Consider the following 72,089-nt stretch of genomic DNA (forward strand, 5'->3'; position numbering starts at 1 on the left):
GGCTGGATTAGCAAAATTACACTACCATTGTGTTTGTATTGTAGTCAATCACGAAAGTATGAAAAATTTGAAACCATGGCTAACAAAGTTAAAAACATTCGAACGTTGCAATTTAAATAAAAGCTAGATCTCCATTATTACCCTCAAAGTTACTTAAAGGTCAGATTCATTAAAAGTAATTTAATTTCTAAAGGTAATTTTGGTCATAACTTGCAAAGTCGTTACAAGGCGGGTAAAGTCGGGTCAAAATTAGATGAACGAGTTGGATAGATAAACAGACTAAGTGAGAAAAATTTAATCGTAAAAGGTAAGTAAATATCGGCAGATCACACTAATGGCCTCTTTCATCACTCACTGTTAAATTTTAAGTTAAGTAGGTATATCTGTTTTTGGGACAAAACAAATAGAGATCACATTTATCGTCACTTAAAAATTTATCAATGAGTGGTGAAACAGGGACTAAAGCTCAGCAGGGTTACTACGAAACTCGAAGTTCGTATCGTACCGTCCCTCTCGCTCTCGTATTAAATACTTAGTTGAAGTGTCAGAGGGACCGCACGACACGAACTTCGAGTTTCGTAGTAGCCCTGCAGGTTAAGACTTACAAGAAAAATGGTGCAAATTGCATTAAGTACATTGCGAAGTCATAAAACAAACCAGTTTAAAATGGTCAATCGAGCACTGCAATGTACTTGCACGATTTTTCTTCCAGGTCTAAACTGGACTTTAGAAAATCAAGATTGATACTCGTATTAGCCCCTATTTCACCATTCATTGATTAATTTTATGTGACTGATATCTGTGATGCCGTCTCTGTTTGTTTCGAATAGACGAAATGGCATCACTTTATCTGTCAAATAAAAATTATCTATGAGTTGTGAAACAAGCCCACGTTTCAAACTTTAGGAAGTATCAATTATTAATTTAGTCACGCTTTTGCCATCTACATAGAGTACATACAAACACACATGTGCCTCGTCCTCGACGTTTCGGCTATATTACAGCGTTTATTATTCTTGATTTATATATCTAGTAGCCAGAGACTATACCTAGTGCCATCCACGAAGACGCGTGATTTTGTCAAAATTAGACATTAATGACATTGTAATACGAACCACGGCACGCGTCATCGTGAATGACTCTACTTAAACTGACTCTACCTATAGATACTCATAGCAAAGGCAGAGATAGACAATGGGACAGTAACAAAAGACGTAATTTTGTCCGGCAAAGGTCAAGACTAAAATCCTGACTTCAAAGGGCGTTGAACTATTCCGGATTTATTGAATCTCTTCCCTATCTCTATCTAAATCCATAACCGAAACTCAAATATTACTTCTTATCGGGTCGATAGGGTTGTCAAATGGAATAATTAAATGTCCTGATAAAAACCTTGACATCACCCAAAAAGTCCTGACATTTCGTGTAACAGAGACATTTTTTTCCTTCCGGTGCATTAGAGCCGAAGCTCAAATTACACCAGGGGTATTGCAGACGCGTTGCCAACCTAAAGGCCTAAGATGGGATACCTCACGTGCCAGTAATTTCACCGGCTGTCTTACTCTCCACGCCGAAACACAACAGTACATGGCGTAAAACCAAATAATAAAAGTATATCGGTGAAAAGCTTAAGTAATAGGACCTGTTGTATGTATTGTATTAGTAACCTGTCCGTATAAACAAATTGACATTGGTTCCAAATTAAAAAGTGACTTATCTAAGCTCCATATATCAATTCTGTGCACTACTACATACAACACGTCCTTTACTTAAGTTTTTCACCTATATTATAACTAGAGTTATAACTTATAAGGAACAATTGATTGAGACCTCTTTAGCTGTAATTTAACCTATTTTAAATTATTTTGAAAGTGATATTATTGGTTTTGTTGATTACTTACTAATTACATTTATAATTAAAACTGTAAACTTTGTAATAAGCATTTATTTTTTTTATAATGAAAACATAAAGTGATTTGATGAGGTCAGTTCTAAAAACCCTGATACATGCCAAATGCCAAGTCTGACCGCAATCCTGGCAAAGGGTAAAAAATCCTGACATGTCAGGACCAGGACAAATCCTGCCGTATGCCAACCCTAGGTAAATTTAACTAGGAAGGAGCAGCAGCGACCAGCATTGGCCACGTGTTGACAGATGGTTGGTACTGGCCGTGTTTAAACGTATTTGACCGATTAGAGGTCAGCTGAGATGGAAATGGTGCGATAATGGATTGAATTTTGTAGTGTTCGGCTGTGGAAATGATGTAACATAGTAAGAGATCGACAAATATGGTACTTTCTTGAGTACAGTTCTATTGTTAGGTATTACTAGCCAGGCCCCTCTTCCCCACTGGGCACACTGGGCACGTGCCCCTCGATGGATTGGGCCCCTTTTTTACTGTACTTAGGTAATTTTATTAGGTATCACGTGACATATACAGTATTCTTTAAGAAAGGGTTTGCTAAGACGATTTTTCGATTCAGCGATATGTTTGCGAAATATTCAAGTTTAAAGTGCAAATTTTCATTAAAATCGAACGTCCCCCCGTCGAATGCAAACCGGTGGGTGGAATAAATTAAAAAAAATCAGGATGGTAGTAAGTATAACTTTTAAGGAAAACTATAACGGCTAAGTTTGCTTAAGAATTATTAGTAGTTTAAGAGTAAATAGCAGCCTAAGGTATAAAATATACCTAAACTATGGAAGAAGAAGAAAATACGAAATCCTTAGAAAAATATTACTTAATTTTTTCGTAATGGCTACGGAACCCTATTTCGGGCGTGTCCGACACGCTCTTGGCCGGTTTTTTATTTAGACGTTTAATCTATTGTGATTTGAATCAGAACGCTTGTTGACTAAAACATATTATTTTTTTTAGTTACTTCCATCTAAAAGGTTTATGTGTAAGTTAGTTAAGTTAAACTATTTTTTTTTGCATCTACTTAAAAGTTTTTTAAGATGTTGTACGACAGAAAATATCCGATGTAATTAGTTGCGTCAACTATATTCTATCTATTTACATAAGTGTAACTATCCTAAATTTAGAACACAAAACAAATAAAACAAACTATTTCAAGTAGTCCACTTAATCAAGGTAGGTACCTACCGATGATGCTGGCAGCGTCCCCTCTTTAAATAGATAAACTAATTAGCTAAGATATCATTTAATTACTAAGTACATTTAATTGTAAATATTGTAATGTCAATAATGTTTTGTGTTTACGAATTGTTACGTCAATTGAACTGAAAAATATTTAGGGGCTGTTTCACCATCCATTGATTAGCGTTAACCGACGGTTAAATGTGATGCCGTCTCTGTCTATTCGAACAAAATAAATAGAGACGGCATCACACCTAACCGCCAGTTAACACTAATCAATGAATGGTGAAACAGCCCCGTTCAATGTAATGACTGATACTCTCACGTGTTATACAATCCAACCATTCCTTTTGTGGCCCAGCATGGAACTTTTTCACAGCAAATGTCATAGTGACAAGGAAAATCAAGAGTCAAAGGGATCGGTTGCCATTAAAGCAAAAAGATTAAGTATGACGGTCAACGGTAAGTCAGGAATAACTACTTGGATTTTACCTTTTGAGTTTTCGTCTTTATAGGTGAGGTAGTCAATCATGCCATTGACATAATAGGCTAAAAATATGTAATTAGTTTGTCAGTTATATTTTCAAAAAATATCTGACACGTATTTTTTCTTTTGTCAATTAAATACCAAAATTAAGGGCATGGGCAAGGGCAATCGATTCCGATAGTATAAATGTCCCCAAAAAAACGTTACGTTTTTTTTTCATAAACTCAGTATGGGCGTAACAAAGCTGTCTCATAAATTTTTGTATGAAAAAATAGGGTCATTTTTTTTTAACGATCGGAGTCGATTGTTCACTTCATTCTGAATTTCTGAGTAGGAAAAACCAAATTTTTACCAAAATTTCAAAAAAAAGAAAGAGCACTTTTTTTAAAAACACCCGCACAGCCGGCTAAACTTCCGTGTGACGTCACACCTACGTACACTCTTTAACAAAGGAGTGACATCACGGGTGCCCCCCCCCCCCTCCCGAACATTGACGTGCTTCATCTTTGTCATTTTTTGTTTGATTGACAAAAAAATAAATATGCGTCCAATATTTTTGTTAGTCTTACTGAAGGACTAAGTAGGATTTTTTTACCCAGGAATCTACCCAATTATCAGGGGTCGGGCAAAAAGTGCGGATGACGTAAAAATTACGTAATCTTGCACACAAGATGATGTTTTTATTTAAACTTCCGTGTGACATGTAGCAGTAGGAGAAGTAACAAAATAATCGTAAATAAATCAATGGAATTCAGTGAATAAAATAAATTTCATATCGTTTAATAAAGAGGTTGATAAATGATGTGATAATTGTTTATGAAAATCAAAAATACTATTTGAAATCATCCTATAAGTGGTTTGACGTCATCGGCACTTTTTGTCCGACCCCTGCCAATTATATTTAAAATTTAAATATAAAGTAATTAGTTATTTAAATGCAAGAAAACTTATATTGGCTTAATTGGTTTACCTATTTTTAATGCAAGTTTCAGTAAAAGTAGGTAACACTGAGTGAAATGATAAACTTGAACAAATTAATTTAAACAGGAATAGGTAGATATTTTTTTACTATTCTTACTAATAATACGTGGTGGCCGAGTGGTTTGACCTAATGGCCTCTCAAGCAGAGGATCGTGGATTCAAACCCCGGCTCGCACCTCAGCGTTTTTCGAAATTCATGTGCGGAATTACATTTGAAATTTATCACGAGTTTACGGTGAAGGAAAACATCGTGAGGAAACCTGCACAAACCTGCGAAGCAATTCAATGGTGTGTGTGAAGTTCCCAATCCGCACTGGGCCCGCGTGGGAACTACTGCCCAAGCCCTCTCATTCTGAGAGGAGGTCTGTGCCCTGCAGTGGGACGTATATAGGCTGGGATGATGACTAATAGGTATCTTTATTAATAAATATTATAAATGCGAAAGTATATCTGTCTGTCTGTAGGTATGTCTGTTATCTTATACGCTTGAACCGCTAAACCGATTTAAATTAGATTTGGGATGATGATAGCTTGAGACACTGCAACTGGGAAGGTCCATTACATAGGTTAGTTATTATCCCAGAAAATTTGCCAAGTTCAGACGGAGTCACGGGCAAAAGCTATTTTAAAATAATTATGATTGCAAGAGAGCTCCATTGAAAAACATGTTTAATTTCTTAGTGATAAGATAATTCTTGCTATTCTTGTAATACCAATCCAATATTGATCTGCAAAAATTTAAATGTAGGTATGTTTCTTCTTATTCCTTGCATAGGTACTTACCTGTTGCTTTTACAGACATTTTAGACTTATCTACATAGGCATAAATTAAGAAAACTTGAAGCATATTTAATTAATTCATCCATTTTTATAAGATTTAGAACCACTACATACCTGAATAAACCCTATTTCGAGTTATTTATTGTAAAATCTACTATATTACATTCAAACTTAATTCTAATTACTTAAGCTATTATTGTTCTGTAGGTAATTGTAATTATTAATGGTTAACACCGGTAGCCATTTCACACTAAAATAAATCTAAGTACTTATTAAGGACTCATTGTACTTCCACGTGTCCTAGAGACTTTTACCTCATCAAGATGGTGAAATTAGATTAGAACAAATTATTGCACGCAAGTACCTATAATTATCTCCTTTACGTTATTATAAGCTGTAGATAAAAACAAAATAAGTCCGATACTTAAATAATTATAAGGACTTGGCATCTCTATACTATGATAGCGCGCTCTCACACAATGATCCACCGGCCGGTAGACAATCTCCAGCAGAGCGACGCAACGATCGGCGCTATCTGCCTTGCTCACTCCCTTGGCCACTGAAACGCGCGCTCTCGCTCCCGCCTAGCGCCCGGCCGCCGCTCTCGACCAATCGGCGGCCATCTTCTGCTCCCCCGAGAGCAGAGCGACAGTGCGTACTCTCATCAAGTCATCACAAGGAGACGACATCTCAACGAGTGAGGTCGTCGCTCGCGCAAGATGCGTTGCGGACGCAAAACGTAACAAATAATTCCAATAAGTGCCTTAAAAAACATTTTTTTATAGTGTTTTAAATAAAATCTGTGCTCAAATATTAAGTTTAAGGTGTTTATGTGGACTGAATTGGTGAAACGGACTTTTTTCTATTGAATTTCGGCGTGTACTGATACCGCGAAATTATCCACGATTGGGTGAGTCTTGCTATTTCGATTAGATTACGATGCAAATTATCGGGCCGTCGCCCTGTTCGTTGTTGATCCAGTAGGCTGCGTGTGCCCGGACGATTGTCAAATGTTGCCTGACCCCAGGTCCACAGGAATGCGCGAAAAGTTGTTTGAAATTCGAACGAAGTTCAAAAAAAAACAAAATTGGCCAGCCACATTTTTTTGCCATGGATTTTGCGATTAAAAATAAAAGTAAGTATTTATAAGCGGTATGGTACTGAATAAATTTGTTAAAAAAACTACACTAGTATTGCTGGGTTTTGATAAGCAATATTTTTATTTTAAAAGGACTCGCTTTTTTTCCTTATTCTTAAGTTTGAAAAAAACTTTCTCTAACAAGAACTGATTTTCTAGCGATTTTCAGAATTCAAACAGAGCAGATTCCAAACGAAACAATATTTTCAAATTGCAAAAAAATCGCTGAAAATAAAATACCTACTTACTTTTTTGTTTCAATAGGTATTTCTGGTTTTCCAATAAGCGCGAATCATTTCCCGTTAGTAAAGTAATGGACATGATGTATTGCACGCAATGTACTTAATTAACACAAACGCATGCAATATAAAAAACATCTAGACTTTTATAATAAATTGCGTAAGTAAAGAAGTATTTAATATAATATCATTAAAGCGGCTCGATAACATTAAACATTGGTAGGTAGCTATTTAATAAACCTTATCCCTTCTTAAAATAAATCTTATTAGAATATTTTTAAATACCTAAATTAATTAATAAGGAAGGTACTTAGGGAGGCAACTTACCTGTCTCCGAAAGTATTTTTTTAATCTACGTACTTACCGATAACAATACCTAAGTAGATTAATATGCTGCAGCTATATTTTTCTTGAAAAATTCTTAATCACTTGATAAAAAATAAATTAAAAAAGTACGCATACTCGTAATATGTATTCAAACAAATAACTAGGTTTTTAAATTAACTTCTAGTCTAGATTTCTAGGCTAGAAGCATCTTTATCAGAAATAAGAATAAGCTATCTTTTTTTACCCATCTATCATTATTTGCTAAATATCTACGGAATCGGATACCTATTTTTTTATTTATTTATAAATTGTTTGCTAAACATCCTTTTAAATAGTTGTAAATGAACACAAGTGTCGAGAAATCTCACTTTATTGGATCTGTTAAATTAGGTACGTGAATGTATTACCTATGTAAAGGTATTTTGAAAATGTTTTTAAAGTTCGATGGATCGAGTCTAAAGGACAAAGGTTTTAAGGTTTTTTTTAGTTAATTATTAAGCTTTAATTTTTATCAACAAAAACATAATTAGATCAAGATCTCTAATACTCGTCCTTCTCAAATGTCGAATATTGAAATCATAATTAGGATATCTCAATCTTAATTACTTTATCAAGATGTCTTAATTTCGCGCGCGTCAAAATTAATTTAATTGTATCAACTCATACCTAACCGTCAATTTTACTGTGCCCTAATTATACCTTACACTGTAAATCAAAATAAAAAAGATCACATCGCGCAAAGATTTAGATTTTTCTTTTTTTCTTTTTTTTTTACCCAATAAGCCTCACTGCTATCGAATTTTTCGCTTCTCCGCACATTCAGCCTTTAATTTTTATAATTAATACATAATTAACGATTATTTAGACTACAACTGTTTCAATAAATAAAGTAAAATTCCTGGACCAGTTTCATTATAATACTGTCAGCCTAAACCTATTTCTACCGTCGCTAACGTAAGATTAAAAATTAATTGACGTGTCTGAGGGTGGCAGTTGGCGCCAGCCGTCAGCAAATCATTAAAAGACAAAGCAAGGGAAACGTAATGATAAATCATCTCGGAGAGCTAATTGTTCGCGATGTTGTGAACAATATCAGGAAACACACGATACAACTCGAGATTTCCTAGTTGAAACTCATCTTACATTGTAATCCGATTCCAAAACCGCTTGAAAAAAATCATTAGGTATTAAGTAATTTTGAAAAGGAAAAGTATCTTCAGATATATAGTAAGTTTTCAATGTGACCTTCATTTGACTTTGTGAAGTTCTTATGAGAAAGACATCAACGCGTGCATTGCCCTCGCCATAATTATTAATAAACCATTAAAGTATAAAATCTTTAAAAATTTCAACAACAGGGCTGTGGTGATACCCCTCGTGTTGCGGGTCTCCACGGGCGGCAGTGATTGCTTCCCATCAGGTGACCCGCATGCTCGTTTTCCACATCTTATTACAAAAAATCTTTTTGATAAACTTGATTTTTGAAAAAAAAACACGGAAATGGAAATCGTTCGTGTAAATTTACAGGTGCTTCTTATACATATTAACAATATTTCAAATTAAAAATGACCTTTAAATCCAACCTGTTAACAAAAAAAAAACTACTGAGCCGTTCATTGTACGAAAATCTCGATCATTGGAGATTACCTTTTTATTAAGAATGAAAACACGATTTTTTGCCACAATTCCTAATAATTTGAAAATACATTTGCCTTTATGTATTGAGATGGGCTTGGAGGACAAAATGCCGCTGAGATAAATCCAACGCGCAAAATTTCTAACTGAACAAGTTATTTATTAGTTTTAGGTTTTCATTTCTACTTTTAAGTCTAGTATAGTTTTTTTTTAATGCATTATCTATTTTATTATTCTAAATTGACAATAAACAAACTTCAAAATTGTTAAAAAGAAATTATAATAACAGCTGCCATATATATTAAAATAAAAATCAAGCTCAAATTGAAAATGAATAAGTAACTAATCCGTTTTTTAGTTTTATAAACTTTTTATATACTTTTTATTGTTTATGCCTTTAGATACTACTGTGAATAACTGCTTTAGCATCAAACCCTGAATACCATTCCTGGCGAAAGTACACCATAAGACGATTCTAATAAGATCATATAAGTATGTCTAGATTACCTACATTAGTCTATCATAAGAGTTCCAGTGTCTAACTTCCGGCTCCATCATCAAATCAGCTCGATGGTGCCATCTGTGCCATATTATTGCATTGTCATAAATATGTCAAGTTTCGTGAACAAATCACTTATTAGAAGGGTTCTGACTGTGGTTTTTATATAAAAAAAAAGAATAATAACAAACTCGTCGTGCTACTGCGTGTATTATTGGAAGCCAAGAGGTTTTGCTACATACAAAATAATTAAAATAAATCTTAGTGTTATAATAATTAAAATAGATTTCAACAGTACGGAACTCTTCGTGCGCGAGTCCGACTCGCACTTGGCCGTTTTTTTGTTCTTACTGTCAATAATCTCGTTTGTTAAATTCAGTTTTAGTTTTTTACAACTAGGCTTTTCTAGTTGTACAACCTTAGAAATTTTCTTCAAAGATTTTTCTTTCATTGCAAATTTTAATTCAACCTACTTGTACTATTATTTACTACTATATACTTGTACTATTACATATTCTGTGATTCAACAGATAAATTATCTGTTTTTGTAAACCTTCAGCTACGTGATATTTATGTATTAACAGGTACCTACCTGTCGATCTCCAGACGATAAAGCAAGCCTTGGGATTGATTACTGATTGCAGAGAACAAGTTGTTACATAACACACTTGCGACATTTAGGGGCTGTTTCACCATCCATTGATTAGTGTTAACTGGCGGTTAGGTGTGATGCCGTCTCTATTTGTTTTGTTCGAAACGTATACGTAACATAACTAAAATGGGTTGTACGATATCAATTTTTAATCGTCATACTACGTTTTTCTTTTATACTTAGGTATGGATTTCTACGACAATCCGCCATATACCCAAAACCATGTAACTAAACAGACCAGAGTCCATTTCACGGCTGAGGCTGACTTATCTTTTCCAATTTTATGTAAAACCGACATCAGTTATAAGTGGTATCTGACCCCTCCAGCTTGGCATCTGAGCGGTTTGAATGTCGCCGTTGGGGCTTAGGGGTCAACACCGTATCCAGGTCAGATGGGGTGATCCAAGAACACGAGCCGCTACTTAAGAAATCTAAGAAACGTGATTTTATGAGCCCAAAAGTCTTTGAAATTTGCGGAAATGTCTTCGGCGTTCCAAACGTTGATTTCTATGGCTGGAGCAAAGTAATTCCAGATTTTAAAAAATCACATGTAGGTTACAATAAAGCCCACTACATCGTATCATGCCATGACCGCAATAGGAACGTGTGAGGAACGGAATGTCAAGCGCGTACAACACGCGACGGCGACGGTTGGTTACGAAACGTGCTAGTGGGCATAGTCTCATAGTTTTCAATACAAATAATATAATTTGCCTAATGCTATTACGGTCATGTTATGATACGGTGTACTGGGTAGATACCTCTAAGGATTCCAATTGGATCATAGTTCCCAGGACGCTCGCTGCATTTCTCTTCTGCACTGCGAGTCTCAGCTTTTAGCTCTTTATTTCAATTACCTAATCGTCAATAGTTGGGCTACTGTAATCAGAAGCAGCCAAAATAGAAGCAAAACCTCTCAAAATATTAGGTAGGAAGGTACCGACATCAAACTGAATAAATTCAGTTTTCAACAAAATTGTGAAACGAAGCGTTTAGCTAGCCGTTGCTGCTTTTCGTAAATTCTCGAATTAACAGATAATTTAATCGATAATTATCTTAAATCATTTTTTAAACAAGTGTAATGATTAAAGTATTCTATAGCTAGATACAAGGTGACAAGATGAGTGGGGTATCATTTGATAAGGTCTTATGACGTCTGTAGAGTACAAGATGTGCAAGTGTTTTGCGCAATTATCGATCATGACTTGATTGAGATTTTTAAACGATAAAAGGCCTTTAAGGAAAATTTTGAATGAATAGTCAAAATATAGCGATTAGCGACATGTGTCCAAAATAATTTCAAAATCATTGATACATTTACTTTTTTACAATTGTCAATCTGACAGTGAAAAAAAATAAAGCAAAATTGACGAGACCAGGCGGTAGAATTTAAAGGTGTCAGCGTTCGCATAGACATTTGACACCGGAAAACTGCAACACCTGCACACAATTGCAATTATTCGTTGCTAACACTACTACATTCGCAACCGTCTGTCACCTTAGCACTCTAACTTTCATCGCGATCCTAACGCATATACCTATCCCTTTCGGACCTAACCAAAACTTAAACGAAAGCATGTCCACCATAAACGGTAGTAGTTACTGTAGTATAGGTCCTAAAATAAACAAAGACAAGTCTATTACTGCAAGCAGAAGCGTAAGAGTCGAGAGATAGAATTTCCCATGCGCAGGAGCGTCATCTATCGTTAACTTGTACCTTATCTACAGGCACTGGTCCTATAAATTCAAGTATTCTCTCTCATGGGATTGTCGTGATCATGTCACACCATATAATTAAAACTATAGTTTAACAGCTATCACAAAATCCGTGACAATGTTGTGCCAACATCTCATAAGATGTTTGACGCAACCCATCATTACCGCTTTTCGTGTCTCCGCTTTAAAGATAGTGTACTTTAACGATAGCATTAAGTACATAATGGTTTTCTCAAGAGCACAGTATCTGATATGAGATATATCGTTGCGAGATATGACGGAACTAATGGCTCAATCTGAGATGAAGATACGGCTTGCGACAAAACTGAAGGAAAATACTGGGAAAAAGGGTTAAGCAAGCAATATGTTTCAGGAATTGTCTGTTTTGTTCGAAATTTGATCATGTTTCAACGGATATAGATAAAGTTTTGCATCCGGCATCCGCACCCGTTAAATTTATTGTTTTTTAAAAAATACATCGGTTCAAATACGACGATGCTACCATGATTTCTTGAAAATCCAAACGGAGGTTTTGTAGTTGGGTGGAGTTCAAATGATTGAATCGTATTAACCGAAACCGATAGTTAACCACACAAAATGACTGTCTGGAAAAAGTTTCGTTGGGACACAAAAATTAGCCATGTATGCTTACATAATTTCGTGTGTGAAATGTTTTTTTTTTAAATAATGCCCATCTCGTTTCGCAATATAAAACTGTAGATTATTTTTTATATTATTTAATGTGTAAGTGTAGTTTGGAATTTTAATGACCATCGGGCCCGTTGAATGTCTTGCGTTAATTAGGTTTTTCCCATAGACATTTCGATTTCGAGTTTGTTACTTTTATTTCTAAATATTGATACAACGATGACTAAATTACAAAGGCAGTCAATTACTTGCATCATTAATATTTGCGCGACTAATTAAGAAAAATATTTTAAAAATACTAATTTATGAATGGTATGTGGTTCTTATTTATCTCTACATACAACACATGAAATTAACTGATTACAATGAGAAACAGGGATCTCTTAGAGTTGATCTTACAACAGTTAACAAGGCATAAGAAGGAGGAGTAGATTATAGGTTCAATAATGCAGTAGGTAACCACGCTGTTTAAGAAATTGAAAAATATTTGGATTCCGAGCATTTGGAGGTAGCCCTAAGTATTTAATTACATGGCATACATTCTTAACCACTTTGAAAACCTATTTTAGACTTACCTTGTAGGATAACAAACGGTCATTTCATCGTTTGTCGTACCTATCTAAAAGGGCACCAAAGCCGGTCCTGGAAAAACCCATACGAGTAGACAGACATAACTTTTTATGAATAAAGTACAGATCTAGTAAATAATGTTTTTCCATCGTATTTTGTCGCAAAAGTTAGTATTTATCTTACTTTTTCAACTAGCTTACTGAAACTAATTGAGATAGCAATATAAAAACGATCTTTGCAGACAAAATACGATCGCAAAATATTATTACATCTTTAGATTAGTCCTTCCTTTGCACAGATCAGTTCGAAAACTAATAAGTGTATTTTACGATTTCTAAACATGCTTATCGGCAGATAAGTAATAAATATTGTATTACTTTCCTAGTACGTCCAGGACATGAAAGGGGCCGCCATTTGCGGCTCCCTTTGTCTCAGTAAATTGAGATTTCCTAACGTTCATTATATTGTGTTTCATTCTAGATAATTAAGATTTTATTGATATTTTTGTTTAATAACAGTATTTTGATGTTTGCTGTTCGAAAGAACTGTAGACTAAATTGACCTAACTATATCTTAGAACAGTGATTTTTCATGATCACCTGAAAAGTAGAGAGACGCTGCCCATGGCTTCGCCCTTAGTCCAATTTTTTTTTTCACAAACCTTGCCCGAAATAACGAACACAACAAAAAAAAACAAATTTGGTGCCGTCTTTCGTAAGTTATGCTACACACATTACGGATATTCATTTTTATTTATATTGTAGTTTTTGAAAGCTATTTGACCAACAATTTGATATTTTATATTAAACCGGTAAACTACTTTAAACACAAAGTATCAGTGAACCAGCCCATGTTTTTGCTTGCCGCTTCAGTCCATCTTCAGTAATGGCACAATCATTGTACTTAATTCGCTATTATTTCTCCAAAAAGGGCGTATTTTTTTTTTCAATTCAAGACACATGCCTAACCCTTTATAAAATTCATTAAATTTCAAATAGGTTGTTCCACTGCTATTCCTACGATGCATTGCAGACAGGTTATTAGCACGCATTGTGTTGTGTGACTATGCGCACGCGCTTATGGCCCGTTGTGGGGTGACCATACTTGTGAGGTTATAAGGACAGTCGTGATTTTTTACACAGGATTACGTACTTTTTACTCGTATGTATGTATGTATGGTTAGTTTTGTCTTTTTTTTTGCTCTTATCTTTTGTAAATTGCATCATTGCTATTGTAAAGGTTGCCTGGAAGAGATCGCTCTAATACGATAAGATCGACTATCGCTCACCTTGGATTTTTTTCTCTATGTACTTTGTGGTGTTCAATAAAGTGATTGAATTGAATTATATTTTTGAATTTTGGTGTATACCGGGCAGTAGCAAATAATTTAAACATGATCGTACTTGTCAAACTGAACGACATTAGGTCAGGGACCTTTAAAATAATTCGTTTTTTAGGGTTCCGTACCCAAAGGGTAAAAACGGAAACCCTATTACTAAGACTTCGCTGTCCGTCCGTCTGTCACCAGGCCGTATCTTATAAACCGTGATAGCTAGATAGTTGAAATTTTAATAAATAACTGGCCGATATAACAACAAATACTAAAAACAAAATAAAATAAATATTTAAGGGAGCTCCCATACCACAAACGTGATTTTTTGCCGTTTTTTGTACGATTTTAATAACTGCAACAGGTAGAAATATTCATAAAATATTTTTAAGGGGGGCTCCCATACAGCAAACGTGTTTTTTTGCTACTGTCTAATGTTGTATAGATAACTAGCTTTTGCCCGCGGCTTCGCCCGCGTGGAATTCGATTATTGCGCGCTGTTTCCTCGGGAACTTAACATTTTTTCGGGATAAAAAGTAGCCTATGTCACTCTCTGGCCCATAAACTATCTTCGATTCGTCGCTCCGTTTCAACGTGACAGACGGACAAACATACAAACACACACACTTTCACATTTATAATATAAAAATATTAAGTATGGATGGTCCGGAACCCTTCGTGCGCGGATCACTTTATCTTTCTTGATCGTTTTAGGATTCCGGAGCAAAAATGGCAAAAACGGAACCCTTATTTTTTTATTCTATATTTCTAAAGTTTATTCGAAGAAGCAATGTCGCTGAACCAGTGTCGTTCAGTCTGACGAGTACCTACGATCTATGTTTTAATTAAAGTGTTATAGGTCACACCCGGTGAACTAATGTGACTCTATTTTGCTTATAAAATTAGTCACACATTTTTTGGCTGGCGATTTGAGACACAGATTCTTACAGCAAAATATATTGACCAAATGCAATAGTTTAAGAATAGTAATTTTGTTGTAACGTAATTTATAAATGCCCCGTTATTAAACATCGAACAAATAATTCAAAAAAACATAAAGAACATTTAAATTTATGAACAAAGCCAGACCTAAAATGGGACCCAGTTAAATGCTTCAAATAACTAAATTTTCAAATAATTGTTTCAATAAAAGGAAATAAGTTCACTTTCGTCTAACCTCTTCAAAGATCACTAACGATATAATGTAATTTAGCTTTACCTGCTCAAAGCTGTACAAACAACTAAGCTCTCATTAAAAACCGTACCATCGATAACCGGTAAACTCAAACTGCTCATTAGCGAATCAATGACGTCAACACTAGAGGTCATTAGTGATAATAAACCATCAACCATCTTCAGCTCCCCCAAGCCCTTTGTTATAATAGAGATCAGGAATCATTCAATATGCATCACTTAAAGTAAGACAGCAGTCGCAGTAACATCTCTGGAAATTGATACCATCGTATCTTTCCCTTCGTGAGTGTTAGCTACCAGGCTGTCTATCTCTTGGAACAAGTGATTTTCTGAGAACAGTGAACACCGTGCTTTCAAGTTAACTTTTTGTAAAGTAAGAGTTAGCTTACTTTTGTTTAAAATGTTCGTGCGTATGAATCCAGTCTCTATTCAATACAGGTATGTCCCTTAGATATATATTAAAATGTTTCTTAATGTCTGAAGAGTCGAAATACGAAAAAGATACAAAAATACCTGCAGTAAATTATATACTTTATTATATATTTGTATTTTTGCATTATACAGATATTAAGACATTCAGAAAAAATCTAAAGCTTAGGTCTCCTGGTCATATTCATAACGCACAACGTTTCTGTTTGATGTGTCGGATTTGTATCGTATGAAAAACGTCTAGAATGGTCTTTTGATCTGCCTCAGTATGTGTCAGCGTGGCGTCAACAGTGAAGACCAAGTCGTGACACTACATTGGAGCTACTATAGCAGCATTGACACATCCAACAGGAACGTTTTGCGTTATGAATTATGAACAAGAGACCTAAGCTTTAGAATTTTTCTGAATATCTTAAGTATCTATATAATGCGAAAAATACAGAAATACTTATATTAAATTGGTTATATTATTATTATTATTATTGATAAATGGTGTCAGAACTTTTCTGAAGCTAAAAAAATTTCCTACGTATATATATGTATGCGTGTTCTCTTTGTATTTTTATTTATACTTACATTTCATTTATATATATTTTGTCTGATTTAGTCTAAGTCTTAGTTCAGGTCTTTCTTTGTAATATGCTTATAAAAATACCATTATTTCTAAAAATAAACACTAAGTAAGTTCTAATTTTCGTTCAAACATACCTGACAGAATTTTTCTGAAGCAAAAAATTTCAACATATTCCATCAATCGATTTATAACACTTCCTACTTTCACCACTTATCAAGACAAAAAAAATGGCCTTAAGGTCACAAAATATAGCTGTCTCGGCGCCCAATATCATATCTTTGCTTTCGGCGTCGAGACTCTAGGTCCTTGGGGTAAGGGTGCGCTGGAGCTACACAGGGAGCTCAGCAATAGGTTAAGGGAGGCAACAGGCAACCCTCGCGCCGGCAGCTTTCTCGCGCAAAGAATCACAATCGCAGTTCAACGCGGGAATGCTGCCTGCGTGATGGGCACCATGCCAAGAGGCCTACCTCTCTTTTTTAATTAAATTTTTAGTTTTAGTTATTTTAATTTAATAGTAGTTTTAGTCCTATGGATATTTTGTATTTACTTATATAGATAAATAATTGTGTAAAAATATAAATAAACCTACCTTATTAATAAAAAAAAATTAAAATATAATCGAGATCAAAATTGCACAAATAATTTAGCAAATTATAGTCATAAATTACTTCTATCCCTTTAACTACCCATTAGCTGACCGATGACGCCAAGCATGGGAAGTCATTAGCGATAATGAGATCATCAACCATCCTCAATACTTACAATATTAATAACCTTCGTAATAATTTTAAAATCACTTACACCGATCAATTAATTCAAATCACATACAGCGAGAAAACAGTCCTAGCAACACCTCAGTAAATTAATACTATCGTTTTCTAACTGTTAGAACGTATTTGAGAAGTGAACACAGTTTTTTTTTTTCATTTCAATTTTTTTTTAAGAGCGAACTTAATATTGTTTATAAATATTTATAATGTATCTGCGTATGAGTCCAGTGTCTATACAGTACAGGTATGTCCTATAACTGTATACTATTTTTTTCTGATGGGTAATAAAATGTCATAATTCGGTATATGTATACTGCAAAAAAGTACATAAATACTTCTAACAAACTTTTTCTTATTAATTATTATTAAATGTCAGAATTTTTCTGACGCTCAAACTTCTTGTATTATTTTATATACTTGAGTCAGCGTCAAGACAAATAGGTTTTAGGCAAAGTGGTAACAGTTATCAAAAACAAAAAACCCGGCCAAGAGCGTGTCGGACTTGATTTTTAAAGACCTATCCAACGATACCCCACACTACAAGGTTGGATGAGAAAAAAAAAACCCACTTTACGTCTATGAGAGGTACACTAAAAAATATATTTTTTTAAATTTTTATTGTACCATTTTGTCGGCATAGTTTACATACATATTCGTGCAAAGTTACAGCTTTCTAGCATTGATAGTCCCTGAGCAAAGCCGCGGAGGGACGGACAGACAGACAGACAAAACCAAAACTAAATATTTATAAAAAAGGACCCTACTACAGCTCAATAAAAATATTGAATAAAATCCCAATCTATTTTAAAAATGAAGTAAAGGATAGTATTTTCTACAATAAAATTAAAAAAATGCTTATAGAAAAAAGCTACTACTCGGTATCAGAATTCTTAGAAGACAAGTTGTAGTTTCACAAGCAAGGTCGCCTATAAATTTGTGTATAAAATAAAATACTATTTGACTGTTTATAATGTTTATGGATATAATTATATTTATTGTTGACTTTAAGTGACACATTGAAATTATTACTATACCCCACCGGGGTCCATGAAGATCTTTATACTATTTGTAACATCAGATTATAATACCATGGTTGTAATTAAATTAATAAATAATGAATCCTGTGCCCAGCAGTGGGACGTATATAGACTGGGATGATGACCTGTATTTTTTGACTAACATTTTTTTTTTCGTCGCAGGCGCCGCCGCGTTCGCAAGACGCGGGCCATGCAGGGTGCCGCGAGTGCGCCCGCGCCTCCCGCGGCCGAGCCTCCCGCCTCGCAACGTAAGTTTACATTTTAAGTCCCTTAATTTGGCAAGGCTCAGCGCAATGAACATGATTTAAGACTAGATAGTCTTTTTTTGTTTTTTTTTCTTTAATGTAGATTTTTTTTGACGATAAGGTAACGACGAGGTTTGAATCATGAACTTTTTTTTTTAATTAAGGGAACACTTATGGATCACCACACACTAGCTCCGCCCATCACCAATACCAATGCGGCATACTATAAAATGAAACAGAAAGTAAACTAAGCGACAAAATTAAATGATTTACCCCACTTTACTAGATTACCTACTACTCTTATCATTCCTGAAAATTGTGCCGTTTGATTTCTTACTGTTAGTTCCGGAACTTTATTTGGAGCTGAAATGTACCAAGAAGAAAAATGAGTAATCGTGTTTTCCTGACAATTTTTTCCAGAATATGTATATGATGCAAAATAATTTAATTACAATTTCGTTTCACGTAGGTCCTTTATCCATATTGCTTACTATAGGTATCGAAAGGAAAATTTTGGCATAATATGTGCGATTATACGAGCGATTTCCTTTCCAAACTTTTAACACTTCAATGTTCCACAATATTATTAAGCACGTACCTACAGCAGCACGAGTCAACAACCTTAATCTTAACAACAGGATGCGAACCTAATACGAAGCCATCCAGCTCGATAAAGACCATCTTATCTCATTCACTGACGGTAACTCGACGCTGAACGATGGCACGCGCCGAACCCGACCCGCGTTGTGAGACTACCCTCGAGATGCCATTACTGAGTAGCCAGGTCGCGAGGAATTTATTAGCTTAATTCATAATTCATTTATTGCATTAATTAATTGGGTCTATCAACATTTTTTTAAGAGCAATGTATTGAATCCATACTATCCATACTAATTAATTTTATAAATGCGAAAGTGTGTGTGTTTGTAAGTTTGTCCGTCTTTCACGTTGAAATGGAGCGATGGATCGACGTGATTTTTGGCATAGTTTATGAGCCCGAGCGTGACCTAGACTACTTTTTATCCCGAAAAAATGCATTCCCGAGGGAACAGCGCGCGATAATCGAATTCCACGCGGGTGATGCCGCGGGCAAAAGCTAGTATATCTATATAAAAACATAACAGGGGCTAAATGAGTGTTGTTGGTAAAATGGAAAAAGTATGTTGTTACCGTAAATATCTGCCACAGAGCAGCAAAAATATCTGACACGTCCTACCGATCCTATAAATAGAGTCATATCAGATATTTATGTACCTACACTTTGTTGTGTTAGGTATTATTTCTGGTGACTGTGCTTGCTATGATGTATCGAACAAGATGAAGAAAACAATGGTTTTGTTTATTGCGAAGATTTGATATTATAAGTACAGTACGACAAAGATGTTAACTAACGTGGGTGACATATCTGCACGAGGGCGCCTTAGATTTAGATTGATTAGGAGCCAATTTCAATCCAGTGTTGCCAATTTCAGTCATAATGTTCGTAGGCATTAAATTAATTATGAAACTGGCATCCGCTCTGTTTGTTAGCTATTTAGCTAAAAATTTTGTAGTTTTATTGTATTTATGTTAATATGAAACCTTGACGTTAAATGCGTAGTTGGCTAGAATTTGCTGTGAATGTTGGTTGTTAATTTTCTAATCGTCAGTCGTAAATTAAAGTATGCACTCGTGTCTTTACAGATAAAAAATATCATTGTAAAGAACATAAGTTCACCTTTATAAAGAAGCCTAGGTTATAAAACAACAATACTTAACTTAAGCTGGTTAGCTAAATAACAATTTAAATGATTCACAGTAAATTACATCAAACATAGCTATATTTCTTACAGGATATAGATCGTGATTAACTTGAATGAACCCCCAAATATTACAACGCAGTTGGTTAAATAAATGTTTGATTATGATTCGGCACTCTTAAAGAGAGGAAAAATACTGCGACTATCTTTTAAGACCACTCGACGATTCAGTACCATTCTTAACATAATATTTTTTTTGACAGTCCTATGACATACATACATCCACCTGCAGCCGTCTTTTACCACTACATACGTTGACGATGTCCTTACCTGCTGCCACGAATAAAATTGACAATCTGAACGGGCGAGCAACCGTAGCCTTCCCGTGCAATAGTTTTAGCAGTCACTGTAGCCGAAATCGGCCAGGAGCTATATTTTATATTTACCCAGTTCCAGCTATTAAAACATAAGTAAGATCGCCTGCTACTTTTATTCAGACAATTCCGCGACATACGTTCTAATAATTATCCGTCTTGTCTTGTTGTTTGCCGAGCAATTCCATCTGTTTCGGCCTCTGAAAGGCCCCAAGATCTTTGTAGACACAAGTGGCCGGACAAAAGGATGTCAGGTCCTCTCGAGTGAGGCTGAGCAAACGGAATTCCAGTGGCGCAACCTGATGAGATGGTTTCACTTTAATTGTTGAGCGTTTGTTGTGTACCGAAAATTTGGAGATAGTTTTACTGTAGAGATATATACGAATAAAGAGTACAGAAGTTCGTCGTAATTGTCACATATTTGGCGTCAATTTTGTTTTCTTCTTTGAATTGTTTTCTGTCATTGCGTGGGCGGCTTAGCATCTGTTAAAGAATTCCTTATGCCATGGGAATTTTCCTATAGGTATTCATAATTCGTGCTTTACTTATTTCTTGTTGACATCATAAAGAAAACCTTTATTGCAAAGTTTCAGCTTACTCAGGCGCAGAACGAGAGCGATTTCTTGCTCTCCTCCCCCTAACCATACTTGTACTATTACCTTATTCTGTGCCCTGACTTACAACCATTTGTTACTTATTTAAAAATTAAATTCACATATTTTTTTATTTATAATTTTTCTGATTAAGCAGGTGAAACTAGTCCAAATTGCCCTCCCTAAACCCAATGCTGGTTCCTCGCCTGAGTTTTCTAGGTCCCATGGGCGTCGATGAGTCAGTCAAGACTTTTTAAATTAACAAAGTGCAAAATTTTCACAATAAATCCTTATATACATTTCCAAATATCTTAATATTGTTGTTCTGTCTAGTCAATATCAATTCTCAACTACATAGTTAGATTACAATTAGATTCGTTTATGCATATACATGTGTGATATTATCCTGTTTTGAGAATAATAATTTACAAATGTTTAGGTAAATAAGTGAGATGATTCTTGCCACAGACACGGTCAAATGCTACGCAAATGGTGATTTCACTGTAACTATAGGTACATACATTTACCTACCTAACCAAACCAAACTTTTCTACCACAGATGATGAATGCAGTAAATTTCCATTTAGTTTTAAAAGAAGAATTCATTGTAACAAAAAACGAACTTAGTAGTTAACATACTTAATAAAAACTTTAAACACAACTTTGCAAACGAAATCACTCTAATTTAAAAGTCCTACGCTTGCAGTTTCAACTGTGGCAATCTATATCGCTATTTTATAATCCCCTAGAATGGTTAGGATAAATTAAACTAGGCTTTACCTTCTCTCATAACTCTTTTAGTAGGTCAAGCCAAAATTCCATTTTAACTTACCTTTACATCACCCTAAGTTTGTCGAAGGTGTATTCAACATCAGAACGGTACTTTTTATCTCGAGATAACCGATTATACGAGCTGTTCCGGTCGGGACCAAGTATGGACAATTGGACCACCTGATAAAAATATGAGTAATGAGTTTACGTTATGAGGCACCTGATTGTATTGATGGTTATTAGGCGCTTTGGGATGGTAATCTTTATCCTGAATTACTATGACTGCACTTGAACAACTTCAATATCTGTGTCACATCAAGAGACACAGATATTTCTGGACTCGGTGATTCTGCAATTTCTTTTGTAAATATCGTTCCATTTATTTACTGTTTCCCAAATTTCACCAAATCAACGCATCTCAAGGGACCTATATAAATAATTGTAAACGTTATTAGATTCTTTAGACCCTTTGCTCACTAGTCTTCGAGCTTTGCGATCAGAAATTGACTCTGAACTCAAAACAAACAGTCTTTCTTTAGATTCGTCCGATTTCCTGCATAGATTGTCCAAGTAAAGGTAAACAACCTGCAACACGTGTAACAGCTTAACATATTTTCCAAGCTACCTACGTGACACATTTCGTAATTATTTATATAAAAATAGTGAACGGCTCACTTCCCCTGATTGAGAATTCGTGAAACTTTCAATGATAAGATTTATCACGAAATGCGTTTCCTTTTTGGCGAAGTCCTGAATACCTACTTGAGATTAACAATAAAATGATATACGCATGAGTTAATGTGAGAAAGATATCTATAAAGTAGCCAAAGCACTGCTGAGCCAGCGCATTTATTTTAGTTTATCTAACGTATATAGGTAATAATTTCAAATTTTTATGATTGCTTTATAGTCTTCAGTTCTCAGACAAATTACCGAATCAATACAGGTTGACCAACTTAACAAGCACGAAGTGGTCCTCTTGCCTGCCAGTGCTATCATTTATGCCAGTCAGGGAGCGCGCCTTCCGTGCGACGTAACGGTAGTTATGATTCTTATGACACTCCTGAATCCTGAGTAGATGCCGCTAAAATATACCTGGCAATGAATTTAGGTCCATTTTTATATAGATACCGTTTCATAATATTGTTAGTCTCTTTCGGTTACAAAACTTGTAATATTTGAATTGGTGGTAACATTGTAAAGCCGAGCTTCCAAGATGCTGTAGACAGAAAATGTTTTTATGTTCCTAAATGTAAATCCTTTCTAAACATCAGGTTTGGAATTATCGAACATGGACTACAAACAGCAAAATAGTCCAAAGTTTTCATCTACATTGATGACATGATATTCCATTTCTTTGTGAATACGACTAACAACAAAAAAATGTATCGATGCTCCAAAGCAAGGATAACTTACCGAAAAGGTTTTCCAATCGATCGAACTTTCTCCGAACGGAAAAGTGTCCTAATTGCGTTGTGCCCGCGCTTAGAACGAGACCGAACGAATGAATGAATTGAATGAGAATATTAATTCTTAAAGGGCTGAGATGGTAACGGATCGACCTACGTGCATAGCTTATGTATACTCTGTAAGTAGCCGACAGTATTGATGCTCAACTGGCTGTATTTAATTCTATCTTAGTGCATAGGTACTTATTGTAATAATCGGTCGAAATATAGATAACAGTTTGTTTCGTGGATCTTATTTTTCAATTCTTAAGATTTCGACTCTTAGAAATAGATATCAACTTTTAAAACTTGCGCCTTTGGACGTGATATTCTCCTAATCCTTTGTATAATGAGATGCAAAAGACATATGTACCTGATGTAAATATTTACGTAAATTTACTTGTCTATTTCGTACAGTTTAAACATGAAAATTAGCTACTCAAATGTAACAAATTGGGGTTTGCATGATTAGATACACATTCGTACGGTAAATTGCCGACGTGACATGGCGAACAATTCCTTCTCCCACGTAATTTCGGATACCTTTTCATTAAATTTCTCCTGAGATACGTACGCAACATTGCGAACTACAAAATGACCGTGCCACACGTATTATCAATTTCTAGACAATAGCCGAGTCTTACGGTTGTCACATATCAGACCTCACCTTTATCTATGTAGAATGGTTTACCTCAGAAACAGATTTTCCTGCCACGGTTTAAGTAACAGTTTCGTTTGCACGCGCTCTTTTGAAATCGTCAGAACTTATCGACTAAGTAGACGGTAGGCAGTAATTGTCGATGGCGACACCATAAATGAGGGCTTGGAGATACGACACGGTGTAATTCAGTACCGTTGAGGCTCATTGGAGTGTGGAAGAAAGCAGCGGGACCGGCGACGTCCTTACCATATCAATCAAAACGTTTATAATATGCGTGGCCCGTCCAACCAACTTGGTGCCGCTACCTTACCAGTACTGTAGTAAGAGCGGTTGTCGTGTGCCGGGGTACAGGCCAGTCGGGATGGCGATAGGTCGATTTAAATTCCGAATAAGCGGGAAGGAGGAAGTCATCAGACGTGCGCGCATCTATGTCACACCTTTTCTCCGTATTTGAACTTGAGTGAACCCGATGGACGATGAATTTGATAGTTTTTTTTTCGATCGTGATTTCCAGGGGAAATATAAATCAGCGTTGATTGTTTTTTGAAGCGATCGTGTATTGTTTTGCGAAAATTTCTTGATACGATCGCTATCCGGTTGGTTAAGGATGTTTAGTTTAGTGGTGTGTTAGGTGCAGCGATACATATCGAAAACGTTTTCCTTGGATATAACGCGTTACCTAGACTCGTCCGAACGTCCGAATCTTCATCAACAAGATACGCGCGGAAAACATTACTGCACTCGGGGACTCGGGTATAAAAGGACCAATTTTCGGTCATGTTTTAAATCGCGAATTTCTCGAAGCTTCCTTTCCAAGAATTCTCGCGTATAGTTTTGAATAATTTGCGTATACATTTTTGATACGATTTGAAACAATCGAATCGCCATGTCATCGTTTAAATGCCGTTGATCGTTTTCCGTCTAAAATCTGCATTTAATGAATTATTCCCAGAAGCGGCGCGAGCGCAACGTCCATTATTATTTTCTTACATGAAATAAACGTAAATAAACCGACGTCTTTAATAATTTGACATTTAAACCTTCGAGAAACAAATCGTTATTTTACTGCCGGATAGCCTAGAGGTTGTAGAAACTGCTACGAAGCAAGAGATCCTGGGTTCGATCACCAGTCGGATCAGATATTAAAAGTATGAAGAATAGGCATGTCTGTAGGTACCGACCCGTGTTTTAATGTTTAATGTTTATTAAGTATGTTTTTGTTTACTGTTGCTTTGTACTTATAAAATCAAAGTTTTTTTTTTCTAACGACGATTTTATTGCGTATTCTTCAGCTGAACTTAAAATAGCCACGTTTTAACAACAATATTGACCTGTTTACCCTTTTCATATGCCGCGCCGCCTCAAATTTCTACAGATTCTTACAAAATCTGATACCTATGATGTCAAAGAATTCCTTTGACTAATTAAATGCAGAAATATGAAGTTTCAAAGTAGGGTTGCCAGGAATTTGTAGTGAATAGGACAACTAAACCAAACTCCATAATTGTCAAACATATGATTGCTATAACAATTGCATTCACCATCTTTTTCTACGTACTGTTACCTTATAGATACGTACCGCTTGACAAAAAGCAATAAGATAGGCCGTTAATACTTTTATCCTCCTTTCTGTTCTTGCCTAATTAACGTAGTGGAATAGAAATGTATTGAGTGACTAACGTGAAGATGCTTCAGAAGCTTAACAATGTTAATAACTTAATAATCAACTAGATTTTACCCGCAGCTTCGCCCGCGTGGAATTCGGTTATCGCGCGCTGTTCCCTCGGGAACAGTGAATTTTTTCGGGATAAAAAGTAGCCTATGTCACTCTCTAGCCCATAAACTATCTCTATGCCAAAAATCACGTCGATCCGTCGCTCCGTTTCGACTTGAAAGACTGACAAACATACAAACACAGACACTTTCGCATTTATAATATTAGTATAGTATGGATGCTTCTACTAGGTTACCACTGGTTTTAACAATGTCAATAGCTACAATACAACTAGAATGTTAATTTCGCTCGGGTCTCGTCGGTTTTCTTCGTTTTCCTAACGATGCAAAGGAGAAAGAAAAAGAAAACCGATCTTTTGTTTCCCGTTCCAAATGACATTAGTAAAGTTAAGTACCTACACGTGTAAATACTTCTACCCATACTATGTCTAGGTACTTACGTATAATCTATACTATTATCCTTTTTACTAAATACAATTGAGATATTTATAATCTTAAAAAAACATGATTAAACAAGGCAGCCCCACAATGTTCGTGCACGAGCAAACCCGAAGATAACCGATTTCCAGATAACAGTGACTCAATATTTACGTCAATTGTTGGGTAATTAACGACATTTTTTATGAATTGATAAAAATGTCGTTTTTTTCACATCTTTAACTCGAAAAAGACACTTTTATGATAGACTAGCTGTTGTCCGCAATTTCATTTTCGAAGAACTTAACTATCCCTGTCCCGCTGGAACCGTGTATTTTTCCTTGACAAAAAGTAATCGACATGTTAATACAGGTCATAAACTATCAGTGTGATGAAATCGATCAAGCCTTTTTTTGATTATGTTGTTACATACACTTGAGCTTAAGTTTCGCATTTATAATATCTTAAAACTAAAAATCACTGTACTCTTTGTGAATTCGTCATAAGAAAGTACCTAATTGTGAATAGTTTCCTCTTCTGCAAAGGAAATGTTGTCACTTCAGTTTTGCGAAACCGGATGTACTTATCTACTCTACCTTGTTTCCAATTAATGAATAAAGTACCCAATGAGGTGTCCTATTTGCATCATTATAAACAATATAACTCCGAAAACTCGTATTCCATTTTGTATCTTACCACTCAGCGTTAGGATTGAAAGAGTATTTGGATTTAAAAAGATTTGTTACAATTTAGTTCCGAAGGAGCGAGGTTGCAGCGAAAGCAATTGTTTAGTCTGTGTCGACATTTTTGATGAAAACAACTCATTGATAAATTGTTTAGTTCTTTACGCGTCTGTGGCAAATACGCTAACTGCATGAGCCAAAAAAAAAATGTTTGTTATTCCGTAAATTGGATGTTGATTTGAAAATAAGATGGAAGTGTGACCTGTTTGTACCTACACGCCATGCGCAAAAGCTAATTAACTATGTTATTAAGTAGGGACTTAAAAGGTAGATATTTCTATTGAAAAACAAAAATATTTTTGTACTTGTTTACCAATTTCACAAATTAGCCTATAATAACATGTTGATAATAGAAATGTAAAATAGTGATTTTTGTTTAACATTTTGTGTTTTTATTTGTGTTGTGAGGTCTCGTTTGCCATAAGTATTTTATAAGTCTACGGCAACATGAAATTGTAGCCAGTATGTAGGTTTTGTTACATCTACGGTTTTTTTTAATAAAACTCACTTTTAAATTGTGTCTTTTGATCGCACAAGTGTCGTTTTTAGGGTTCCGTAGCTAAATGGCAAAAAACGGAACCCTTATGGATTCGTCATGTCTGTCTGTCTGTCCGTCCGTATGTCACAGCCACTTTTTTCCGAAACTATAAGAACTATACTGTTGAAACTTGGTAAGTAGATGTATTCTGTGAACCGCATTAAGATTTTCACACAAAAATAGAAAAAAAAAACAATAAATTTTGGGGGTTCCCCATACTTAGAACTGAAACTCGAAATTTTTTTTTTCACCAAACCCATACCTACGTGTCTCTACTATCTTGTGTCTCTACTACGTCTTTGGATAGGTCTTCAAAAATGATATTGAGGTTTCTGGTATCATTTTTTTCTAAACTGAATAGTTTGCGCGAGAGACACTTCCAAAGTGGTAAAATGGGATGATGACGATGACTTTAAAATTGGGAAATTAGACCTAGGTATTTAGAACAGACAGAACTTGTAGACTAGTGGCTACTTGCTGGAAACACATAAATCTCGAGTTAGCGTTAAGCTCAGTTTAGTAGTGTAAAATTGTATGGAACTGTCAAGCTTAAGCCTGGATTAACTACTAAATCTAGATTTATTTTTTCCTGAAAGACGGCCTAAGCATTGGCATGGTAACCACACTGACGTCTGTCTGATTCATTCTCTATACAAAAGGAAATAGGTAAACTATGACAAATTACTTGATCGATCCAATCCATTTATAGCGTTTATCAACTGCTTAATTCAGAGATATACCTAAAGGGAAATAAAACAACAATACTTATAATAATGTTCATTTTTCCATGTAAAACATTACAATTTTATGTAAAAAAAATAACATCCAATAATCATGTCTAGTTAATTGCTAATCTAAAGTAAACAATCAATAATCAATGACTGCCGTTTGGTAGGTACCAACACAATAGCAGTACTCTGTTGCCAACATTCCGTGTTTGGATAAAAAATAAAAATAATAGCACAGACTACTATGTGATACTAACGTAATAATAGTATGTACCTATGTTTGTAAAGAACTAATTTTCTATAAAAAAAGACTACCTAATCTTCTATGCCTCTATGGCATAGAATCTATACAATCAAATATAATCATCCTCTAATTTAGTGCCTTCAAAAAGGCGGCATCTTTGATGTCTGGCAAAGTAACAGAGATCATGACAAAATGAATCTTAAATTAGGTAACATAAAAACTTAAAAAGTTATGAAGAAAAAATAAGGCGATTGTTATTTACAAACGCAGACATCGTTTATCTTAAAAACCTGTAGGTAACATTCATAATCAAACTTTATGCCGCAGTATCGATTAGCCATTATCATTCTTATAATCTGCTAGATAAAAAAAAAACTTAAAACAATCATAGACAACTAGCAGTTTACTCAATACGACGAAAAGAGATATATCTTTTTCTATTTCCCATGAGTCATCAGTCTGTACCTAAATCTAGTTGTAGTTAGGCTGTCGTGAAGAGACCGGGGTGTCGACTGGACTATTGATTTTTATGCCCTGGCAGACTACGTAAATACCTAGAGTTTTAAACGCTTGTATACGTGCGGCGGTATCTTTCAATGCTCGTTTAAGACAAAGGGCGGTGATTCAGACAGAAAGCTTTGTTTCGTAGTTTATAGCGATCGATATTGTTTGAACTATGTAAATTGTTTGTTGGTGGTAGCGTCATCTGTTAGTGAGTAGCGGAACTTAACGTAAACAACTTGGCTGGAAATTAGGTTATGGTAGAAAAGCGTTTTCAGTTATATTAGTAATGTGATGAAAACTGTTTAACTTTACAAATAATCTATTAACTGATTGACGTGCGTATAACTGGCAAAGCCACAATGAGTGTGGCATCTCATTGTATTATTTTAATAAAACCGTCTACATTAGTATTACCAATGAATTGCCTGACTCACCCATTGTAGGGTTTTCTTGGAATAGGAAAATGAAAGCGTAGCGTTATTTAAACATGACCCGGAATCAATCGTAATATTTCTGTTTTGTTGTTGCAGATATCAAAACAGAGGAAGTTATCAGCGAGGCTAAGATTGAAGCGAACGACGTTGACATGGAAGATATGAAGGGAAAGCAAGAATCTAGAATGACGAGGACAACTAGCATTGACAGCGACAACCGCTCAGACAGAAGCGAAGAAGACGACTCAAAAAGAGCTCTTAAAAGACCCGCTACTACATCTCCGACTTCAACCCCGTTGGATAAAAGATTTGTTCGTTACGAATGCCCAAAGTGTGGCCAACGTTTCGACTCTGGCAACGCGTTTGACCTTCATCGATTTACTGCTCACGGAGACGAGACACGGGGTTTTAATGACCTCACCTTCGTTGACTTTTCGAGCAAAAAATTCCCAGAAATAGCCCGAGGCGTCTGCGAACGTAACACACATGTATCAGTTACAGAGCAGCGCTACAGATGCGAGATGTGCTCTAGAGACTTCCCATGCGAACAAGCTTTGAATATTCATAGGAAGACTTGCGCCAATCCTGTGAGAGCGCAGAGTCCTGAACTCGTCGATCGTAGAGAGAGAGACTTCTTCGCGAAACTGGACTTGAGAAACAGATCCTACGGCATCCCCGGCACCCTTACCCCGCCCATGGATCGCTTTACATCGAAATTCGAAGATGCTCACTTCGCAGGAAATGGTATCCGCCACATCGATGCCGCAAGAGACCTAGCTGATATCCAGTCAATACTTAACGTCACGTCAACTGGAAGTCTGTTGGAACGGCTCACCGGTACCAGAGTGCCCTTGGAAAGTTCAGTACTGACGCCGCCTGATACTGTTGGCAAAGAAAGGGAGCAAGAAGAATCCCAAGATAACTTTGCAGCTGAGTTCAGGAGAATGAAACTTCGCGGTGAATTCCCTTGCAGATTATGTCCTGCTAAATTTCCTAACCTTAGAGCTTTGAAGGGGCATAATAGAGTCCATCTTAGTGGTACAGGACCTGGGCCGTATCAGTGCAACATGTGCCCACACGCGTCATTAGACAAAGCGGCTTTGGTCCGTCATATGCGGACGCACAACGGCGACCGTCCTTATGAGTGCGCCGTCTGTAACTATGCTTTTACTACTAAAGCAAACTGTGAACGCCACTTGCGTAACCGTCACGCCAAAGTTACGAGAGAAGATGTTAAGCGGTCGATTATATACCATCCGTCAGAAGATCCTAACAATGACGAAGTCAACTCTAAACTGGCAAGAGACGAAGTGAAGAGGTCCTTGGCATTCCACACACCTGAACACGAAAAACGCGCTGAACCTACTGGTCGTGAAACTCCATTGTCTCATTTCACGCCTAATTTCATTGCGGACAGACATCCAGTCGCCTCGCTTACCCCAAAACTCCCAGCAGATATCCCTATCATACCCAGGGAACCTGATCCACCAGCGCCTAGAATCAAAGTGAAAGGTATTGGTCAATTAAACCAAATCGATTACAGGCCAGTTGAATATAGGCCGCCGGAGTTTTCGATTAAAAGCAATGATGAAACCGAGAATTACGACGAAGAAACTCCAGTAGATCTCAGTACCACCGACAATAACTGTGACGTACTAGATCTAAGCAAGAAGAAACGAGACGTCGAGGAAGATGAACCCAAGATAACTGCGCGTCCGGCCTTTGAACCTGATCCAGCTATAGCCGCTTCCGCACAAACAAGATTCCTTCTAGCTCAACAAAGACTGTTCGAAACTTCACTCCCCAAAATTGATCCCTCGTACTACGCCACGCAACTTTCTCAACTTTACGCTGGTGCAGTTCCAGGATTGCCTGGATTACCTGGACTTCCACCATCATTTCCTATCAACCCTTACTTTCTTCAACCCACTTTTTTTCCCCATCCTTCCGATTCCCAAGAACTGGCAGAAATAAAGCAACGAATCCAGAAGGAAATAATTCGCGGACTGAGCATGTCTGGTGGTCGGCTAGTGACAAGTGACCAGGAAACTCAGCCGAAACAAGAGCCTGAAGAAGAAGATCAGCCAGTATTACGCGACAGTTCGCCTTTACCGCCGCCTCGCTCTGAATCTCCTCCACGGCCGTTAAACAACAGTCTTATACAGCAGAACGATTCCGTTAAAATGGTGATAAAAAACGGCGTATTGATGCCTAAACAAAAACAAAGACGCTATCGCACGGAAAGACCATTTTCATGTTCGCAGTGTTCAGCGCGCTTCACTCTAAGGTCTAATATGGAGCGTCATGTTAAACAGCAGCATCCTCAGCATTGGAGCGTGCGACGGCCGACACCGCGAGCACCACCTCCTTACCCGTCTACGGACACTTTAGCTGATAGAGTGAAGTTTGCGCTCTTAGCTCGGCACCTTGAACGACCAATTCAGCAAGACCGGTCACCCATCCGCCGAGACTCAGACGAGGTGGCAGACAACGAAGAAGATGAAGACGACACCCTAGTTATTGATGAGGAACCCGAAACTGATGTTAAATCAGAACAACATCTAGCAGCGCATCGGGCTGCAGAAGAAATTCTAATGGCATCTCGTCAACAGGAGATGCATAAGGACTTTGATCTCAAAATCGCTGGCAACTTAATTAACAAGCCAGTCCCGATTACTGAAAAGACTGAAATGGGTACTGATCCTATTCCAGTGCCTGTAGAGCCGTTGATTATGCCGGTGGTCCCGACAAGGAGTGATGAAGAGGAAGATGAAGAAGGCCTGGTGGCTTCTACTAGTGAAGGCAATAACTCCGGCAGTGATGAAAACAAGTGAGCATATACTCTTTTATTTACTTACTTAATCAGAATAAATTACTAGTAATCCTCATTTAATCTGATAATTTAGCAGTTCTTTCATTTAACAAAAAGAAAAGAAAATTATATTAAATAATTTGATGTAATCCTAGTAGACAATATTTTAAACTTTCATAGATGTGGACGGTAATTAAATAATAATTAAAGTTATTTTTCAGGTCTGATGGTGACAATGGTACGCAACCGCCAAAGAAGAAGTCGGCTTACAGTCTAGCCCCAAACCGAGTATCCTGCCCCTACTGTCATCGAAAGTTCCCCTGGTCGTCGTCACTGCGCCGCCACGTTCTCACTCACACCGGCCAAAAGCCCTTCAAATGTCCCCACTGCACCTTACTCTTTACCACGAAGTCCAACTGCGACCGCCACCTGTTAAGGAAGCACGGAGGATCAGCCAGAGCCATACTAGCCGAGCCCATACCAGAAGCTGTATCCCCGCCACAGAACGACATCAGAACTGTGCCTGAAAGACCATTTAAGTGCCATTCGTGTCCAACCAGCACCTTTTCATCTTTAGAGACATTGAAGAAACACATGTCTTCAAGACACGGGTCTGGCGAGTCACAACCCGCTTCTCCTAATCCTGAGGTTGAGGATATTCAAAACGGCGATTTGGCTTTCAAGTGCCATTTGTGCGAGGGTTCGTTTGGCGATCGAGGTGGGGCATTGAGACACTTGGCAATGATGCACGCAACTGAATATGAACAGCTGGTTAGCAAAGGAGCTTTGGATGCTGCGAGTGATCGGAGCGAAAGCGCGGATGATGACGAGAAGGCGAAGTTTCCGGATCATGCTAATAGAAAGGTAAAGATCATCAATGTCCTGAGATAAATAAGATTTCATTGCAAGACTTGTTTGGACTTTCTTTTATTTGGCCGTATCTATTGCCATCAAATGCCAATTTCATATTCTAAATCTAAGTTGTTCAGATATGTGTGAGACCGTTCAAACTAATCGTCCTTACATCAATAGACTGAGCCCATAAACTGATTTTAATTTTCTTCAGGTTGTATGCGCATTCTGCGTGCGTCGCTTCTGGTCAGCCGAAGACCTACGTCGTCACATGAGAACTCACTCCGGGGAACGTCCCTTCGCTTGTGACCTTTGCCGGCGAAGGTTCACCCTGAAACATAGCATGCTGCGACACCGAAAGAAGCACAGAGACGAGACTGATGACGAAGAAGCTACGCCACCGGATACTCCCGTAGAACGCGAGGCTGTTAGCAACGGGTAAGCTTATAACTAATGCTAAGATAAATATTAATGAAAATTTGATGGATTACTTGAATTAAAGACCTCCTTGTCTTGAACTTTTGAACTTTAAACTTGATTGAACCTGAACCCGATAATGCAATAAAACTTTCAGAAAAAAAATCGTAGAAAAAATGTGCGATGAAAGCTAACGTAAGTAACTTTTTCTTTACAGGTACAGCTACCATGACGACGACGGCTCGGGCAATGAGATACCGAGTAACGTTAACAATAACAACTCCCCACCGTCTTCTCATTACGACAAGAAACTCAAGATACAGATGACGTCACGCAAATACTCTTCTGAGACCGAAAACGACGGAGAAAATGGCGGCGACCTCATAGGAAAACTGCTTGGCATACCGGATAAGAAAATTATCAATAAACTACTGTCGTCTGCAGATGAGGCAGCGAAATTCTTAGGTGTAAACAAATGAGAGTACGCTTTAGTCTTCGTGACGCCCGCTAGGCTTATCCTGGCGCCGCGAGGACTAAAACTGCCACTCCAAATACAAACGTCAACGAACGTTAAACCCGGTACAACGCCATCTAGCAACGAGTAGACGCACTACGCCACTTATACTTGGCGCATACTTTATTCATATTAAATGTTAATAAATAATGCAATATATTTGTGTGTACATTTAATGTTTCAAATATATCGCTATTCGATAACTAGGTGCCTTAGCTGCCTTAAATTTTACTGAAAGTTTAAACCGTCCTATTATGCCTTAATTTTAATATTTTTAATGCGTCATGTGGGTTCGAGCAACGATTTTTATTTAGTGCCAGATGTAAAAGTACATAATCGTATTTTTATCGGTAAGTTAAGTATAGCTCTTATTAATATATTAGTATAATTTAGGAATTGAACGTTATAAAGGGTACTCTTAATAATTATTAAGTATATTATATTAAGCAGCACATTTCATTAAACTGGGTTCAAATTCCCGAATCAGAATTTATTGCATTTCCATCTAGTCGCATAATTTTCCGCTTTGGTATTATTTCCTTACTATTTTTTCGAACGTAGTGAAGTCCAGCCAAAAACTTACGCAAATCCAAAATTTCTAGTCATTTACCTAAACGTTATATATTCTTATAATGAACCTAAGCTACGATACCAAAATTGCGAGTAATGTTAAAATTCACATTAGATAATATAAGTCAATTTAAAAACCTTATATTTTATCTACCAATGAATAGATCTAGATTTTCCATTCTAAGAATTTCATTCTCTCCCCATTTGTATCTTCATTTTTCTTAAAAAATAGTTATATGTGACATTCAGTAAAGAATATTGTATTCTACTCGTATTGTCATAAAACTTCGTAGATCATAAACTAATCGTACTTATAAATGACATTTTATTTGCTCAAAACCAGCATTTCTTTACAGCGAATTTATAAAACATATTTCATAGTTAGGTCGTTTTTATAGTAAACGTATTTAAGTAACGAATGCAAAGTAGAATAATGCTTTCAACCAAAGGTGGACATTAGTTTACCAATTTGGTAAGAATTAAAATAGTTTTGTTAGTCAAAAGTTTCGAGAAGGTTTATTTTATTTCTAAATGTCTATTGGTGGGGCAATATGTTATTTTCAAGGGTTACAAACCCTCTATGATAGTTTTAGATTAGAACTTCAGTCTCCTTAAGTGGATCGACGAATCATACGCTAGAATATACCTAAGTCCGAATGTGCTTTGTATATTTTGAATTGCTTAAAGATACCAAATATAAAATATATGGATAACGATAAGTTTTAAATGATTGACTGTATAATTATGAAAGAATAGCAAATATAATATAACGTCTGTATTGTTTTTTTAATTCGCAACTTTTAGCAATAATGTCATCGTGTGTTTTAAAATCTTAAGTGTTCCGTCGTATTTTTAATTATATGAATAATTAACTGTAATATTATTGTATACCAAAGTAAGTTAATATAAGTTGAAATGAAATCCTGCTTGATGTCAATTATAGTTAGAAAAAAATGAGTGTTCGCGGCTTGTTGCAAATTATTTATTTCATTCTCAAATTACTTGCTATGATTATTTAAGGGCCAGTTATGTGCATGTTTTATATTTTGAATTTATGTTACTTAAAAATAAATGTAGTTCATTATTACTTAATTAGAAAGTAATATAGGTAAGCTAGTATATAAGAGTGGCAACACCGCTTGGCCTTTCAATCGTAGTATTTGTGTGTAGTGTGTCGTTTTTAATAATGCGATAAATATTTTAAACTTCATAATTATACACTTTAATAATTATCAATACTGAATACATGACTATAGTTATTGATTGTAGTAAGATGTTTACTATTCACTTTATGCCTGTCTTTCTTTAATGCAATATGGGTGTCGTTTTAAAAATGTTTTTGTGAAATAAATCTTGTGTATAATAAATATAAATGTTTTATTTTTTTGCATTGTGTTCCCAAAAAAAAAAAGTAAACGGATGAAATAGCCAATGTGTAGGAGGTCGTTGTAATTGTATTTTACGTCAAAATGTGACTGTAAAAAACAAAGTGGCGACTTTTTTACTTTCCATGTACCGAGTCCCACATATTTTAATGCTTAACTAGCCGTTGCATGGACTTAGTGTGTCCCGTGGGAATGATAACTTTCCAGTGATAAAAAGCCATTTCTTCTTTCCCGTTCGCAGAACTCCGCCTTTGCTTTTCATTTGGTCTGTGACGCAAACAAACAGTTTAACTACTGATTTACTTAATTAGTACGAGGGCTGGCTGGTAAGTTTCCGAAATGACAGATTAAAAAACAAATGAATTAAAAAATATATATGTCATTGTAATCTCTCGAGTTTGGTGTAAATGCAGAGGCAACGTGAATTAAATATAATAAATCTAGTAATTTTTAAAAGCGATTCAAAGAAAACTTGTTTTCCATTTTCATGAAAATGGTAAAAACAGAAGTGCGTGCGGTAATTAAGTTTTATGTTTTGAAAGGCAAAACTGCAACTCAGATAAAAGCCAAACTGGACCGTGTTTTGGGGTCTTCTTCTCCATCTTTGAGCACTGTTCACACTTGGGTTTCCGACTTTAGACGTGGTCGACAGAGCTGTAACGATGCTCCCCGCAGCGGACGGCCAAATGAGGTAACGACTCCAGAAATGATCGATAAAATTAAAAAAAATGTATTGGATGATCGCCGTGTAAAATTGCGGGAAATAGCAGAGATGGTCAACATTTCAAGAGAACGGGTTCTTAATATTTTGCACCAACATTTGGCAATGAATAAGCTATGTGCTCGATGGGTGCCGCGTCTGTTGACAAATGAGCAGAAGCAACGACGCAAGGATCTTTCGGCGGAATGTTTGGAGAAGTACTGGTCTAATCCTAGGGAGTTTTTACGTCGATACATAACGGTTGACGAGACGTGGATCCACCACTACACGCCGGAGACAAAAGAACAGTCTAGGCAGTGGACAAATCGCGGCGAACCGGCACCAAAGAAAGCCAAAACGATTTTGTCAGCCGGCAAAGTGATGGCAACCATATTTTGGGATTCCAAAGGAATAATTTTAGTAGATTATCTACAGAAAAGAAGAACGATAAACGGTCAATATTATGCTGACTTACTGCAAAATCTCAGTAACGCAATAAAAGAGAAAAGGCCTCACCTGCACAAGAAAAAAGTTTTACTTCACCAGGACAACGCCCCTGTTCACACAGCTAAAGTTGCAACCGCCAAAATCAAGGAATTGCACTTCGAATTGCTACCCCATCCTCCATATTCGCCAGACTTAGAACTTTGCGACTTCCACCTGTTCCCAAATCTTAAAAAATGGCTAGGTGGACAACAATATTCCTCAAATACTGAAGTCATAGAAGCTGTAAATGGGTATTTTGAGGGACTTGACGAAACCTTCTATTGGAATGGGATAACAGCATTTGAGAAACGTTGGGCTAAGTGCGTGGACTTAGGAGGTACCTACGTTGAAAAATAAAACATAAAACATATACATATTGTATTATTTCTGTGCCGGTTCGGAAACTTATCAGCCCACCCTCGTATACCTAATTACAGAAAAAAGAATACAGAACTAGTGAAACACTAATTCATATTAAACTTACAATTTCCGACGGCACCATCACTTAATTATCGTTCTTCTCAATTCGTCATTATGCATTAAATAATTGGATTAAAAGATCAATTTAATCATGTAAAGAAGTTATTATCCATTGTTTGCGAAAAGTAGTAAAGTGCGTTCCTGACAATTATATCAATTCTATAGATTAACAACGAAAGTGAAAAAATACTAATAAAGAAGTATTTTAGAGGGTAATTTTCTTTTTGACTGTTTGCATGAGGGTTTTCTGGCAAACGAAACATTGCTAGATGGCGCTAAGGCTCTGTCCACACTGCGATTTTTTTTCGCGCGGTTTTTTCCTTGCAATTCTGTAACACATTGAATCTTATACCAGTATTCGCACTAGCGGAAAAAAACTCGCAAAGACATTGTATGTAAAACGCGGTAAAAATTTGCAGTGCGGACAGGACCTAAACCACGCACGCACCACATGACACCATTATGATACTAACAACGCAGTAGCTATATTCTACCTGTTAGCGTTAGGAAAGAAAATTCTCTTTGATATATTGATATATTAAAATAAAATATTCAAAAAAATCATCGATACAATAGTTACAGAGACCAAACCACTTGCTCAAAGAAGAGGAAATGGTTCTATGGAGTTATAGAAGTTGAACGACATGTTTGTGAGCCATTGAAAAGAAAGAAGCTTTTGCTACTGAGCACAAGATGGCGCTTATATTATGGCCATTATAAAAAGTGACGTTTTTATATTTGATATAATATTTAATAATAAATAATAATATTAAAATTAAGATTGTATCTAATTATTTCATTCCAATATAATTACAATCTTCCTTGTAATTTAGATTCATAACATAAATAAAATTCATTACAATAAAACAAATTAGGAACGTCTCATAATCGTCTCCACTCTGTGATTCTAGCCAATTTTTTTTTTTTATTATTTCATGACCGTGGATTCGAAGTCCTTCAGTCGGAATAATAAAAGATAACATAAAATGAGTGATATGTGATGCAAGACTGCAAGACTACAAAATTTTCCAAAAAAATCAGGTAAAAAGGATGTAAACAATGCAATGAAAGTGGAATGCATCAAAAAAATTTTTTTTTTGTAGTGAAGCGTACCTACAAAAATATTGTATTTTTTTTATTTACGTACATACATTAAAACTGTATTGCTATTTAAACTACATTCTTACACTAAATTCCAAGTCAACTTGGCATTAAAGGGGATCAAAATACAGAGAGAGCCTTTTTCTGAACAAAACAACTTTTCATGTTTCATTTAAAACCAAGTTATTAAAATATAAGACTATAATTGAACAGAAATGTAATAAAAAAACCATCTCGATTTTCTTCCAACAGATTAAATTCCATCAATATATCATATAATACAATAATTAATACATGTCAAATTACAAAATTAAAATTAAATCAGACTAAATTTAATCAATTAATGAAATATAATAATTGTTATTTTATAACTTGACGTGTATTATTTATAATGAGAAATAAACGAAATCAATATCATTACAGTACTGCAGAGCCAAAAAAAAAAAATAAAAAAGTAACACTTTCATTCCATTAACACATTACTTACAGTAAAATTACGAGCAAACATTATAAAAAAATGTTTGTTTTTGTGATCTTTGATGAAAGGTGATTTTAGGTGACACGATTTGCATCGAAGTTCGTATCGTACCGTCCCGCTGACGCTAATATTATTTTATACGAGTTAGAGGGACGGTACGATACGAACTTCGATTTTTGAATTTCGTAGTAGCCCTACGTTTGTATGGGCGTGTATACGAAATATCGGGTCGGTATTATCCGTGCCAGTAAATAGTGTCACCCCTCCCTCACTCGTGTTTAAGAAGCGTTTTTCGTATAATATATGGGATGGGATGGGACTGGGTAAACTTCATCTTCGACCTGGCAACCCAATAGGTGAGTGAAGGAATTTTTAAGAAATAGAAAGAAGTCGCTAATTTATGCGATACGGCGTCTTCATTTTGAATTTCAATTGCTTAACTTTTTGTGAGAGTTGCGAAACATCAACTACGCTGTATCCCTGGATTACTATCAAAGCCATTTCATTTGACAACAATAGTTGTAGAAAAATCGTAGGTAAGCTTGTTATAAATGCAGTAAGCATTTCACACAGTGACGTAGGTGCACTATTTCTTTCGGTGGCCTTTGCCGAAATAATTACAAACATGGAACACCTAACACAATTTCAATACGCTGAAACTGCCTATGTTCTGTCTATAGCGTGGTATTTGTTGATATTTAGTAAAAACATTGTATCTCAACATTGTTTACATTGCAGGTATTTAGAATAACTATCCAAAATGGGCGATCAACAATTTTTCCTGAAATGGAACGACTTTCAAACGAATATGGTGACTTCATTCAGGCATTTAAGGGACGAAAAAAGCTTCACTGATGTGAGTAATGAATCATTGATGTTTACTTGTAATTAAGATTACAATTCCTATAAGTAACCTCCATTTATTTTTTTTTTTACAAAAACTAATATGTTCCTACATATATTCATACTCACTGTTATTAGTAAACTAACCATGTTGCATGCTTTTTGTTTCTATTTGGTCCAACTTCTAATTGTCGCATAAGAAAGATCCTATAGTAGTTTTTGAATCAGTTTTTCTATATTGATATATTCTATCAGTTGTTTTGCTTTGGTTTGTATAGCACCTTGAGTACTTGGCTACCTAATTTATAAGTTTACCCTCCATGTTATTAAATAAATATGAGATACAATATACCATCGCATATCGGGATTTTTGAGCCAGTCACCACTGTTCATAATTTATCCGAGTTATACACATACTCATAGCTTTTAAAAGCCATGAGTATGTGTAGAACTCGGAGTAAGTGGTTTGATATGACCTCTCAAGTAGAGGATTGTGGGTTCAAACTGTGGCTTACACCTCGTGAGTTTTTTGAAATTCATATTCAAAATTACATTTTAAATTTACAGTCAAGGAAAACATTGTGAGGAAACCTGCACAACCTGTGAAGCAATTCAATGGTGTGTGTAAGTGAAGTTCCCAATCTGCACTGAGCCCGTGTGGGAACTACGGCGCAAGCCCTCTCATTCTGAGAGGAGGCCTGTGCCAACTAGTGGGACAGATATAGGCTGGGATGATGATGACGATGTCAAATGTAGTAAATATTACCAGAACCAGAATAATATAAATGGCTAAATCGGTTCTCTATTGTTTGCCGAAATTTCATATGCCATAATGTATCGTTTTCCATAATTTTCATTTGCGATAAAGTAATTTGTTTCTTCAGAGTTGATATTAAACTAACCTAACCTAACCTACTGCATTCTATAATTCTATCCTATAATTAAAAGCAGTGATGATGTGGTTTCTTTCTTTTATTATTTGTGGATTCTTTCTTTTATTAATGAATTAACCCCTTCACCACCACAAAACAAATGAAGTGACATGCTCTCTACGCCACAGTAAAACCAGTGACAAGTCAACTTGATTTTAATTCCATTGCAGAAAGATTCATTTCGAGTTGAATGTTGGTCATGTATAGATGATTGTGGCGTGTGGATCATTTAATTGGCTGTCACAACTAGATGACTGGGGTGGTAAATAGGTTAAAATATGGATTCCCAAGGCACTCATGTTACATGTAACTAATAATATTCCCTTGTATTTCAGGTGACACTAGCCTGTGAAGGCCAGACGTGTAAAGCACATAAAATGGTTCTATCAGCCTGTAGTCCCTACTTTAAAAGTCTATTAGAGGTGAGTAAAAGTCATTGAATTATTATTGCTAACTATTCTGTATAATAGGGTTGCCATATGAAAAGTTTAAAAGTCCTGACAAAAATATAAATTTAAAACTCCTGACATTTCTTGTCACACATTTAGGAGGGTAGATAACTTACGTAAGAACATTGCAAGTAAAATGAAGGCTTGTAAAAAAAGCATTTTGCTGATGGCACTTTATTACCACTACGACAAATAATTTAAATGAATAGGTTTCTAATTACTGCCGTGCATCTATATGTGGCCCACCTCACATAGCATGTATGTAAACTCTTTATTGTACAAAGGAAAAGTAACAAAATACTGTTGACAAACTTTGAGCTACTTATACACCGTACATAGCCTCCTAACGCCCAGAGTCCTTTATAAAGGACTTATTGTAATTGGAACATCAAACTCTTATCATAAATGACATAAAGTTGACATTGAAAACACAAAATTTGACTTGGGCGTTAGGAGGATAGTAACTATACACCATGTTTTTCATGATTTCCGTTAACCTCGGCAGATGGCTCAGTTCATTGATGGAAAAATTTAATTATGGCCAAATACTTTGAATTATTTTATTTTTTATTTTTATTTTCACACATGTTTTAACTTAACAGTCAAGGTCTAATTATAAAATTTTCAAACTTGACATGTGATGTGAGGCTAATATATGTGAATAAAAAACGCAAAAAAAAAAGTCTTAAATTAAGAACCACTACCCTGTTTTACTGCAGATAATTAATTATCTTAATTCTTGATTTATCTTTGAAACAAAGAGTTAGGCCACTCTAGTGTCTTGGAGAAGTTAACTTCATTTGAGCTTATGAATGTTGTCCCCCCCACCCCTCGCATGTGATAACAAAAAAAGTACTGCATTCTAGTCTCATCTGTTTTAATAAGCACAAATTCTGCTGACTTAAATAAAAGACAAAAAGATAGCCTTAAAGACACTGATCCGCGACTTGAGCATACCAGGAGGAGTAAAGTTAACGGAGATCAAAAAATAACATGATATATAGATTTTCAACCATTTCGGCTAACAGACAACTATGCCCCGCTACACTATAGCTGCAATGCTTTCCTGGTCCATATAAAAAATTGTTCAATATGTCTGCACTAGTTTCATACCAATATCAATGTTGATAGACACTAGTGACGGATGCATTGTGTAAACATAATGCAGGATGGGTGTAATGTGACACAACTTCTGTTATTATGTATGAGCCTGTTATCTTTAGGTAATTTTCGGTTTGGCTCATCGTTAGTTCTTATTAATTAATATTAATCCATTAAAGTAAAAATAGCTCTTAGGTACTTTATCTATCAGATAAGCAAGTAGCTTTATAGCAGTTGACTTTTAAGTTTTCACGTCAAGTTGTCTTGGGACAATTGTTGAGAATCTTAGACAATTTATTAAGTCCTTTTGCAGGGAGTTGATAAAAATTTTAGTTTGGTGAGTAAAACGCCGATACGAAACTTTTTGACTGAGCGAGCGCGAAAATGCTATCCGCGCGTCCCTGCTTGACAACAACTGGCTGCCCGGTACCATGAAACTCAGTGCACGTGATGATAAGCGCCGCCCGTGATACAGTTTGCGATAGTTAAGCGACAGTCGTTATTCCGAAGCGTTATAGTAATAGTTGACAACTCTCTACAATACATAAGTACTTTTACTGAGGCTGAATTTGTTTGTTTCGGCTGTTTGTGTTCACAGAAGTGATTATTCGATAAATTGATAGTTTGATCACTAAAAACACCGGACATCACACTGCAACGAAAAATACATAGGCCCCTTTTTTCCACTGGGCACGTGTCCAGGTCCCGTGAACGATAGGAACCCCCCCTTATGACTATACTACTAAAATATACCCAAGACCTATGACAGGTAAAAAAAAATCGTCTTTGAAAATAACCATTGTTTTTAAAGAAGCTTCAACCAACATTACTGCATAGAAATGCCAGATGGTTCCACTAAGACCTACTATGGTTGTTTTAGTAAACATTTGTCTGATTTATCCCACAGGAGAACCCATCGAAACACCCCATAATAATCCTAAAGGACGTCTCTTACCTACATCTGCAAGCAATACTGGAGTTCATGTATGCGGGAGAAGTCAACGTCTCCCAAGAACAGCTGCCTGCTTTCCTTAAGACCGCCGCCAGACTTAAGGTATGCTGTCTTTGACATTAGGGCATTTAACCTACATTTACATTCGGCCCCTGCCGCTGCCCATCGCGCTGCCAGCAATAATTCCCTAAATACTGCAGCAGGATCGAGCTCCAGTGTGTGTGTTAACGTTAACACACTGCCCCCACGAGCCACGACAGAAGGACTTAGTCGTAATAAGTTTTCATATAAGGTTAAATCTGAGCAATATTTTCTCACATGATCAAGCAGTAAAAAAGCCAGTAGCCAAGCCTCTGTAAGTTTTTTTATTGATTCCAGGTAAAAGGCCTAGCCGAACCTCCACCACAAATGCCGAGCATCAAACGGGAAGGCTAACACAGCAGCCACCACTAGACGAGACACCAATGTAAGCACCCTTCATACCCCAAGACACTGGGCTGTTGATACGTTTGTACAGGTCACTTTTAATTCTACTACCATTAAGAAAATAGAAATAGACAATGTAAATTGGTACTGAAGGGCTACTACTAAATTCGAAAATAGAAGTTCGTATTGTGCCATCCTGATGGTGATTTTCCACCGGCGAGGCGAGACGAGAATTGAAATTTGTTGCATTTTCGCGCGCCCGCCGCGAGCCGCCGTGGGCCGCCACACAAATTTCAATTCTCGTCTCGCCTCGCCGGTGGAAAATAACATTCACTCTCGTATTAAATAATATTAGCGTCAGCGGGACGGTACGATACGAACTTCGATTTATTCTTTACAAAAAAAAAAAACTTGGCAGCATCATTGTAGCGATAGTGACTCATAGCAGACTTATTGCTTACATTATGCAACAAATCATAATAAATAACGTCACCCATACAAACGACAGCAGGCCAACAGTGATCTCGATACATGAAATTATATTTTGACTTAAGCAAAGGACATAGCTGTTATTTGTCACCATAAGATCAGTATAGACTAAATCATTCATTTTTTAAATTCATAGGCAATGGTGAATCTCTGCATCATTCTTTTAAATAATTTCACTCAATTTTTTAAAGCATTTTGATTACTTTTAGATTAGGGCAAAAAGTTTTTTCATTAAAAAATATAAATATGAGACATTTTTCATAACGCACGCACGGAACGCACTGAAAACCTAAAATGTCATTATGTTCTGAATATCAGTATTTTCACACAAAAATCAATAATAAACACCAATAGTAATTAAGTTAGCTGAGAAAGCTTACACAAAGTTACAATGTAATTTGCCGAAGCATATTAGTTTAGTCACTAAACGTTAGTGATTACTATTTCGATTAACATACTTTGAATGCACACATAATGCCATACTCAAAGACCATTTAATCCTCTTCTAAACTACTCCACAACAACTAAACTAAAGACATATTTTTTTCAGGTTTTTGTTCCCTACTAATCTAAAGTATTAAGATTAGTGATAAATATCTTTAATATATCCTGCTCTCAAAGTAACGGTTTTCTATGACAAATCGTTTCCTGGGACTGAAGTTAATCCCAATTAGATGTCTTTGAGTATGGCAGTTAACTCCCCCTTCCCGTAACCCTTAAGTTACCTAACCGCCAAAGTCTTGTAAAAATAGTTGTTTAATCCAAAACTTCATACCTTACTTGTAACTGATTATACCACTACAGTTCACTTTGAACATTCTTCTGATGGCTAATCAACTAATACCTTTAAATAAGTCATTCTGAGGGGAGGCCTGTGCCCTGCAGTGGGACGTATATAGGCTGGGATGAAGAGAATGCGGCTATGAGAGAGTCCTTTCTTATAGCAGGTACTCTGCAATCAATAAAAAATTAGTAGGTGTTGCAAGAGCTATAGCCAAAGGCAATAAATGCCCTACCTGAGACTGTTTTATATGGTGTGTAACACAATGTATCCTCCACCATTTAAAGCATTTAACTGTTGAATTAACGTTAGCTGAAAGTCACAACATCAATTAACAGCGAAATGTTACGAGTAAAGGTATGAGGTCCCTATGTGCTATCACATCAATGTAATCTAGTATTTCTACCAATTGTTGCCTTACTATTATCCAAGAATGACAATTGTTAATTTGTACATCGATTGAACTGTTATTATAACAATGAGACACAATTTATTTGCTTAACTTGTTCCCTATCAGATTACAATGTTATTATTAACATAATTAAATGCGCTGCTTTGACACAATTGAGGTCGTTGCCCCGAGAAATAAATGCAGTTCGTTAACACACTTCAGTGGCTGACGCATTTGTACAAAAGAAGTGTCAAAGCTGTGGAGATGTGTACCTATTTCTTCTTACAAGTAACATATTAGGATTCGCGCTGTCATTGTTCATCCACCATTACCTCTCATATTTCGTTTTCTAGACAACGGCATCAACAACGGCAAAAGCCACTGGACACTGGTAAAATTGTCCTAGCCATATTTATTTAATAAAAAAAAGTATCTTAATAAATATTACACCTTTCCTGACACATTTTTATGAATCGTGACGTGACCCCACCGTAGAATCTTTTCACAGTAAATGTCGATGAAATAGCATTATTTGATAAGGGAATTCATTATACAAATTACTGTGAGATCGTTCTACGGTGGATCAGGAATCAAATAGTGTCTCCATGGATGTGATAACATTAGAACTATCTATGACGGACGTCTGTGCCCGTAAAGATGTTGAGAACAACATATCTCCATCTAAAGGCCTTTGGACGGTCCATGGTTAAAAAAATAATTTGTTAACCCAAGGTTATAGATAACAGTTCCATACATTTTGACACTACTTAACCTTGGGTTAGCAGTTAACTCGGGGTAATGTAGCTAACCCTGGTCTGCGCAAATCCGCCTAAGTGTTACTTGTAACCATATCTTGTGGTTTAATTTTCAATATATGACTAATGTATCGATGTACAATTTAATCAATAATATGAACATAATAGTGACACTATTTATAATACCAAGGCTGTTAATCCCGCAATAATACTTGTGAATATAATAAATAATTATGTATCATACTAGAAAAGTTTTCATAAATTAGGATGGTGGATTGAGGAGTGTGAACGATTTTCAGTAATCTCATTGGTCGTAGGCAAATATTGTGATTGATAATAGCAACTGAAAGTAATAGAAATATCAAAACATTTTTTACCCGACTGCTGCCAAAGTTATATTATTTTAGTGTTTGTATTGGCTTATGTTGATTCTAAACAGCTTCGAGTTTTAACGGGAGGGGGGCTTTAATTGATTATACTGGTTTGTAGTACGTATAACAGCTAATGATATTTCACTGAAGTGGTTGATACATTCCTTACTTCACCCAGGAAAATATTTTTATTGTAACACTACATTCTAGTTTCCATGCTTTGCTTGGTTTGAAGTTAGGATGTTTTGTTTCTCAAAAATATAAATTCTATGTAATAGATAATGTAAGAAAACATCAGTAGTTTGGTGAACGCTTTTCATGTTATACTGTTTATTTTTAAAGACTCAACAACACTTGGTTTTAATTAAATGAAATGTTTATTTGCTTGATTCGTATTGCATTTAGGTTATGTATGACATTGACATTGCAATTTCTGCCGATCAACCAGAATAATTTGTCATTTTGAATACCCATTTACATGAGGTAAGTCACTTGCCAATTGAGTACAATGAAATAATATTGTATGCAATAGCTGAAACACTTGCTTTGTATAAATGTGCCTTAACCATCGGATTCATTATCTATCACATCAAATAAAGTCATAAAGTGTGTATTATTTCTTTTAAGTAAAATTGTGAATTTACGTATGTATTTTGAGCTAAATTCAAGGAACTGATTTTGGCATAAGGTTTTTTTTAATACTTTTTAAACGTACTTTTTTATTTTCGATTATCAATACGCTATAATTTTAATTTTTAAGCTTTTTAGAGTTCAGCACAATTTTGGTCTCAGTGCTTAACAACTTGGTAAATATATTTTTGTATAGAGAAATAGTGTTTTTTAACGCCATTGATTTATTGCTTTGTAAGTTAATTTTCTTACTTCCCAAGATAAATCAGAAGGAAAAGTTTTTTTTAACAAAATGCTGTAAGTGACCTAAAACGAAAAACTTTGGTACTTTGCGATGTAACGCGTTAAGACATCTAGTGCTAAGGTTTTTATTTGTTGACACATTTTAAAGAGAGTGCTTATTTTACATGTGTAGGGAATTACTTGTCACCTTATATAACAATGAATTCAGGTCACCTATAAATAGAATTCATTTTTAGTATAAGGTGGCCAGTAATTGACGATTTACCCTATTAAAATAATAAAACGAACAGGCGATTTTGCCACCTGTTAGAAGTCTTGTATACATACCCCGTCTGCGCGCGCAACCACGGTCACTGACAAGAGTGACAGATGATTAACTTTTCATTCTATTTATCTGTATTTTGTCCCTCTTTTTTACACCCTTGAATGCTCCATACAATTTTAACGATCTTCTAGAAAAAAAAACTCATATCAGTTTCATGTCGGAAGTAACTGGCAGCTCAAAACTTTTAAGCATTATTTTTATACACATTCCAAATGTAAAATTTGCTACTCAGGATACTTTGATACTGTAACTATACTATACCTAGTTTCATGAGATCGTGAATTATCTAATGTGCGATTGTATCGTTTTCTTGTGGGTTAATGCATTCACCGTCGGCATTTTTATTTTTGAAGTTCCGCCGGACTTCGCTCAGTGCCTCGAGCCGAGCGCAGCGTTCATAGTGGTTCATAGTAATAAAATAGGTAATGATGTTATATGAACAGTAGCATACAAGGCGCTAAGTGAAAGTCAGCAAAACGCTTATAGGCGTTCAAAGCGCTGAATGCGTTAATATGGCGGCAGAAACGTTACTTTCATTCACTGGTGCCCGATCTCATGTCATTGGGTATAGATAAACGTATTTCAGTCATTCATAATTGCCATAATTTTTTATGTATAACTTGACTAATTGGCATCAATATTTATTTAAATAAAATATGTATATATCTAGGATTTATTAACGTTGTATGGAGCTGAATGTTAGAAAATGTTGTAAAAATGTAAAGCGAATAGATATTTTTAGACAGGAATATGAATGTGCTGAAATATCACATGAAGCTAGTTTTTAATGATTGAAATTATGAAAGATTTGTAATTTTAGATAATACAAAGGATTACAATAATATACATGTTTTATTTTCCTTTCTAACTCGCTGTTGTCATAAATTATTCACTGTTGCACTAGTGTTAATGGAGAGGAGAATACTTGCATTAAAGTAAGGTATTTGACATCATTACCAATAATTCCAAATCATAGCTCTAATATAAAAAAAAACCGGAAAACCAGATACATAATATTGAAATAACTGTAAAATTGTATTTTTTTTTGTAGGTAGCTTTGAAATTAATCATCGTCCATTTGGTACGCCGTAGACTAACAAGTCACGTTACAGTTTAGCATCACCATAAATATCATGATCACCATACAAAATCTATGGGAACCTAGTTTTGACAAGTCATAAAACGTCAATGTTATTTGTATTGAAAAATATTTTTATTTATTCATAACAAGTTGAAATGTACAATAATAAGTCAACGCAAAATAAAACTATTTTATAAGTAGCACCTAGAAATAAATATATTCTGTGAAATGCATTTGCAATGTGAAAGAAATGGAATGGTTCCAGAAATACGTAAATTGCAATTACATAAATGCATTATGTAAAAATAAAACGAGGAAAATCTAGAGCGGTAGTAACTAAATAGTAATTTACTGGAAACATAATATGGAATCATTTGCATTTTGTAAAAACATTAAACAAACCTTCCTTACTCGAGAACAAAATTATACTAACATCATGACAATATTTGAAATTAAAAGCAGAATATTTTATACCCTACTTGGTATAATCAAGGTAAAAAATATATGTAATATGTACAGTTAAACAAACTGAATCGCGTACTGGGTGGAACCTTTATACTAACTAGGTACTGATGTCATATTGACATCCCATCATGGTCACAACATGGATAATCCAGTGATCAGCGTGAAACTGATTGTGAAGAGTTTCCATTATGGTACGCGATTCAGTTTCCTCGACCATTATTACCAAGACGTCGAAAATATCTGTACACCTCTGTCACTAATTATAAGGTTGGCGTTTGCACATTTTTGACGCGATAAATATTTATACCCTCGATTGTACGCATTATAGAATATGATCTACAATGTAGATGTACGATTTAGATTCTACATATTTTGTACGCATTCATAATAATGCACAATTAAATGCTTGATCAGCACAATATTTTTAGTAAAATTCCATTAAAATTCACTGGCACGTTTGTTATATTTTGGTAACGCTTTGGTATCAATTCCAATAAAATAAATAGTAAATGTAAATATGCTACAAACATAATTATGGCAACATATTAGGAACGCATTGTTAAAATATAAAATACTTAAATAAATAACTAAGTAAGTCCGTATTCGATTAAAATTCGTTTCGTTATATCACTAAAAATAATTGCTTTGGTTTCTATTTTATTCAACAGCTGGCTGTTGTCCGCGGCTTCGCTCGCCTTAAATTAGATTGATTAAAACTTTTACAATCATTTCACAACTTGATTTACAGGGCCGGAGTTAGGGGAGGGCATCCGGGGCTACAGCCCCCGCACTTCACAAAAAGGGGCCCCTACAATAGAAAATACGGATTTTTATTTCGAATTCCGACTAATAAACAGTAGTAAACAACTTTTCTTTTGATATTTTTTTTTGTTTTTTTTACCTTTACCTATAGTAATTTGTATAAACATAATTATACTGTTCATTTTATTTGGAAAATAAATAGTTTTGGTCCTCACTCCTCTGTTGCCTCCGCACCTCTAAATCCGGCCCTGTTGATTTAGTTGACATCGTTTTTTAGAATACAAATCAAAGTTTTCGTCCTCCCTGGGGAACAGTTAATTTTTTTCGGATAAAAGGTATGTTATTATTATTACTTATTCTGGACTTCTAATTTCACACAAAATTTCATGACAATCGATTCAGTGGTTACGGCGTTTAAACTAACTTAAAAGTAAGCTTCAGTGTTGAAAATACAAATCGTCACTGGAAAGACTAAAAAATAAAATAATGTAACCCAATAAAGAGTAGAAATCTAAGAGGATGCCACTCTCTACGCAACTGTCACATTTTTGACGTAAAGTATTTGAATATGGCAGGCAACACTTAAGACTTAGAGAAACGTTTAGTTACTCTTTGATATATTTTCTACTCTTTGTTATAGGATCCTATAAACATAAAAAAACATGTATCATACTTTTGTATAAGGCCGAATCTGAATTGCCCTTGGCAAGAAAGCTAAACTCCTGTTGTACGGCCTTTATGTATGTCAAAAGACCTTTCGAACAGACTTGTTTTCACTGAGTTAAGTACCCTTTCTTTCTGTTGGCCTTTTAGGGGCATAGAGTCGCGAAATGAGCTGTAAAGAGAGCTATGCTTGTAGTTTCTTTGTGCAATTAAATCCAGAACACGGCCGAATACTACGAATTTATCAGTCATGGGTACGCGGTTGAATGAGGAGGCATTTTTCAATAGTGGACGTACTTCTGACTGATAATTAGATAATGATCAGGGGTCGGACAAAAAATGCCGACGACGTCAAACCACTTATAGGTGATTTCAAATAGTATTTTTGATTATCATAAACAATTACCATTTATCAACGTATTTATAAAACGATATGAAATTTATTTTATTCACTGAATTCCTTTGATTTATTTACGATTATTTTGTTACTTCATTAATGCTAATTTGTTACTACATGTCACACGGTAGTTTAAATAAAAACATCATCTTGTGTGCAAGATTAAGTCATTTTTACGTCATCTGCACTTTTTGTCCGACCCCTGATAATGATGATAACATTAGTACGAGTAATGTAAAAAAAATAAGTGCTAGCTCAGTGAAGAAAACAAGTCTTTTCGAAATCTAACAAAGCCCGATTAGCTTTTCTTAAACCCGTGAGGGTTACCGCTCTGCCACCTCCAAGTGTCTCTGCACATGTCATCTAGCGTCCTTGTCGTGCGCCAACCAAGCAGCTTGAGAGAGAGCGAGACGTCAGCATAGTTCGCAGCTATGTCTCCTGCGCGACGGCCCACGATCCTGTACGGAATTTTGCGGCCGCTCGCTTCCTCAAATGCCTTTATCATCTGTAGGACTGAGTAACCGACGCCAGTGCCTGAAAGTTTTTTTTTATAAATGAATAAAAATTACAAAAGTAATATTATTGAATACAATAGTTACTTAGTTGTAACAATACCTACTACCTACTTTAGCTACCCTAACAGTTATGCGATTTTTTTGAAAGTATTCCGAAATTCATCGAACTTTAACAGGTTATTTGTATTCCGACTATCCTAAATTTTCAATCTCAAGGAGCCTGACTACTTGGGGGGGGGGACGTGGGCGTGGTCGCGGGGTTTACAAAAACCTAATTAGACACTGGCTTACCTAAGTTGATGGTACACAGTACACTGGGTTACCTAAGTTGGTGGTACACAGTACACTGGGTTACCTAAGTTGATGGTACACAGTACACTGGGTTACCTAAGTTGATGGTACACAGTACACTGGCTTACCTAAGTTGATGGTACACAGTACACTGGGTTACCTAAGTTCATGGTACACAGTACACTGGCTTACCTAAGTTGATGGTACTCAGTACACTGGGTTACCTAAGTTTTATTTTTTTGTATTGTCATTTTATTTTATTCCACATTATTATTATTATGTTTTTGTTCTGTATCTATTATTTATGTGTGTGTTCCGAATAATTTTTTCATTTTTTTTTGATGATTTTTTTTTTGAGGTACACCGGGTTACCTAAGGGCCTCCCCACATCAGGATCAGAAAACTCTTTATGTCCACGAAATAAGGGCGAAAAAGTTGTCGATCGGCTCGGCCGATGCGAAAAGACGTTGACCGACGGGAAGACTTTCGCTCTTATTGCGTGGACATAAACCGTTTTTTGGTCGATCGAATTCGATTCCGCATCGATAGATGTCGGGAGACCCTAAGTTGATGGTACACTGGGTTACCTAAGTTTGTACACTGGGTTACCTAAGTTTGTACACTGGGTTACCGAAGTTTATACACTCGGTTACCTAAGTTAGTACACTAAGTTACCTAAATTAATGGCGTGGAAGCCGGCAGTGCTGGGGAGGCGCAGCAGCCGGATGGCGCTGACGTGTCCCTCCGCCAGGTCCACCACGTGGATGTAGTCGCGCACGCCGGTGCCGTCCGGCGTCTCGTAGTCCGCGCCGAACACCAACAGCTCCGGGAGACGGCCTACTGCCACCTGGAAGGAGGTAATCGGTAACTGTAATATGATACATTACACTCACGCGCATACACACACGCACAGAGGGAGAGAGAGAGACGTACAGACCGACACACACGTGCGCACACACGCAGAGAGAGACACGCACAGCAGACACAGGCACACACACACGCACGCACACACACACACGCACGCATGACTGTTTAAAAACAATGTTTTAATCTTGTAACTCTTTCTAACTTGTTCTTCTTTGTTTCTACCATGTTTCTACATAGTTATCCGAACGTAAACCGACTCTCTGGGTCCTAAGACACAGGCTCAGCCTAGTTCGGGGTTCGCCGAACACTGGCGGTAGTTTTTTTTTGACATTCATAAGTGCTTGCCTAAATTTAATAATATTTTGACTTTGACTGTTACTTGTATTGTATTGCACTCTTGGTAAATATGGAATTGTTTACAAACCTGTGATATATAAGGCATGAGATTGTTCGGTATGCCGGAAGGGTGTTCGCCAATGCGGCCGCTCCGGTGCGCCCCCACCGGGTTGAAATAACGGAGCGACACCACTGTCCATTTCTTAAACAATATAGAATAGAATAGAATAGAATAGAAATATGTTTATTCAGCCAACACATCATGACAAAAAAAAAGAGAAAACACATTTACAAAATTATAAAGAAATATATAATATTTTTAAGTTTATGTATGAAAGTTGTATGTATGTATGTAAACTTTTTAATGTACAAAAGGAAAGAAACAAATACAATTTTCAAACTCTGAGATATATGTACAAGGCGAACTTATCTCTTTAAGGAATTTCTACCAGTCAATCTTTGAGTGGATGAGAGGAGCATTCAGCTAGGGACCGACAAAGAGTGAGAATGAAAGTCAAAAATATTGGAAGCTACATAAATAGTAACAATTCTTTGCATGTTCCCAAGTACTTATTATAGAAGAAGGTGTGACCCACATTTTCGTCAAACTTTCCCAAAAAAATCCCACGGTGGGAAATTGCCTGGTGGAGGTCGCTAGCCGATTCCACAGCTTGATATAAATCAAAATTTGGCGATATTCTTCATTTTCATAATATCTTTGCTCACCGTGTCACTCCTACAGATGTCCTTCATGATCTCTTCACAGAAGAACTTAGACTTGCCATAGGGGCTGGTCATGCCAAGCCCTGTGGGGTGCGACTCGTTGATGGGCAGCATCTGCGGCTCGCCGTAAACCGTGCTGGAGGAACTGTACACTAACTTGTACACGCCGTGTTTACGCATTATCTTTAAAAAATATATATTTAATAGTTTCTAATTGGTTAAGAGACTTGAACTAGGGCAAACCTTGGCTTATCGGTGATACTTGGTAATTGTGTGATATTAGGTTATCATCAAATGCAAGCTATAAAATCGATGGCAGCTGTTAGCTTTGATGCTTGCAAACGGGTTGGTAGCGATTTAATGCTTGCATTTCACCATTGTGAGCTCAGCGTAAGATTATATTATAACACAGTATCACCGATAAGCCAAGGTTTGCCCTACACTATGAGAAGGCCACATTCTAGTCGATTTTATAACATCGGTCTTAAATTTATTTAATCCAGATTATTTCAGCGGAGAGTAGAGGTAGTTTACTTTACTGCATCATCATCATCATTGTCCCAGCCTATACATATACATGCAACTACTGGGCACAGGCTTCCTCTCATAATGAGAGGGCTTGAGCCGTAGTTCCCACGCGGGCCCAGTGCGGATTGGGAACTTCACACACACCATTGAATTGCTTCTTAGGTGGGTGCAGGTTTGTTCACCGTAAAGCTCGTGGTAAATTGCAAATGTAATTTCGCACGTGAATTTCGAAATACTCAGAGGTGCGAGCCCTGGTTTAAACCCACGATCCTCTGCTGGAGAGGCGATAGGACCAACCACTAAGCCATCACGGCTTCAACTACTTTACTGCCTCGCAATGTAATACAATTTGAAAAAAAAAACTTGCAGGTCCAAACTAAGCTTAAGGCTCATTAGCAGAGGCGCCTTTACTTACAAATAGATAGATAAAAACTTAATTTTTTCACAACACATGCACACACAGATACAAACAAGTGAAATAATGTAAAAAAAAAATTTTTTGCTGTATCTAAGCTATGGGTGCCAAGTGTCTAGTTCAGGGTGTGCGTTGCACACGGGTGCAGCGGTGTTAGGGGCGCCGGCCGCGGCACTTTGTACCTATTCCATTTGGACCGCGCGCTTCCTAGATGGCGTTAAAGTAATAATTGCACACGGGCGCTACATGGGCTAAGCTAAAGACGCCGCTGCTCATTAGTCCAAAATACTTACATCAAAAAGCGTGCAAGTCCCGGATATGTTGACCTGATAGTATTCCATAGGTTTCGCCACAGACTCCCCCACAGCTTTCAGCGCTGCGAAGTGGATGACACACTCTATGTTGTGCTGGAATAGAACATACACTCCGTGAACTCTTAAAGAGCCTTCGGATTTTAGAAGCATGCTTCGGTTATAGACGATGACACGCGATCGTGATATGCGATTCTGTTCTATATCAACTTACAAAACTTTTCAAAATTACCATAAAAAGTTATGTAAAGAATAACCATCAGTAGAAAATAAACCTTACTGGCTTCTTTATCTTTTTCTAATTTTAACACAATATGACTTTTTGTCATGGTACAAATAAAACGAAATCAGCATTTTAGAATTCTTCCATCGTTAATTTAAGTAGCGAACACCCCGCCTTAACACACTACTTTTATTTTGAAGTATATAGAGCTGTTGTTACGAGTATACGGTATCTAGCTCTCTTGGGTATGTCAAATGAATTTTTTGGTCTGGCTTCGTTTAATATTATTTTAATGTACTTTTCAAAATTCCCGTTGCTTCTATAACTCGGTCTTGAACCTTATTAAAATATTTACGATCAACACTTTTCTTTAAACTTTCAGCTTCTTTACTAAATATTTATATACATTATAAACAATTTCCCGTGATTGGCTATTTACAGAAATACCCTGTTTAAGTTGACTCGCCACGGAAGTCAATTTCCGAAAAATTACAAACTAAATAAACAATGTAACTGGTGGTTTTAACTGCTCTATATAAATCAATGAAAACACAACGAGTGCACTCTTCGCGTGATGGATTGCTACCAAGTGAAAAATTGTCATTTTCTACTAACGAATCCTTCCGATTTCCCCGAAACCCGAAGGTTTTTCTAAGACGGATTGTACACTGTTTCGGTTACACTGAATCCAATACTTGTTCAGAATTGTTATGAAAAAAACCTAACCTAGCTAACCCATAGTTTTCTATAGAATGTCTATTTAAAAATTTCAGAAAAATTTAAGGTATCAGTGGGGAAAAAATATCATCATCATCGTGTCAGATATCCACTGCTGGACATAGGCCTCCCCCAAGGCTCTCCACTCAGACCGGTCTTGTGCTGTCCGCATCCACCGCGATCCCGCGATCTTAACGTCGTCGCTCCATCTTGTTGGAGGCCTACCGACAACTCGTCTCCCGGTACAAAAAAAATTATGACAAACGATAATTCGGACAAACCTTACAGTATGACTAGCGAAAAGTATGCGAACTTTGGCGCGCCCCTTTTGATTGCATTGATTAAGAATTTTTATTTTTTCACTGCTGCAAGAGGTAACATTTGGTATTAATTTCAGCTTGATACCTCCACACGTTCCTATAAAGGAGTACTACTAGGTAGGACTACTAGGGGAGGTGATGAGGTACTTCATCATCATCAGCTGGAAGACGTCCACTGTTGAACACAAGGACGTCGCCAGGGGGGAACAGGGACAGCTGCCCCCACCCCACCTCACACTAGAGATTTTAAAAAAGTTTCCACATGTAAAACAACCAAACAAAAGTCCTAAGTCTTTGACTTGACTTGCTTGATCGATCATTCCCGTGCGTCGAAACCGATACCTACAATTCATACTTTTCTCATTCTCCATATCAACTTGCACGAAGTTTGCACATCGGTTTTTGGAAAGAGACTCGGCTAGTCGGCTAATTTCGGCTTCGTAGAGCGTTGTCACACACTACTTATGTATGTGACGTTTGTCAGTCGCTGTACAGGTGCAATAGAGTACGGACGCATTTAGATGAAAACATATAATAAAGAGTTGTTGAAACCTCCCAAAACTTTAAATTGTACGATGGCATCTTTAGGAAAAAGAGGGAACTATCCTTTTTTTAGTAGTTGCAACAGCTCCCTATAGATATCCAAACTTTATCGTCGTGAACATTTGTCTTTTTGTGTTGTATTGTCTTTTTTCTAAGACCCATGTGCAATATTTTTCGCCGGGTACTGTGGTGGGAGGCCTGCCAACGCTTCGTCTACCGGTTTATTACCAACCTGATTAAACACCTCACTCAGCTTCTCTGCATCTCGTATATCGACATTATAAAAATGCACATTCTTCCCAGTGAGTTCCTCCACGATCCTTATTGGTTCGGGTTTCATCTGATCCTCAGCCATGTAGGCATTCGAGACGTTGTCCACCACGACTATTTCATAGGGCTCTGATTGTTCGAGGAGGGCTGCCACTGTATGAGAGCCGACGTACCCCGCGCCACCGGTTATAAGGATTGATGAGGCCATTGTTCTGAAAGCAACAAAAATATTTTCACTTCTGGAAATAACAAGAATTATTAGTAAAGAACTCACGATTATGATTATAAGTCAGGAACGGTCAGACTTGTTTCGATCTTTTCTATTAACTACTGACCAGTCACCACTTTAACTTGTAAATATCGTAGCGCTCATCCAACAGAACATCGACACAATTGCTTTCATAGGCGTATATAGGGGCGGGCCGTGCCCACCCCAGGATGTTTGGGCTACCAATTCGAAATTCTATAATACTGATATCTTCACACAAAAATCATGCATGTCAGGGGCCCCCCTGAATAATAATATATATATAGATATGCCAATGATGCTTTGTGACGATGACATAATTGATTTAATTTAATTTATGACAGAGAAAGCATTCTACACTTCCTGAACGTAGATAAAGTTACACTATGTATGATAAGAACGTGACCGGTAAAACTTCGAAAAAGTAAAAGAATTATGATGCGAAATTCTATAATTATATAGTTAATGAATTACACTTTCATGCTTTATTTTTAATAAGGTGTCCAGTCTCCCGAATTGTCTATAATCGCTTGGCATCTTTGAGGCATACTTTCAACTAAATTTTCAGCGTAACTGCGAGGTAAAGACCTCCATATGGACTTCAGTTCTCGAGATAGATCAGCAACGCTAACAGTATTTTTTCCTCGTAATTTCAGCTTCATCCACGCCCATACATTTTCTATTGGATTGGCATTGGGTGATTGTGAGGGCCAATCCAAAACATCGATGCCATTTTCGGCCTTCCACGCAGTACAAACCCGACTTCGGTGTTTAGGGTCATTATCTTCTTGCAGGATCCATGAAGCATTATGCCTTGAGAACATCTTCTTAGCGGAAGGTAACAATGCCTTTTCATAAATTTTCGTCATTTTTAGGGCATCCAGTGAACCAGTGAACAAGTGCAAAAGGCCAAAACCCTGTTTTGAGAAGCATCCCCAAACATGCACCTTTACTGGGTGCTTGACGGTCCGCACGAGCAATCTGTTATCAGCCGTAGACCAAGCCCTATTTGAATAATTAGCTGCCCAAAATGAAGCTTTATCTGAAAATATTATATTGTTCCAATCCCGGTTTTTGTTTTCACTCGCCCAAGACGGTCTCTTTCCCGTGTGTTTTTCAGTAAGGAGCGGTTTCTTCATAGTACTTCGAAATTTGAATCCATTTTCCATCAAACGTCTTCGTATTGTATCTATAGATATAGATAAACCATATTTCTTTAACTTTTCTTGCCCAAAACGCAAAGATAAAAGTGGATTTTTCATAAATATTTGTAAAATCCGCTTATTCTCTGCAGAAGAGGTTGATTTTGTTTTCCCGCGTTCTGGTAAGTCGTCGACGTTTTTTGTTTCCGAGTATCTTTTCACCCACTTGTTCACAAACGCCTTCGACTTATTCATGTACTAAGCGGCCCGATCGCGAGACATTTTGGGTCCTTTCGGATGTAAACAGAGGAAAACTGCTTCATACCGTGTAGCATACGCGGCACTCATTTTGGAAAATGTGCTTTTGGCGGGAAACTGACAAGTTTTTTTATTTTTATTTTTACAGAGCATTGTACGTTAAAGACCATGCTATTCAGCCAGTACTTTTTTTTAATGTGTGCCATTTAAAAAATAAAAACTACCGGTCACGATCTTGTCATACACACTGTACATATGGTTACATGTTTAGTTTTAGTTTTGTAACTAAGGGACCCCATACATCCCTATATTATTATTGTTCTTTTCATGTATTTTTTCTTTAATTTTATATTGTAGTTTTTAAGTATTTTTATTTGTAATTATTTTATTTTCAAAAATCCTTTTTGACTGAATGAATGTGTTTTCTGATTTATAGAATCTAATGCCTCAAATGAAATTAATGTTATTATATTAGGTAAAATATAATAAATCTGGTGGAACAATCTTAATAGTAAAACAATAAAACAGCTGAACCGGTAAATCATTTACCCCAGTTAAGATAATCTTATATTAACTTTATGTTTAAATAAGAAATAAGAAACGTTTATTGTTGAAGAATAATAAAAATGATAAGAAAATGTAAAGTAGAGCAGGTATGTAGAGTCGCTAGCATCAGTATCTGCTACATCAAAGCGTGCATAAATATCTACGACTTTCAGTGCAGTCCATCATTCTGGCAAGAATGACGAGAGAATTATCGTGAAACCTTCACGAACTGACGGACTAATGAAAACTAAATGTATTCAATCAACATTGGCGTATCTAGGCTTATTTTCCATTGGGGGGGAGCTGGATTTTTGTGTGCAGATATTAGTATTAATAGAACTTCGAATCAGTAGCCCAACATACTGGGGTGGGCAGGGCATGGCCCACCCGGCCCCCCCTCAACATACGCCTATGTCAATCAATAACATCGGTTACACGCTAATTCTGGCGTCAGTTCAGTCCATCATTCTGCTAAGAATGACTCAAACTCAACTCAAACTCATTTATTTGCTTTGAAACAATACAAAATACTGAATCAAACCCTGTAAGGGCACTGCAATAAGCTATTATTAAAATAAACCTTAAACTTATGAGCGCAGATATGGATATGTGCTCGTACCTTAAACTTAAACTTAGCTAAAAACATAGTCAACATAACAATTTTAGTAAAACACAAGATATTATTATTAATTGCATACTTTCTTATAGTGCTGGCTAGTGCTTATCGTGTAACCTTCACGGACTGGCGGACTGATGATCCGGATCGATGAAAATTAACCTCCTGAGTCCTGACCTGACTTTTTTTAACAAACTTAGTGCTTAAGACCTAGTCGTTCTTTATTCAATGAACAATTTGTACTTTATAAAGTACATTCGGCCATTATTCATGGTGTAAATTGGTACGCCAGGGCTAAGGAGGATAAATGTATTCAATGACATCGGTTATACGCTAATGCTGGCGTCAGTTCAGTCCACCATTCTGGAAAGAATGACGAGAGAATTAGGGGCTGTTTCACCATCTATTGATTAGTGTTAACTGGCGGTTAAATGTGATGCCGTCTCCGTCTATTCGAAAACAAATCGAGACGGCATCACATTTAACCGTCAGTTAACACTTATCAATGGATGGTGAAACAGCCCCTTATAGCCTTACCTTCACGGACTGACAGACCGATGAAAATTAAATGTATTCGATTTCATCGGTTAGATACACGATAATTCAGGCGTCAGTTCAGTCCATCATTCTGGTAAAAATGACGAGAGAATTATCGTGTAGTGTAACCTTCACGGACTGACGGACTGATGATCCGGACCGATGAAAGTTAAATGTACCTATTACCTACATTGGTTACACGATAATTCTGGCGTCAGTTCAGTCCATATATGAAGGAACAAGAGTTAATATCCATATCATAAAAACGAATAGTGTGACAAATAAGTAAGTATTTCGGTGTTGCGATAATATTAATCCCGGTATTAACTACTAGGTGTAATGTAAGGTGTAATCTATGAATGACGCAAGTACCTATGTTCCATCTTTATCAAGTTTATTATTAAAATGGCACTAGTTGTCGGACAAGGTCAAACGTGTACACAGATTCAACAACAGCAACAACAACTTATTATAGAACATCCCCACTTTATCCCTACTAATACCTGTTACCTTTTCACGCTTCAACCGCTGGGCCGATTTAAACGACATTCGGTATGGAGACAGTTGGAGACCCGAGGAAGAATATAGGCAAATTTTTACAAGATTTTATTTAGTTTCACCTGTCCCGTTGTCTGTCTGTCTGTAATCAAATCTTGCAAGTTAAATTCGACCAACTTCTAGTAGTTGGGTTGCCTTGAAATTTGGCATGCAAATGTAGTTTGAGTGACAATGGTACAGTCAGCAAAAAAAAGCTTGTATTAATAAATATTTTTTTCCAAAAACTTAGTATCCTGGAAAACTGCATAGTACCTGCGGGGAGAGCGATAAGCGAATGCTGCGCAGACGGAGTCGCGGGCCACAGCTAGTATTTATTGTACCAATATAAAGTTTAAAAACTTTTGCTTTAGCTCCTGAGACCCCACGTAATTTTTTTTTAAAGAATTTCAAACATAATGACAATCATGAAGAGTTGACATTAGGTTAAACAGTTATGTTCATAATTTCGTACTCTAGGTCTTAGGAGGTAACAGATTCAGGACTTTAATCATGTTATATTGCTAAAATTACTTCGACGTTAAGTGCCGTCCCGAATTATCTTTACTATAAGTAGGTACTAAATTAAAGTCTAACTAAACAAATAAATACGTTTTTTTTATATTAACCCCGTGTTTCACCATCCATTGATTATCCTCCTAAGGCCCAACGGCCTATTTTTAGGACCGGAAAGCGTGCTTATTCCAGCGCCCAACTAAATATATAAATTTGTGAAATATCCACCCAAGGTCCTAAAATTATGGCATAGACTAAAGACACGTCCGGTGCTTCGAAATATGCGTGAATCAGAATTTTACTTTCTTAAATATGTCGCTGATGATATTGATCGCTGATATAACAATTCAAAGTTCTGGGCTGCAAGTACATGTACCTAAAATACGGACACTGGATCGCTATTACAAATGTCCTAAAAATAGATTGGGTCTTAGGAGGTTTAATTTAGGAAGAGTAATTTTATTTATCCGTCAATTAAAATAAATCAATGGGTGATGAAACAGCCCCTAAGTCTATTTTACTAATAACAGTAGGTATTTAATAATCAACTATCAGCAATCTTGGCTTTTTAGCCATCATCAAGGTTCCAGCCGTCTGAATTACATTTTTAGTAGGTAGGTTACAGTCTCCCACAGCAGTGTGCAAAAATATCTGACACGTCCTGCCGGTCTTAGAAATAGAGTCGTAGGTATCAGATTTATATAGTACACGCTCTGTTGTGTCAGACAGATATTCGTGCTGGTGACTACCTAACCTACGCGCACCTATTTATTTCATCTAACGCAAAGTGAATAAACAAAACAATATGTATTTAATAAAAATAAAATCGGTGTTAATTTATCAGTTAAACTGGCCAGTATCACGCTAGCGGAACTCCTGGCTACTAAAAAAACGCGGACCATAAAGTACTACAGTAGCAGTTATTCTTTTTAATGAAAGCCAATTTAGAACTGGCACACAGCGCACTTGTTTAAAAAAAGAATAAGCAAAGCACTAACTTTTCAATTTATAAATGGCAATGGAAGTCGCGCGTATGCCACTCTTGGAGCTGATCGGGTCACTGAGGCAAAGTTATCAATTGCACAGCCGTTTAGCTCATGAGTATGATTGCCTTATCAATACTTGTATCAAAGTTGTTGAGTGTTTTATAGTAGCGATAGCAATATTTGCTTGTAATGAATTATTGATGTATAAAATGATCTCGAATTTATCGCGATTTACAATAAATAACGTTTAGTTTACCACATTGAAAAAAACCGCGACTGTCTGTTGAATTTTTTTTTTCAGCTAGTTTTAGTAAGTTTCACACTTCTATAATCTATACCTACAGCTTTTCACAATCTTGTATTTTTTAAATGTACCAAATTTACATATTTCTCAACTTGCTAACAAATTTGTTAGGTATATTCAAAATTAAGTGATATTGTAACGGATAACTCACGTCTTAAACCGAGTTTAGCTAGACATGTTTCGGGCTATTTCGTAGCCCTTCTTCTCAGGAGCACGCGACTCGGCGGCTGCCGCAACACGCGCACTACGCGGCACCGCTCTGCTCGCGCGACTGCCCGACGAAACTAACACCGGCGCACAACTACCCGCATTTTTATCGTCATTTTTATTGTCAATGTCTAATGTAGGGTAGCACACAACACTAACAACATCGCTCCGTAAAGGCACGTTCACACCAACCGATGACGCAGCACGAGTATTTAGTATTGTTTTACGGAGCGATGTTGTTAGTGTTATGTGCTACCCTACATTAGACATTGACAATAAAAATGACGATAAAAATGCGCGTAGTGTGCGTGTTGCGGCAGCCGCCGAGTCGCGTGCTCCTGAGAAGAAGGGCTACGAAATAGCCCGAAACATGTCGAGCTAAACTCGGTTTAAGACGTGAGTTATCTGTTACAATATCATTTAATATGAGTGAGTCTAACGGTAGTTTCATGTTCAAAAAGGTATATTCAATTTTTAATAATATCTCTTTATTTAAAGTATTGGTAATCAGTCATTAAATTATACCACCAAGGTAACAAACATATGTAGTCAGTGATAAAATGTGGGCACAAACATATTTGTGCAGCGCATTAAGCAAGTAAATCATATTAAACTAGGTTACACATGGTATATAACGTAAACATAGGTGAACTAATGACCAATTAAATACTAAAGACCCGTTTCACCAATATATTTTATTAAGTTTCTGCTGATATTTGTCACTTAAGTTATCAGGAATTTATCAGAGAAGTGGAGCAGGCCTTCAGAGGCCTTCGGGTTGTCTTGTCAACTATACTGTTCTCCTAGGACATATATATTATGCTAGCTCTTTTAGCCTGCAACCTGCAACACAGAGTGAGTCCTGTAGTAAGTACCTAACCCTAGTGCAGGCAGGCACATGTGTTTAGTGTTACATAGACTTTTTGTAAAGCTTTTGTATCTTGTTGTCTTGTACTGCAAATTATTGAATAAATTATCTTATCCAATCTTATATCCTGATTTTGGGGTATCATGTATTGTCCTGGATAGTTTTTAAGAAGGGTCCAGATTTTTAAAGCACCTCGATACAGTCATGAATTTTTAAAATTACATGCTAATTTTGTTTTATAATCATTTTTTTTTGTTTTATAATCGTTTTATTTGTTTTATAATTATTTTTTATACATATAAATTGAAATCTTGCTACTCTGTTACTGCATCCTGATTTTTGTAACATTGAATCTTAAGTTTGTTGAAATGATTGTTGGCAACCCTACCTTACATAGGTAGGTACAGGACTTTTTTAGCAGACTGTCCGAAGGAGGTTTATGTTTTTCGAGCGTATGTATGAGGTATCATTGGATTCGTCATAACTGTCGGAGTGACATAGGCTAAGTATATAATATTTCAATATGGCGTCTGCAAAAAAAATATGGCGGAGGAATGAAAAAAAAAAAATTGTATTGTAACAATATGGGTATCAAATGAAAGCCAATAATTAGCCCATTCTAAATATATATGAGTTATTATACTTTTAATCTACCGTTTTCACATAAATATCAAAAAAGTGTAAACTAAAACATAACATAATTTAATGTTTTTTTATAACAGCAAGTGCTATTACCACTACTGATATGTGCGTGCACTATTCTTTATTCATGCATTGTTAAAGCTTATTTCAAGTCTAAAACAAAAAAAAGTAATAAAATATTCAAAATAAAATATTATTAATTAAGCCTTACATATATTTTTTTGCTTTTGTAATACCATATTTGTTATTTTTGGTATAAATATTTTGTGTGTAAATATTTTTTCTCATTAATATTAATAAAGAATAAATAAAATACTTTTTTTTTCTTTAACTACTTACTTAAATATTTAAAAATTAAATTAAACATAAAATAAAAATAAGGAAGTCATAAACTTGAGGAAAAAGATATTAAAACTTATAGTGTAGTATTAACTATTTTATTCTTAATCATACACCATTGAGTTTAACTTTAAATGTATGCTATAATTACTATAAAGTAAATAATATCATTAGATATTCCAAAATTTTGTTCACAAAACATATGATTGGTCTCCTTATTGTCATTAATGATTAAATGAAATGAATTTAGTGTGAGAGGGAGGCAAACAAGCCTGTGGGTTATCTAATGGTAAATGATCTGAGCACTACCTCCCATGAGTATCAACTACTCAAGGAGAGTCATTGGTCTATTTATGGCCTTTTGTTTCTACTTGACAATTAATTATAGGCCCATTCATAAATCATTGAACCCACTTGTATAAACATATTCACAATAACCACAGCGGAGAAAAAGTGAGCAGCCTAATCTAATCTAATCTGTGGTATGTAAGTCAAGTTAAAAAAAATAGTGATCTGTAGGGCACACAGGTGGACTGGAGCTAACTTGTAACTTTTAATAGTGAGAATAAAGAACAACAGAGAATGTACTTAAAGCCACTGTCTAAACTAATATAGTAATGAAATAAATATTATTTGTTTGTGTGTTTATATGTAAGGGGTTATCTCTGGAGCCAATAAAGTAATAAATAAGAAAATCTCACAGCAAGCAAGCACACTCCCATTGATTAATATAGGCTACTTTTTAACCTGAGAGACCTGGTAGACCAGATGTTATCAACCGGTTTGCCATGTATATTTCCAGGTGTGCCGTTATTGCCACAAAGTATATGTTTGTGTATTTTTATTAACATTTATTAACATATTTTATTACTTAGGATTAAAACAGACTCTTGTTTAATGGGAGTAAATGTAAGGTCATCACTTTTAGCAGGTCCAAAACTCTCATAGAAGGTGCCTACCATCTGGGTGATCAATCGATTGTCCGTGTCCAGGCTATTCGCGACCTTGGCTTGAATTTGGACCCCAAATTAGATTTTCATGATCATATTGATGCGGTAGTCAAAAGTGCAAACGAGACCCTTGGTTTCATAATGCGGTTGGCGTCTCAATTTGAGGGCACTACTGTTCCTATTATATTATTTATTAATGCGTTTGTGCTGAGCAAACTGGAGTTCTCTCTCTATCATCTGGGACCCATCGGAATCAGTGTATCAGTTATTTACAAGCAAGAATTCAGTTACTACCCGTACTTGTACCCGTCTTTATTTGTATCTGGAATGGCTTGAAACTTTGGGATTTAGGCGGAAAATGTACTAGTGCACTACTGTCTGCTATTGCGGAATGAAGTTGACAATCCGGAGGCCTTAGAGCGCATGCGTTTTTCGTCCCGGAACAATACAACGCTCTAGGCGCCGGCGCGACAAGTTGCTCGCGCCCGCAACACGCCAAGTACTTGTGCAGTATGACTGCTCAATCACTTTGTGGCAGAAATCCAAGACGCAGATGTGTTCGCCGACAGTTGGCATTCCTTGTTTAATAAAATATGTCTCTAGTGCAATTAATATTGTTAATAGTTTTAGGTTTTTTTTTGTTTTTAACTAATTAGGTACTAGCAATATAGGCGCTTTGGTTCATACTGTAAGCCTGTAAATGTTAATTTTATTAATAAACATATAAATAAACACTGTTTCATACCTAATTACTTAAAGGTGTGAACGAGACCCTATTAATTGTAGTAAATTGTTAAAGAAACGACATGCTTTGATTGGAATTTGTATTGAAGTAAAGTATAAACAATTATGTCAGTCAAGTTTAAATATAAGGAAATAGAAATTTGATTACAAAACTTTATAAAAATAGCCAGTACCTATATACAACAATAGAGTACCTATTTTAACACCCGCCCATAATCAAAATTCTCTGTACATAAACTTGCTCATAACAGAATACTTTAAATGTAACATCACAAACCAAACAATAGATAAAACCAACGAACTATAAAACATAAAATTCAAAAATATAGGTATCAACTAGGTAAATTAATTAAACCTAACCCTTGAATACATCTTTGATGTGCAGTTTTACCCAGACATTTGGTGAGCACATCAGCAGACATATTGCTCGAACTAATGAATTTTAGTTTTATAATATTATCTGACACCTTTTCCCGAATAAAATGAAATTTCGTGTCAATGTGCTTGGTCCTACCATGGTTTACGGGATTATATGCCAAGTTTTGTGCACTCTGACTATCGCTGTATAAAGTGATAGTAGGATATTGATCATTATTGCTACATACCTGAGCAATGAATCTACGCAAATATGTAGCCTCTTTTGCTGCTTCTGTTAGTGCCATATATTCGGCTTCAGTTGACGACAACGCCACTGTAGGCTGTTTCTTTGACGCCCATGACACCGGGCCATCTGCAAGTTTGAAACAGTAACCGGTATAAGAGCGCCGATCACTGGTACAATTTGCCCAGTCAGCATCCGTGTAACCCATAAGAGGTTTTCCAGTTTTCCTATAGATTATAGAATAATCTATAGTGCGCTTTAAATATTGAAGCACCCGTTTTGCCGCTAACCAATGAATTTTGCCACATTTAGTATTAAATTGGCTCAAATAACTGGCAGCAAACGCAATATCTGGCCGTGTATTCACAGCAAGATACATAAGACAGCCAATTATCTGCTGATAATCATAAGTTGACTCCTTACCTTCAGAATCAGCAGCTAGCTTGCTATTAGCTAATGGCGTGTCAAATTCCTTTGCATTCTGTAATGCGTACTTTTTCAGTAGCGAAGTAATGTACGACTTTTGATTTATAGTAACTTTTCCATCATTACAATCAATATTTATTCCTAAATAATATTTCAACGGCCCTAAGTCTTTGAGTGAAAAGTATTTTTGTAAATCACTTTTGACTTTGACATACGAAATGTCGTTCTTGTAAAATATAATTAGGTCATCAACAAATATGGCCAGTAATATTATTTCAGAACCAATGAGTTTCTTATATACACATGGTTCAGTAGGCAGCCTATTAAAACCTATTTTAGACAAGGTTTCGTTAAGTTTAATGTTCCACGCACGAGGGGCTTGCTTTAGCCCATATAAGGACTTTTGCAGGAGACATACCTTATCTTCATGGCCCTTCTTCACAAAACCTTGAGGCTGGTCCATGTAGACCTCCTCTTCTAGGTCGCCATTCAAAAAGGCAGTGTCGACATCCAAGTGATGCATTTTAAGGTCCATTTCGGCGGCTAAGGCAAATAAAGTACGCAGAGATGAATGTCTGATCACCGGCGAAAAAGTCTCGTGGTAATCTACTCCCGCGACTTGATTAAAGCCCTTTATTACTAGTCTAGCTTTATACCTAGTGATATTACCGTGTGTATCTGTCTTCAACTTGTACACCCATTTGCAGGGAATTATTTTACGATCAGGCCTGTCCACCAGCTTCCATGTATTCATTTTCATTAGCGAATCATACTCATCTTGCATGGCTGACTTCCATTTATCCGCGTCATCGTCTCGCATGGCTTGAGAGTACGTTTGAGGTTCTCTGTCCTCAGCTAATGTGTGATAGGAGAAATAATCTGGAGGTTTTCTATCCCTAGTTGGATATCTCCGATCTTCTACCACAGGACAGTCCTCCAATACCTCAGTCTCAGGTGGACATGACGTTTCAGGAAGTGGATCAGCAGAAGCATCATGAAATTCTTCCTGTAACATATCATTTGCCTCATGAATAGTACTAGGAGAGGCATTCGACTCTCTAGATACATTTTCCTCGCATACAGGAGCAGGGGACTCTACCAACCTATCTTCTCGTTCTTGTACCGGTCTCATATTGTCTAACAGTATGACAGGACCAGATACTGGAACGTTTTGGACGTACTTGGCTCTTCATTCAATTTATTGTTCTTCAAACTTGTGAAGCAACCTTCGAAGAATGTAACGTCACGTGACTTAGTAAACCTTCTTGGATATTGAGGATCTCTGAATATGTAACTATTTGGATCATCTGAATATCCAACAAAGATACATTCAATCGCTTTCATATCAAATTTCTCCGTTGACAATCAGGTACATGAATCATAGCTCGACACCCGAAAACCCTAAGGTTACTTAGATTCGGTTTACGATCATACAATTTCTCAAAAGGAGTTAAGTTGTTAAGCGCGCGATGGGGGGACCTATTCTTTAATACACCGAAGTTTGTACCGCGTCTTCCCATACGCTTTGAGAGAGAACACTGTGCCAACATAGAACGAGCTTTCTCGATTACTGAGCGTATAGTTCGTTCTGCTAATCCATTTGTTGCGGACTGTACTTCACTGTCGTTTGGTGCACAATACCATTAGTACGAAAATGATCTGACAGTTCTTTGTTGACATATTCACCTCCATTGTCCGTCCTAACAGCTTTTATTTGAGCTCCAGTTTGCCGTTCCACTAATTTTTGGAAATGGCAAAACTTTTCTTTCACTTCTGTCTTCGAAGAAATAAAATATATAAAAATAAAGCGTGTATAATCATCTACAAATAATAAGGCATACTTGTTACCTTGTAGAGAGGTTTCTGACATCGGTCCACAGATGTCGCTATGTATCAACTCAAGCAAAGACGTAGCTGGTTTATAGGCTATTTTCTTAAACGGTTTGCGAGCTTGCTTACCTTCGATACAGGCTACGCAACTCTCTTTGTCAATTTCTGTAAACTCTACACCTACATGACTATCTCTTAAATGGTTCATACCGATGCGACACAGATGACCCAAACGCTTGTGCCATAACTGGTACCTAGTAGCGGAGTCAGAGTGCACATCACAAGCTACATCGCGAGGCATATTGACAGTACAGTCTAATTTGTACAGACCTCTATAGGGCGAACCGTGAAGAATAGAGTCACCTACAAAAGAAAAGGTATCAGAATTATAGAAATTACAACCATTTTTATCAAAAAGTACACTATAACCTTTTTCTACAGCCTTATAAACAGATATCAAATTACTATTTAAAGAAGGTACATAAATTGCATCTTTTATTTTATTAACAGTAGAAGAACCAGAGTGGATTGATATATCACCAATACCGCCACTGTCTATCTTGGTACCATCTGCAATAGTAACCTTTGTACTAGATTCTGGTGATCTTAAATTTTCGAACCATTCCAATCTCGATGTCATATGCGCGGTCGCTCCTGAGTCTATAGTCCAGTAGTCTTCACAGGCATTAGCACTGGTACCAAGAGCTACCACTGAAGCCGCTTCCTGTGCCTTCTTCTTTATCTTTCTTAAAGGACAATCTGGGCGCTTATGACCAGGTTCGTTACAATCATAACAAACAATAAGTTTCTTAACTTTTTTGGGCTTGACATCTCGCGATCGTAGAGCAGAATTAAGTTTGGTCGAATCTTCGCTTTTCGACACTTCGTTGAGAAGTTTAGACTTAACTAACTCTGTAGTCACGTTCTGATTGCTATTCTCAAGTGCCATAATCAAGGGATCAAACCTGAGTGTAAGTCCTCCGAGTAAAATAGCAGCAACAGACGAATCTTCAATAGTTTTCCCTATGTCAGATAAATCATGCACAGTTGTCATCACTGCATTGATATATGACTCTATATTAGGGAAATCTGACAAGCAAAGTCTATAAAGTCTTCGTTCTAAATAAAGGCGACGACCCATACCTTTATCCTCGTATGCAATCTGTAATGCAGTCCAGGCTTCCGACGCTGTTTTAGCACTTCTTACTTGCGTTATAGCCGAGCCTTCAAGTGTGAGGCATATCTTCGTCAAGGCCTTTTTATCAATTTTTGACATAGTATCTGCAGATATATTATGGCCTTCAGGATACCCTTCTATAGCTTCCCACAAATCCTCATGCATCAAATAGTTTCGCATTTTGAATTTCCAAGAATTATATCCGTCTCTATTAGTTAGACAAAAGTTGGGCAGTGAGGAAGAACTAGAACCTCTTACCCCATTGGTATCTCCTCGACTATGAGCCATTGTATCCTCAGATCAGCTGTCACAATATCGAAAAATCGGAACTGATATTTTTCACTTTTCGATAAAATCACTTCACAAATAACAATAAAACATTAATTCATATTGAAATAGTTTTTCTTCACAAAAGCTTCGTGCTGATAACGTTTTTGTAGTAAATGTTAAAGAAACGACATGCTTTGATTGGAATTTGTATTGAAGTAAAGTATAAACAATTATGTCAGTCAAGTTTAAATATAAGGAAATAGAAATTTGATTACAAAACTTTATAAAAATAGCCAGTACCTATATACAACAATAGAGTACCTATTTTAACATTAATAAGCCTCTTCTGTCTATTATGTTATACATTATTATGGGTTTACTGTAGGAAACCTATGAGCCAGTTGAACACGCACTTTGCTATTTTTTACTGGTGTGCAGTGAAACTGATGAACGAAAAGTGTGCTGTTACAGCCAAAAGGTTGAAATTTACCAGATTACTAATACTAATGGTTTACAATAGATTGTAGCAATAATGCCTCTCTGTCATCTTTACTTCACAAGGTTTATTATATTCGGTAGTGTAAGAATACACAATACTAGTGAATGTTTAAGTTATGGTTTGATTTATTAACTTTCATAGGTGTGTTTAGTAGGTTATAAATAACTATGTGAAAAGATCATTACTAAGTATGTATCGGCTATAATTTAAGTATAAAACAAAATGTATGTATGGCTAAATAAATAGATTGAAAATAATTATTTTTCAATGTCAAACTTACCCATTTGCGTTGGCTGCAATTATGCACTGTTAAGAGCAATCGTAAAACGTACACTGACGCGACTAAACGCGTTTCAGGTTTCAAGGTTTGTTTATTCAGTGAAATTAATTCTTTCCATACTTCAAAAACTGCAAAGTTTACGAATTGCTTACAGTGGATTTACTTTATTACTGTAAAGCTTAGAAGTATTCCAGAAGGCTGAAGCTATATATTATGAAGATTCTTTAAGTCTTTAATTTCAGATGAAAGACGAAATAAAATTGTACGGATACATTTTTCAGTGGATTTTCCCATAGAAACACCGGAACTGTAGGCAGTACATCGTGTGACAGTGACATTGACATTGGCTGTCAGGTCAGGTAGGTAAGGTAGCCACAACA

General features: G+C 36.3%; 3 protein-coding genes and 1 long non-coding RNA gene across 20 annotated transcripts in view; 2 read left to right on the plus strand and 2 right to left on the minus strand.

The window, feature by feature from the left end:
- Nucleotides 1-5,967: 5,967 nt before the first annotated feature.
- peb (zinc finger protein pebbled) lies at nucleotides 5,968-35,784 on the plus strand. Of its 5 annotated transcripts, none has more exons than XM_074106195.1 (6): nucleotides 5,968-6,259; nucleotides 18,270-18,355; nucleotides 29,377-32,110; nucleotides 32,314-32,956; nucleotides 33,159-33,382; nucleotides 33,579-35,783. In XM_074106195.1, exons 2-6 carry the CDS (start codon nucleotides 18,298-18,300, stop codon nucleotides 33,838-33,840), a joined length of 3,921 nt encoding a protein of 1,306 aa, XP_073962296.1. In that variant the 5' UTR covers nucleotides 5,968-6,259; nucleotides 18,270-18,297; the 3' UTR covers nucleotides 33,841-35,783. The 5 variants fall into 5 exon arrangements, with proteins under 5 accessions (XP_073962296.1, XP_073962297.1, XP_073962295.1 ...); XM_074106196.1 differs by lacking the exon at nucleotides 5,968-6,259 and adding an exon at nucleotides 6,340-6,484; XM_074106194.1 differs by lacking the exon at nucleotides 5,968-6,259 and adding an exon at nucleotides 15,552-15,735 and having other exon boundaries at nucleotides 33,579-35,784.
- LOC141441451 (uncharacterized) lies at nucleotides 35,244-37,677 on the minus strand. Its single transcript, XR_012452800.1, has 2 exons — nucleotides 37,501-37,677; nucleotides 35,244-36,097 (listed from the first exon to the last, which is right to left on the minus strand). It is a non-coding gene; the product is annotated as an uncharacterized lncRNA (long non-coding RNA).
- A 1,668-nt stretch (nucleotides 37,678-39,345) lies between these two features.
- lolal (longitudinals lacking protein-like) lies at nucleotides 39,346-48,605 on the plus strand. 2 transcript variants are annotated; one of them, XM_074106639.1, is made up of 5 exons: nucleotides 39,346-39,431; nucleotides 39,814-39,931; nucleotides 41,186-41,272; nucleotides 43,308-43,454; nucleotides 43,731-48,605. In XM_074106639.1, the coding sequence occupies exons 2-5, from the start codon at nucleotides 39,836-39,838 to the stop codon at nucleotides 43,785-43,787; spliced, it is 387 nt and encodes a 128-aa protein (XP_073962740.1). In that variant the 5' UTR covers nucleotides 39,346-39,431; nucleotides 39,814-39,835; the 3' UTR covers nucleotides 43,788-48,605. The 2 variants fall into 2 exon arrangements, with proteins under 2 accessions (XP_073962740.1, XP_073962739.1); XM_074106638.1 differs by lacking the exon at nucleotides 39,346-39,431 and adding an exon at nucleotides 39,447-39,611.
- A 2,103-nt stretch (nucleotides 48,606-50,708) lies between these two features.
- The window catches only part of Gale (UDP-galactose 4'-epimerase), a 47,724-nt gene continuing 26,343 nt past the window's right edge, over nucleotides 50,709-72,089 (minus strand). For 6 of the 12 annotated variants that reach the window (XM_074106628.1, XM_074106636.1, XM_074106633.1 and 3 more), the window contains exons 3-7: nucleotides 55,100-55,213; nucleotides 53,867-54,046; nucleotides 53,229-53,342; nucleotides 52,613-52,784; nucleotides 50,709-51,665 (exon numbers count right to left, since the gene is read on the minus strand). In XM_074106628.1, the coding sequence (XP_073962729.1) occupies nucleotides 51,430-51,665; nucleotides 52,613-52,784; nucleotides 53,229-53,342; nucleotides 53,867-54,046; nucleotides 55,100-55,213 (816 nt within the window). In that variant the 3' untranslated portion in view covers nucleotides 50,709-51,429. Of the gene's footprint in view, nucleotides 51,666-52,612; nucleotides 52,785-53,228; nucleotides 53,343-53,866; nucleotides 54,047-55,099; nucleotides 55,214-57,152; nucleotides 57,403-62,584; nucleotides 62,678-63,027; nucleotides 63,133-66,666; nucleotides 68,821-72,089 lie in introns of those variants that run through there. The other 6 variants (XM_074106630.1, XM_074106632.1, XM_074106629.1 and 3 more) reach the window with 6 other exon arrangements.

The sequence above is a fragment of the Choristoneura fumiferana genome, chromosome 24, assembly GCF_025370935.1.
Source record: "Choristoneura fumiferana chromosome 24, NRCan_CFum_1, whole genome shotgun sequence".
Lineage (NCBI taxonomy): Eukaryota > Metazoa > Arthropoda > Insecta > Lepidoptera > Tortricidae > Choristoneura > Choristoneura fumiferana.

Bases quoted from the DNA above. Each gene is read 5' to 3' on its own strand.
- peb (XM_074106194.1), top strand. From the start codon at position 15,698: ATGTTCGTGCGTATGAATCCAGTCTCTATTCAATACAG. The intron at 18,356-29,376 runs GTAAGTTTACAT...TTGTTGTTGCAG, and splicing joins CGAGCCTCCCGCCTCGCAAC to ATATCAAAACAGAGGAAGTT. The intron at 32,111-32,313 runs GTGAGCATATAC...GTTATTTTTCAG, and splicing joins TCCGGCAGTGATGAAAACAA to GTCTGATGGTGACAATGGTA.
- lolal (XM_074106639.1), top strand. From the start codon at position 39,836: ATGGGCGATCAACAATTTTTCCTGAAATGGAACGACTTTCAAACGAAT. The intron at 41,273-43,307 runs GTGAGTAAAAGT...TTTATCCCACAG, and splicing joins ACTTTAAAAGTCTATTAGAG to GAGAACCCATCGAAACACCC. The intron at 43,455-43,730 runs GTATGCTGTCTT...TATTGATTCCAG, and splicing joins AGACCGCCGCCAGACTTAAG to GTAAAAGGCCTAGCCGAACC.